Source organism: Engystomops pustulosus, chromosome 1 (genome assembly GCF_040894005.1).
Source record: "Engystomops pustulosus chromosome 1, aEngPut4.maternal, whole genome shotgun sequence".
Lineage (NCBI taxonomy): Eukaryota > Metazoa > Chordata > Amphibia > Anura > Leptodactylidae > Engystomops > Engystomops pustulosus.
The window spans coordinates 270,025,706-270,097,794 of record NC_092411.1 but is presented as its reverse complement, the minus strand read 5'-3'; the positions used below and the strand labels follow the sequence as shown (position 1 = coordinate 270,097,794).

Below are 72,089 nucleotides of genomic sequence, written 5' to 3'. Positions count from 1 at the left end.
ATATCTCATCAAAGAAATATGCTCTTATAGAACTCCAAATCTGCTTTTCACTCCGAAATCTCTGCTGATTTCCTTTTGCTACCGAGACTATAAAGATTATGAGAAACTGACTGAGATATCAGATTACATACACACTCTATGGAGCGGGGAGGGGGATCAGCGAGTCACAGCAGCAGGGTCTCCAACCATAAGCTGCAAAATTGAAGAATATCAGTCATGTGATCACTGTGATGCCCCTCATAGTAACACTAAACTACTGATCTCTGCTAAATTTGTTGAATGGTTAGAGATCAAAATCCATCCTGATAAACCAGGGACATTACTCATAGATCCAGGCAGCGTGACTGTGGTAATTGTCTTATATTTGTTATCCATGTCCTCCTTCCTTCTAAAATGAGATTCCAAAATTATGCTAATGAGTCATGAGTGCTCATGTGGGTGTTACCAGAGCCCCTCCAGACTGCTAATTCACAGGCTGCTACAGGATGAGTAAGTGTCCCTGCTTTATCATGCTTTGGTCTCTGTAATTTTGATGTAATGGGGCACATTTACTAAGGTCCTACCGCCAGTTTTCTGTCAGACTTTGCACGTTCTTTCTAGTGCGCACTGCTTGCACAGGTATTTAAAGGAAACCTACCACTTGAAGTGGCAGGTTTCCGATGGCAATACCGGCAATACCGGCTCTCCTTCACTTCCTATGTAGCCGCGCGCATGGTAAGCGCCGAGCGCGTGCCGGCTATAAAGTTTAAAAAGTGTTTTAAACCGCGATACCACGGTTTAAAACACTAACAAAAATAAGCGCCGGCACCAGCTCACCCTGAGCTGGTGCTCGGTATTGCCATCGGAAACCTGCCACTTCAAGTGGTAGGTTTCCTTTAAGAAGTGTCCTCACAAATTAGGGGACGTTCCGGTGCTCAGTCGGATTGTGCGCCAGATTTAACATGCAAAGTCCGACAGAATTGTGTCACATGGTCCATGTTATAGGTGCAGCTAAAAAAAGTGGTGCACTCTGTTGGAGCAGTGTAGGGGGCGCCACATTCATGAATAATGGGAGCCAGAAATGCTGAATCTAGCGCCCCCTGCACAATACACAGCTAACTGCACATAGTACAGACTGCACTGTTCTTAGTAAATGTGCCCCAGTATGATTGTAAATCAGACAACCCCTCTGTACTAAGAACTTTATAAAGTTCCCAGTTGTATAATTGACAGCGGTTGGTATATACAGAGTGGGGGGCTCTGCACGGGATACAGCAGGGGCCATCACTTGGACAGTCTCATTCCTGCTGGAGCTGTCTCTCCCCTGCAGCCCTCATTCCTCACTAGGGCTTTGTTCCCGGTGATTAGTGCTTTGTGACAGGGTCAAGCTGCCGTTAACAAAGGTTAAACAAACGGACCTTCTAAGCTCCTAACTGTGAACACTGCAACTTTACCCTGTGCTGCCTGCAGATCACAAGGTGAATGGAGGAGCGGCCCGGCCAAAAGTATAGGATGGGGGACAAGCTATTTACTAGTAATCACCCGGAATTGTCCCTACACTTCACCGCACCACGGTCACCCGGGAAGGGGGGATAGTGGGCGCATGTGTATATCCAACATAATATTCTAGGGCACATATTGTATGTATATAGCAATAAGATCTATTATACATACAAAATAGGACAAATGGGGGCACATTTATCATACGCCAGCCCTTGGTGCCTAGAGAACGCGACATCCAAGGGTCTATCAGGAACTCTGGCCTCCTGATAAATAATAATAATAATTCTTTTGTTTATATATCGCCTACAGATTATGCAGCGCCGAACAGAATCAGTCCCTGTAACCATGGGGCTCACAATCTAATCAACCCACCAGTATGTTTTATAGTGTGGGAGGAAACCGGAGGACCCAGAGGAAACCCACGCAAACACGGAGAGAACATACAAACTCTTTGCAGATGTTGCAATCTGCAGTTCCTGCCATGTGAGTTGCCCCTTCACACCCTTTTGGGGTGGAAGTGGCGTTAGGGAGAAATAGGCGCAAATCCTGTCCGTATGCTGCCGCACAAGCCCTGATAAATGAGCGCCAGACTGCGCATGTGCGAATGATAAAGACATGATATAATACATATAATAAAAACACAAACATTTTTATCAGAAGTGTCTGAGAGCAGAACTGTTCTAGTTACCCATGGCAACCAATCAGAGCTCAGCTTTCATTTTCCCACAGCTGTTTATAAAATTACAGCTAGTCTCTGATTGGTTGCCATGGGCAACTTGACCAGTTCAGCTGTAGACACTTCTGATAAATCTCCCCGAATAAAATAAGAATTTAGTAAAACTAAAAGAACTAGAATAATAACACTAAAATATGAAGGGGGGGGGGGGGGAGTATATCATACCCTGGCACATTATATGCCAGCAGATGATCCAAACTACGTCCCTGGCACCCACTGGCAAGCCCTGTCCCCCTGCCTCTACCCCCCGCCCAAGTGGTGTAGAGGGCCGAATAGGTGCAATTTCTGGCTCTGCGCCAATCACAGCTTCCCGTTATTTGTATTATCTACCTACAGTATCTATTTCATCTACCTGTCATCTATTATCTATCTCATATCCATCTATCTGTATACATGTATCTTTCTAACTACAATAGGGGGATTAATCACGGCTTGTACACCCAAATACAGGGGTACAAGCCGCAAAATCGAGAATTGCTTGTTCTCCACCTTCTATGCCCGTCGGGTGGGGAGGGGGCAGTTCCGGGACATGCTCTGGGCGTTCCTTAGGCGTGCATGATGCCGGTGCCTGCTATGGCTATGGCACAATTCTTCACCAGGTCATAGCCGTCTAAATTTGTAATATTTAATATTTTAATAAAAGTTATGATATGATAAATTTATAATAAGTAAAAGAGGGAACAAAAATTATTCTATCTAACTAATGTGGCTGGGGGACAGGGTGCTGTGAGGTGAGTGTGACTGGGTGCCGGTAGGTGAATTTTGCTTGGTTCAGTGTGACTGGATGCAGTGAGGTAGGTGGGGCTGGCTGCAGTAGTGTGAGTGTGTGTGGATACTGTGAGTTGAGTGTAACTGGGTGTTACAATCCCCTGGGTATACAGTGAGGTGAGTATTGCTGACTGCAGTGTATGTGGGTGCAGTGAGATAAGTGTATGTGGGTGCAGTGAGATAAGTGTATCTGGGTGCAGTGAGGTGAGTGTGTCTGGGTGCAGTGTGTGTGTGCAGTGAGATGCGTGTAGCTGGGTGCAGTGAGATGATTGTGGCCGGGTGCAGTGTGTGGGTGCAGTGAGTTGAGTGTGGCTGGGTGCAGAGTGTGGGTATAGTGAGATGAGATGGGTGCAGTGAGGTGAGTGTGGCTGGGTGAAGTGTGTGGGTGCAGTGAGGTCAGTGTGGCTGGGTGCAGTGTGTAGGTGTAGTGACATGTGTGTGGCTGGGTGCAGTGTATGTGGGTGCAGTGAAGAGAGTGTTGTTGGGTGCAGTAAGGAGAGTGTGGCTGGGTGCAGTGTGTGTGGGTGCAGTGAGGAGAGTGTATCTGGGTGCAGTGAGGTGAGTGTGTCTGGGTGCAGTGTGTGTGTGCAGTGAAATGCGTGTAGCTGTGTGTAGTGTGTGGGTGCAGTGAGGTGAGTGTGGCCGGGTGCAGTGTGTGAGTTGAGTGTGGCTGGTTGCAGAGTGTGGGTGCAGTGAGATGAGATGGGTGCAGTGAGGTGAGTGTGACTGGGTGCAGTGTATGTGGGTGCAGTGAAGTGTGTGCGCTGGGTCCAGTGTGTAGCTGGGTGCAGTGTATATGGGAGCAGTGAGGTGAGTGTAGCTGGGTGCAGTAAGGAGAGTGTGGCTGGGTGCAGCGTGTGTGGGTGCAGTGAGGTGAGTATGGCTGGGTGCAGTGTGTGTGCAGTGAGGTGAGTGTGGCTGGGTGCAGTGAGGAGAGTGTGGCTGGGTGCAGTATGTGTGGATGCAGTGAGATGAGTGTGGCTGGGTGCAGTGTATGTGGGTGCAGTGAGGTGAGTGTGGCTGGGTGCAGTGAGGTGAGTGTGGCTGGGTGCAGTGAGGTGAGTGTGGCTGGGTGCAGTGAGGAGAGTGTGGCTGGGTGCAGTTGTGTGGGTGCAGTGAGGTGAGTGTGGCTGGGTGCAGTGTATGTGGGTGCAGTGAGGTGAGCGTGGCTGGGTGCAGTGAGGTATGGCTGGGTGCAGTGAGGTGAGTGTGGCTGGGTGCAGTGTGTGTGGGTGCAGTGAGGTGAGTGTGTGTGGGTGCAGTGAGGTGAGTGTGGCTGGGTGCAGTGTGTGGGTGCAGTGATGTGAGTGTGGATGGGTGCAGTGTGTGTGGGTGCAGTGATGTGAGTGTGGCTGGGTGCAGTGTATGTGGGTGCAGTGAGGTGAGTGTGGCTGGGTGCAGTGTATGTGGGTGCAGTGAGGTGAGTGTGGCTGGGTGCAGTGTGGCTGGGTGCAGTGAGGTGAGTGTGGCTGGGTGCAGTGTGGCTGGGTGCAGTGAGGTGAGTGTGGCTGGGTGCAGTGTGTGTGGGTGCAGTGAGGTGAGTGTGTGTGGGTGCAGTGAGGTGAGTGTGGCTGGATGCAGTGTATGTGGGTGCAGTGAGGTGAGTGTGGCTGGATGCAGTGTATGTGGGTGCAGTGAGGTGAGTGTGGCTGGGTGCAGTGTATGTGGGTGCAGTGAGGTGAGTGTGGCTGGGTGCAGTGAGTGCAGGACATTCCTTACAGGATGAGTGAAGTCAGCGTTCTTAATGTTGTCTGGCTGCATCTTGTCAAGTGGCCACTCACATGAAAATCTCACTAGCAGGAAAATAAGTGAAGCAGCTTCCTAAATAAGGAGGTTCCCCCTCTATGTCATCCCTGACACTACACAAGTGTCCTGATCCACACCAGGGCTGTACCTGTACAGACTGACCCGGGGCTGGAGGGGATTATTAGAGGAGCTGTGAGGGTGATGGGAGAAGGGGCTCGGGGAACCCTGTAGCAGTCATGTGAGTGTGAGTCAGGGAAAGGTTAAAGGAAAGCAAAGAGAAGATGGGAAGTTCACAGAAATAGACACAGAACCAGCATTTGTACGGCAGATGTACAGAGGCTAATAATAATAACAATAATTAATCTTAATAGTAAGAAAAATATTAAATTCCTCCCTACTTTATGTATATTTTTTATAAGAATGATTTGTCAATATACCTGCTACCAATAAACTAATAATAATACAATGAGTATAATTAAAATAATTATATTGCAATATTAATAATTATAATATTCTAAGTATCAGCATCGTTTTATTGTTAATATAATAATAATATTAACAATTATTATTATTATAATTTTTATTTGTATTTTGAAAATTCTCGTTTTTATGTGTATATATATTTTTAAGTAGTAAAATCTTTCATCGAAAACCTTTGCAAAAGATTTATAATTTGTAGGAAATAAATGCAGCCCTTACACTGTGGCTCAAACGAGAGCATAAAAATGGTTTTCTTGAATGAATGTAAAAGTTTAAATGTTGTTCAGTATGGTAGCTATAACCAAAAATGTACTAAAAAGTTGGGAAAACTTAAATATAAAAAAAATAATACATTGTAGAAGAAAAATGAATAGGTAGGTAGATAATTGATACATAGAAGATGAATAGATAATACAAAGAAAGAAACATAATAGATAGATGAATAAATTTATTTTTTGATAGATAATGAATAGATAGATATGAGATAGAGATAGATAGATAGATATGAGATAGATAGATAGATATGAGATAGATAGATAGATAGATATATATGAGATAGATAGATAGATAGATAGATAGATATGAGATAGATAGATATGAGATAGATAGATAGATAGATAGATATGAGATAGATAGATAGATAGATAGATAGAAAGATAGATAGATAGATATGAGATAGATAGATAGATAGATAGATAGATAGATAGATAATAGATAGATAGATAGATAGATATGAGATAGATAGATAGATAGATAATAGATAGATAGATAGATAGGAGATAGATAGATATATAGATAGATAGATAGATAGATAGATAGATAGGAGATAGAAAGATAGATAGATATGAGATAGATAGATAGATAGATAGATAGGAGATAGATAGATAGGAGATAGATAGATAGATAGATAGATAGATAGATAGATAGATAGAAAGATAGATAGATAGGAGATAGATAGATAGATATATAGATAGATAGATAGATAGATAGATAGATAGATAGGAGATAGAAAGATAGATAGATATGAGATAGATAGATAGATAGATAGATAGATAGATATGAGATAGATAGATGGATAATAAATAGTTTGATATATAAGATGGGTATATTAATACTCATATAAAGTCACTTGTATCTGTACTTGTTCCTTGTACTTGGTGTCAGACGTGTCTGCAGTTGATCGAACTTTCTGTCCTTTCTGATTCTTAGTTCTGGGAATAATTTTCAGGCTTTTCTATTAGACATTTCTATGAACTATTGATGCTGACTTTCCAGAAGTAACTTACTACTTGTCTCTTATCGACAAAATTTAAATTTTTTTACCATAATTCCTGAAGCTGGAGCTGTCATAATGTTGCATCTGATCTGACTACACAATCTGTACACGACCTGCATCGATCAGGAGAGGAGACAATGATCTGGATGGGGGGCAGCAGGTCACTGACATGTGCTGGAATCACTGAGAACCAGGAATACACAGGAGCTGACTGGGCTTAATGGTCAGACTGGTGCCTGATGGGAGACCTGAAGATCATTACTGTTATACTACACACATGTACTTCTATATCTGTGATAGAGATCACTATATACTGTTATACTACACACATGGACTTATATATCTGTGATAGAGATCACTATATACTGTTATACTACACACATGTACTTATATATCTGTGATAGAGATCACTATATACTGTTATACTACACACATGTACTTCTATATCTGTGATAGAGATCACTATATACTGTTATACTACACACATGTACTTATATATCTGTGATAGAGATCACTATATACTGTTATACTACACACATGTACTTATATATCTGTGATAGAGATAACTATATACTGTTATACTACACACATGTACTTATATATCTGTGATAGAGATCACTATATACTGTTATACTACACACCTGTACTTATATATATGTGATAGAGATCACTATATACTGTTATACTACACACATGTACTTATATATCTGTGATAGAGATCACTATATACTGTTATACTACACACATGGACTTATATATCTGTGATAGAGATCACTATATGCTGTTATACTACACACATGGACTTATATATCTGTTACAGAGATCACTATATACTGTTATACTACACACATGGACTTATATATCTGTTACAGAGATCACTATATACTGTTATACTACACACATGTACTTATATATCTGTGATAGAGATCACTATATACTGTTATACTACACACATGTACTTATATATCTGTGATAGAGATCACTATATACTGTTATACTACACACATGTACTTATATATCTGTGATAGAGATCACTATATACTGTTATACTACACACATGTACTTATATATCTGTGATAGAGATCACTATATACTGTTATACTACACACATGTACTTATATATCTGTGATAGAGATCACTATATACTGTTATACTACACACATGTACTTATATATCTGTGATAGAGATCACTATATACTGTTATACTACACACATGTACTTATATATCTGTGAAAGAGATCACTATATACAGTTATACTACACACATGCACTTATATATATGTGATGGAGATCACTATATACTGTTATACTACACACATGTACTTATATATATGTGATGGAGATCACTATATACTGTTATACTACACACATGTACTTATATATCTGTGAAAGAGATCACTATATACTGTTATACTACACACATGTACTTATATATATGTGATGGAGATCACTATATACTGTTATACTACACACATGGACTTATATATCTGTGATAGAGATCACTATATACTGTTATACTACACACATGTACTTATATATCTGTGAAAGAGATCACTATATACTGTTATACTACACACATGTACTTATATATATGTGATGGAGATCACTATATACTGTTATACTACACACATGGACTTATATATCTGTGATAGAGATCACTATATACTGTTATACTACACACATGGACTTATATATCTGTTACAGAGATCACTATATACTGTTATACTACACACATGTACTTATATATCTGTGAAAGAGATCACTATATACTGTTATACTACACACATGTACTTATATATATGTGATAGAGATCACTATATACTGTTATACTACACACATGGACTTATATATCTGTGATAGAGATCACTATATACTGTTATACTACACACATGGACTTATATATCTGTTACAGAGATCACTATATACTGTTATACTACACACATGTACTTATATATCTGTGATAGAGATCACTATATACTGTTATACTACACACATGTACTTATATATCTGTGATAGAGATCACTATATACTGTTAAACTACACACATGGACTTATATATCTGTGATAGAGATCACTATATACTGTTATACTACACACATGTACTTATATATCTGTGATAGAGATCACTATATACTGTTATACTACACACATGTACTTATATATCTGTGATAGAGATCACTATATACTGTTATACTACACACATGTACTTATATATCTGTGATAGAGATCACTATATACTGTTATACTACACACATGCACTTATATATCTGTGATAGAGATCACTATATACTGTTATACTACACACATGTACTTATATATCTGTGATAGAGATCACTATATACTGTTATACTACACACATGTACTAATATATCTGTGATAGAGATCACTATATACTGTTATACTACACACATGCACTTATATATCTGTGATAGAGATCACTATATACTGTTATACTACACACATGTACTTATATATCTGTGATGGAGATCACTATATACAGTTATACTACACACATGCACTTATATATCTGTGATAGAGATCACTATATACTGTTATACTACACACATGTACTTATATATCTGTGATAGAGATCACTATATACTGTTATACTACACACATGTACTTATATATCTGTGATAGAGATCACTATATACTGTTATACTACACACATGTACTTATATATCTGTGATAGAGATCACTATATACTGTTATACTACACACATGGACTTATATATCTGTGATAGAGATCACTATATACTGTTCTACTACACACATATACTTATATATCTGTGATAGAGATCACTATATACTGTTATACTACACACATGGACTTATATATCTGTGATGGAGATCACTATATACAGTTATACTACACACATGTACTTATATATCTGTGATAGAGATCACTATATACTATTATACTACACACATGTACTTATATATCTGTGATGGAGATCACTATATACTGTTATACTACACACATGTACTTATATATCTGTGATAGAGATCACTATATACTGTTATACTACACACATGGACTTATATTTCTGTGATAGAGATCACTATATACTGTTATACTACACACATGTACTTATATATCTGTGATAGAGATCACTATATTCTGTTATACTAAACACATGGACTTATATATCTGTGATAGAGGTCACTATATACTATTATACTACACACATGTACTTATATATCTGTGATAGAGATTACTATATACTGTTATACTACACACATGTACTTATATATCTGTGATAGAGGTCACTATATACTATTATACTACACACATGTACTTATATATCTGTGATAGAGATCACTATATACTGTTATACTACACACATGTACTTATATATCTGTGATAGAGATCACTATATACTGTTATACTACACACATGTACTTATATATCTGTGATAGAGGTCACTATATACTATTATATACAGACATGTACTTCTATATCTGTGATAGAGATCACTATATTCTGTTATACTAAACACATGGACTTATATATCTGTGATAGAGATCACTATATACTGTTATACTACACACATGTACTTATATATCTGTGATAGAGGTCACTATATACTGTTATACTACACACATGTACTTATATATCTGTGATAGAGATCACTATATACTGTTATACTACACACATGGACTTATATATCTGTGATAGAGATCACTATATACTGTTATACTACACACATGTACTTATATATCTGTGATAGAGATCACTATATACTGTTATACTACACACATGGACTTATATATCTGTGATAGAGATCACTATATACTGTTATATACAGACATGTACTTATATATATATATATGTGATAGAGATCACTATATACTGTTATACTACACACATGTACTTATATATCTGTGATAGAGATCACTATATACTGTTATACTACACACATGGACTTATATATCTGTGATAGAGATCACTATATACTGTTATATACAGACATGTACTTATATATATATATGTGATAGAGATCACTATATACTGTTATACTAAACACATGGACTTATATATCTGTGATAGAGGTCACTATATACTATTATACTACACACATGTACTTATATATCTGTGATAGAGATCACTATATACTGTTATACTACACACATGTACTTATATATCTGTGATAGAGATCACTACATACTGTTATACTACACACATGGACTTATATATCTGTGATAGAGATCACTATATTCTGTTATACTAAACACATGGACTTATATATCTGTGATAGAGATCACTATATACTGTTATACTACACACATGTACTTATATATCTGTGATAGAGATCACTATATACTGTTATACTACACACATGTACTTATATATCTGTGATAGAGATCACTATATACTGTTATACTACACACATGTACTTATATATCTGTGATAGAGATCACTACATACTGTTATACTACACACATGGACTTATATATCTGTGATAGAGAACACTATATACTGTTATACTACACACATGTACTTATATATCTGTGATAGAGATCACTATATACTGTTATACTACACACATGTACTTATATATATGTGATAGAGATCACTATATACTGTTATACTACACACATGTACTTATATATCTGTGATAGAGATCACTATATTCTGTTATACTAAACACATGTACTTATATATCTGTGATAGAGATCACTATATACTGTTATACTACACACATGTACTTATATATCTGTGATAGAGGTCACTATATACTATTATACTACACACATGTACTTATATATCTGTGATAGAGATCACTATATACTGTTATACTACACACATGTACTTATATATCTGTGATAGAGATCACTATATACTGTTATACTACACACATGTACTTATATATTTGTGATAGAGGTCACTATATACTATTATACTACACACATGTACTTATATATCTGTGATAGAGATCACTATATACTGTTATACTACACACATGTACTTATATATCTGTGATAGAGATCACTATATACTGTTATACTACACACATGTACTTATATATCTGTGATAGAGGTCACTATATACTATTATATACAGACATGTACTTCTATATCTGTGATAGAGATCACTATATACTGTTATACTACACACATGTACTTATATATCTGTGATAGAGATCACTACATACTGTTATACTACACACATGTACTTATATATCTGTGATAGAGATCACTATATACTGTTATACTACACACATGTACTTATATATCTGTGATAGAGATCACTATATACTGTTATACTACACACATGGACTTATACATCTGTGATAGAGATCACTATATACTGTTATACTACACACATGTACTTATATATCTGTGATAGAGATCACTATATACTGTTATACTACACACATGGACTTATATATCTGTGATTGAGATCACTATATACTGTTATACTACACACATGTACTTATATATCTGTGATAGAGATCACTATATACTGTTATACTACACACATGTACTTATATATCTGTGATAGAGATCACTATATACTGTTATACTACACACATGTACTTATATATCTGTGATAGAGATCACTATATACTGTTATACTACACACATGTACTTATATATCTGTGATAGAGATCACTATATACTGTTATACTACACACATGGACTTATATATCTGTGATAGAGATCACTATATACTGTTATACTACACACATGTACTTATATATCTGTGATAGAGATCACTATATACTGTTATACTACACACATGTACTTATATATCTGTGATAGAGATCACTATATACTGTTATACTACACACATGTACTTATATATCTGTGATAGAGATCACTATATACTGTTATACTACACACATGTACTTATATATCTGTGATAGAGATCACTATATACTGTTATACTACACACATGTACTTATATATCTGTGATAGAGATCACTATATACTGTTATACTACACACATGTACTTATATATCTGTGATAGAGATCACTATATACTGTTATACTACACACATGGACTTATATATCTGTGATAGAGATCACTATATACTGTTATACTACACACATGTACTTATATATCTGTGATAGAGATCACTATATACTGTTATACTACACACATGGACTTATACATCTGTGATAGAGATCACTATATACTGTTATACTACACACATGTACTTATATATCTGTGATAGAGATCACTATATACTGTTATACTACACACATGGACTTATATATCTGTGATTGAGATCACTATATACTGTTATACTACACACATGGACTTATATATCTGTGATAGAGATCCCTATATACTGTTATACTACACACATGTACTTATATATCTGTGATGGAGATCACTATATATTGTTATACTACACACATGTACTTATATATCTGTGATAGGGATCACTATATACTGTTATACTACACACATGTACTTATATATCTGTGATAGAGATCACTATATACTGTTATACTACACACATGGACTTATATATCTGTGATAGAGATCACTATATACTGTTATACTACACACATGTACTTATATATCTGTGATAGAGATCACTATATACTGTTATACTACACACATGTACTTATATATCTGTGATAGAGATCACTATATACTGTTATACTACACACATGGACTTATATATCTGTGATAGAGATCACTATATACTGTTATACTACACACATGTACTTATATATCTGTGATAGAGATCACTATATACTGTTATACTACACACATGTACTTATATATCTGTGATAGAGATCACTATATACTGTTATACTACACACATGTACTTATATATCTGTGATAGAGATCACTATATACTGTTATACTACACACATGTACTTATATATCTGTGATAGAGATCACTATATACTGTTATACTACACACATGTACTTATATATCTGTGATAGAGATCACTATATACTGTTATACTACACACATGGACTTATATATCTGTGATAGAGATCACTATATACTGTTATACTACACACATGTACTTATATATCTGTGATAGAGATCACTATATACTGTTATACTACACACATGGACTTATATATCTGTGATAGAGATCACTATATACTGTTATACTACACACATGTACTTATATATCTGTGATAGAGATCACTATATACTGTTATACTACACACATGTACTTATATATCTGTGATAGAGATCACTATATACTGTTATACTACACACATGTACTTATATATCTGTGATAGAGATCACTATATACTGTTATACTACACACATGTACTTATATATCTGTGATAGAGATCACTATATACTGTTATACTACACACATGTACTTATATATCTGTGATAGAGATCACTATATACTGTTATACTACACACATGGACTTATATATCTGTGATAGAGATCACTATATACTGTTATACTACACACATGTACTTATATATCTGTGATAGAGATCACTATATACTGTTATACTACACACGTGTACTTATATATATGTTACAGAGATCACCACTTCAAGTGGTAGGTTTCCTTTAATGGAGCTTTAACGTATCATTTAAAATTCCCATTGACATAAATGTAAATTTTATATAATTTGTTATGGTCATGTTTGGCATGGATCCGTTAATCCATGCATTTTTTTCAAACGGAGGAAGGACTGCAGCCTCCGTAATTTAAAAAAAAACGCATGGAAGGAAAAAAAGTAAAGAATAAAGGTTTAACGGAGGTTTCACAGATTTTTAACGAATCACTTAAAAATCCCATTGACAACAATGTGAATTTTATGTCATCCGTCATGTTCCGTTTAGCCAGGGATCCGGTCTCCAGTCCCCACAAGGCGTACAAAACTGTTGAGCCAAATAAGTGTGCAATAAAAGGAAAGGAAAGCTGACGATAAATCAAAGTGAGGAAGTGCTCAGCGAAAGAAAGAAAGAAAGAAAGAAAGAAAGAAAGAAAGAAAGAAAAAAAGAAAGAAAGAGAATAAAGAAAGAAAGAAAGAAAGAAAGAAAGAAAGATAGAAAGAAAGAAAGAAAGAAAGAGAGAGAGAAAGATAGAAAGAAAGAAAGAAAGAAAGAAAGAATGAAAGAAAGAAAGAAAGAAAGAAAGAGAGAAAGAAAGAAAGAAAGAAAGAAAGAAAGAAAGAAAGATAGAAAGAAAGAGAGAAAGAATGAAAGAAAGAAAGAAAGAAAGAAAGAAAGAAAGAAAGAAAGAAAAAAAGAAAGACAGAAAGAGAAGAAAGAAAGAGAAAGAAAGAAAGAGAAGAAAGAAAGAAAGAAAGAAAGAAAGAAAGAAAGAAAGAAAGAAAGAGAGAAAGATAGATAGAAAGAAAGAGAGAAAGAATGAAAGAAAGAAAGATAGATAGAAAGAGAAAGAAAGAATAAATGAAAGAAAAAAGAGAAACAGAGAAAAAAAGAAAGAAAGAAAGATAAAAAGAAAGAAAGAAAGAAAGAAAGAAAGAAAGAAAGTAGAGAGATAGATTGATAGTGATTCCATCACATCCCCTCTATACAGGCTCTGGGGACATTACGCAGGTGTGTAACCCTTGAGGTGCTGCTAAGATACTTTGAAGTGACCGCTTCATTAACCCCCTCAGCGCTGACCTTCTCTTTCCCTCCCTTACATTCCTCCTGTTGATAGGTGATATTCATACTAGAACGTTCTGTTACAATGATACATTACACAGAGATTGTGCAATACAAGTATATTTAACCATTTCACCCCCTTGCAGAGAATGTTCCATAGGTTTGGATAGAGGGGGTGGGGGAGGCTGCAGCATGCACCATACACACCCTGTATCTGGCCAGGATATGCTGCAGGATCCACCCAGGTGAAGCAGGACATTGGGCTGTGGTGGGGGAGGGGGGGTTCACCCCCTGCTTTTGTTCTGTAGACAATGGTGGCCCTGGCGTCTGGCAGTCTGTCCTGCAGGCTACATCATGTTCTCAGCACTTCTACTTGTTGCAGAATCTGCAGTTTAGATGAATGGACTTGTTCTTTTCAGCCTGCATGAGCTGCTGCACACATCCCCCTGCTCAGGTATAGGCTCATAATGGGGGACACTGCAGGGGGGGGGGCAAAAATAACTATAAAAGTCATGATGATATGTTAGTTATTTTGTAGTTAAAACATATATTTTAGAAAATGTTATGATTTTTTTTTCCCTGGTCACTAAAAAACAACTATATTCTACATAAATAGGCCATCCTATAGTATATGGGATCATATCTGATCACTGTGGGCAAGAATAGGTTAAACCAGATTCCCTGAAATGTACAAGATGTTCCGAAGAGGTGAATGTAGTGCAGGACCGGTATGGGGCAGTATAAAGGACTTGCAGACCCCCATAGAAGACTAATCAGTGGGGGTCTCGGTAGTCAGACCCCCTCTATCACACACGTATACCCCATCCTGTGGATAGTGGGGGTAAGTGTCTTTAGTGAGACAACCCCGTAATGGTGTATTCCAATCTTGTCCTAAATGTCCTAAATAAAGAACGGGTGAGAGGTATATACCAAAAACCAAGTGTGGGACTTGTACACAACATAGACGCAGGAAAGAATATATACAAGTGTATGGGAACAAAATAAACTGTTGGTGATCATAAAGTAAACAAGGAAGTCCAAATATCCTCACCCATAATGAGAATGAGCCCCACGCTGACCCCGATGCACGTTTCAGCTGTCAAGCCTCTCACCCGTGCCTGCATGATATTTAATGTCAGCAATACTTCTCCTGTGCTCAGTTGTCCATCAGTATGTACATATTTGTAATCTTTTTATTAGATTTTTTCTACAATAAAATTTATTCATATTTGACTAATTTTTTTGTGGAACCTTTTTTATATCAGGATAAAGGTATATTTAGGGGGATTTCGATTTTAGGTTGAGTTATTTTAGGTAAGCAAATCATTGATTTTGTTTTTGTAATGAAAAGTTCTATAATTTTCCAGTTATGTATCAATTCCTCACAGTTTCTAGATCTCTGCTTGCTGCCCTGCTATAGAAAGATTCATTGTTTCATTCCAGTGGATAAATTCCAATCCCTGGTCATGTCATGTCACACAGGTGCACAGCTCGTTAAATCCCTGGTCATGTGATTTTACACAGGTGCACGGCTTATTATATCCCTGGTCATGTGATGTCACACAGGTGCACAGCTTCTTATATCCCTGGTCATGTCATGTCACACAAGCGTACGGCTCGTTATATCCCTGGTCATGTGATGTCACACAGGTGCACAGCTCGTTATATCCCTGGTCATGTGATGTCACACAGGTATACGGCTCGTTATATCCCTGGTCATGTGATGTCACACAAGTGCATGGCTCATTATATCCCTGGTCATGTGATGTCACACAGGTGCACGGCTCGTTATACCCCTGGTCATGTCATGTCACACAGGTGCACAGCTCGTTATATCCCTGGTCATGTGATGTCACACAGGTATACGGCTCGTTATATCCCTGGTCATGTGATGTCACACAGGTGCACGGCTCGTTATATCCCTGGTCATGTGATGTCACACAGGTGCACGGCTCGTTATATCCCTGGTCATGTGATGTCACACAGGTGCACGGCTCGTTATATCCCTGGTCATGTGATGTCCCAAACTATTTTCACTATTGGCTTCTCACTCTGCCCCATATTCTATGAAGATGTCACCTAGGGTAAGATATGGAAGGACTGCTGTGCCAGGAGAGATGATCTGTGTCGTGCCATCATCTTACTTTGATATGAAGAAAGGTTTACTCAAAAAGCGTCATCTTACCGATGTATCTATTACTTTAAGTATCATCTTTATTTATAGGGGCCTTTCATCTTCTTCATCTTTATTGTCCTACAGCGTTGTATCTATCGGTCCTATATAGACCTACTGTATGTGTCTCCATGGTAACAGACTACATACAACCTTTGTGTAGTCTGATCCTGCTAGTCACACTCTATAACTATATATAAGTTTGGAAGCCTAAGTGGATGATCAGTTCTATATGTTGGATGTTGCACTAAAGTAACACAAAAACAATTTGATGTTTTTTTTCGGCCAGGACTACCTAATCAAGTACAGAGAGTCCGATCTCTCGTACAGAACTATTACTTTTGGCTTATAACGTAATAGAGTAGGAGAGATGTATTTGGATTGAGAGGTTTCTGGTCATTGTAGGTACAAAGGGCAGTGAGTGTCACATACCAAGTAACCATTCGTCAGCCCCGCACATTCCTGACTACTTCCACTGGGACCAGTCATTGGCCGCGAGAACGCTTAGGTTCTGTAACATCATTGTAGACGTACAAAAGATGTAGTGTGAAGGTCCCTGGTGTCCCTGGTGTCCCAGTAAAGAGTTAGGTCTCAGACTTCATGTTTTATGTCTTCTCAAAATGTCAGAACTTGTAACAATCAAACATTTCAAGGTCAATTCCACTAAAAATACATCAGTACTCCGTTATTTTGTCAGGTCATCTCCAGTTTGCCCTGCCCCAATTCCAATGTGAGGTGAGGCATCTACATGCTCTGCCACGCAATGATACCATGTCATTAATATGGTCCACCATATACTTGGCTTCCACAGGTCATTGATGTGGTCTACTATGTCTACTGCCATGGTTCGAAAGCTTTGACAAGTAATTCAAGCTCATCATTCTTGCACGTCAAGCTGCAATGAGAAACTCATATGGTCCACCATGATATAACACTGAGCACATTGGACAATGATGGTCTTCAATGCTAAGCTTCCATTGAGGATTGAAATGGTCCACCATGTCAAACTGGCAATCTTTGACAAAGATAGTTCTCCACATGGTCCACCATGATATCTGACCAGGCTACCATTGGGAATTGATATGGTCTGACGTGATATCATGCCGATTATTTTTTGTGAAAATATTGGCAAGTTAATGATCCATCATGCATGCTCACCAATCTTTAATTATATATGTATGGGGTTCACCTTGATAGGACAAAATGTAGTCATAAGTTGTTGGTGTAGTCCGTAATGTTATTACATGAAGCTGTCACTAGGCATAGATATTGTCCACCAAGATGTCATGTCTTGTTATGGTCTTGGATGTCAATGGTATGGTCCACCACAATCTCACACCACGCTACCAGTGGGCATATATATGGTCCACCATGTTATCACATCAACCTACCACTTGGCAAACTTTTTGTCCACCATGTTATCTCACCAAGCTGCTCCTGGGCATGGATATGGTTCACCATGAAGTCTCACTAAGCTAACACTGGGCATAGATGTGGCCCACCATGTTATCCCATTGAGCTGCCACTTGATATGGTCCACTATGTTATCATATCAAGCTGCCGGTGGGCATGGACATGGTTCACCATGATGTCACACTAAGCTGCCACTGGGCATTGTTATGATCCACAATGATGTCACTCCAAGCTGCCATTAGGTATTAATATACTAGACCATGGTAGTACTTAAAGTTACCACTGGGCATTTGTATGGCAACCACATTATCACGTTGAGCTGAAACTAAGCAAAGATATGGTCTTCCATGATGTCACAACAAGCTACCATTAGTCATAGACATGGTCCACCATGATGTCACAACAAGCTTCCATTGGTCATAGATATGGTCCCCCACGATGTCACATCAAGCTTCCATTAGTCATAGACATGGTCCACCATGATGTCACAACAAGCTTCCATCAGTCATAGACATGGTCCCCCACGATGTCACATCAAGCTTCCATTAGTCATAGACATGGTCCACCATGATGTCACATCAAGCTTCCGTTAGTCATAGACATGGTCCCCCACGATGTCACATCAAGCTTCCATTAGTCATAGACATGGTCCACCATGATGTCACAACAAGCTTCCATTAGTCATAGATATGGTCCACCATGATGTCACAACAAGCTTCCATTAGTCATAGATATGGTCCCCCATGATGTCACAACAAGCTTCCATTAGTCATAGACATGGTCCACCATGATGTCACAACAAGCTTCCATTAGTCATAGATATGGTCTCCCATGATGTCACAACAAGCTTCCATTAGTCATAGACATGGTCCACCATGATGTCACAACAAGCTTCCATTAGTCATAGACATGGTCCACCATGATATCACATCAAGCTTCCATTAGTCATAGATATGGTCCCCCATGATGTCACATCAAGCTTCCATTAGTCATAGACATGGTCCACCATGATGTCACATCAAGCTTCCATTAGTCATAGATATGGTCCCCCATGATGTCACAACAAGCTTCCATTAGTCATAGATATGGTCCACCATGATGTCACAACAAGCTTCCATTAGTCATAGATATGGTCCCCCATGATGTCACAACAAGCTTCCATTAGTCATAGATATGGTCCACCATGATGCCACACCAACCTTCCACAGGGCATATATATATATATATATATTCCACCATGTTACTACAACATGCTGCCACTAGGCATGGATATGGCCAACAATCTTATTTCCCCAAGCAACCATTGGGCATTGTTAAGGTCCGCCATGGTGCTCTCTGCACTGCTCCACAGTCTCTCTTCACTTGTCTGAGTAAAAGCTGTCGCAGTGTTTGATTTCTAAAACAGTCACTCAGATCAGAGGTTAGGGGCTATGAAGAAGTTAAGTGCAGAGAGGTTAGAGCACAGCAGTGTGAGGACACACCCCTAATGCACCAAATCAGGGCTGCTGCGTAACTAGCAGAGACAGGACCCCATAGCAGACTTGTGAATATGACCCCCCTTCCCCATCAAAAAAAGTTCATATTTGTGTACTCACACATGTCACAATCACACACATTTATACACTCATACATACAGTATATACACACACCATATATACATACATAAAGCATATACAAATATACATACAGTACCATATACACCCACACATCATATACACAGACATACATTATATATACACCATATATACATACATAAAGCATATACACATATATATACAGTACCATATACACCCATGCATCATATACACAGACATACATTATATATACACCATATATACATACATAAAGCATATACACATATATATATACAGTACCATATACACCCACGCATCATATACACAGACATACATTGTATACACACCATATATACATACATAAAGCATATACACATATACATACAGTACACCCACGCATCATATACACAGACATACATTATATATACACCATATATACATACATAAAGCATATACACATATACATACAGTACACCCACGTATCATATACACAGACATACATTATATATACACCATATATACATACATAAAGCATATACACATATACATACAGTACCATATACACCCACACATCATATACACAGACATACATTATATACACACCATATATACATACATAAAGCATATACACATATACATACAGTACAACCATGCATCATATACACAGACATACATTATATACACACCATATATACATACATAAAGTATATACACATAAACATACAGTACACCCACGTATCATATACACAGACATACATTATATATACACCATATATACATACATAAAGTATATACACATAAACATACAGTACCATATACACCCATGCACCCTATACACTCATACATACAGTATATACACACCATATATGCATACATAAAGCATATACACATATATATATATATAGTAAGTAACGTAGTTTTACATGAGATTTTGTACAGGTAATGTCATTGCTTTATGAATATTACATCTTCCTTTGATTCACAAGCTAAGATGCATCTAGCGCTAGAACTTTCTGGGGTAAGAGTGTGATAAATATCCCTGTCACCTCCAGGATGATGTCTCTTTCTCCTCTGGTATGTTTCATATAAGGAGATCAAACATGGCAGACAAGCGTCCGGCGCTCCGGCATTCCTCAGGATTACATTCCAGGTACCGGGATGGCGACTTGTAGCTGCTGCAGAAAGCTCTGGCACCCAGGATTGATGGAGTCACTGATCACCCTCTCCGAGATGCCCCCATCTTCATAGCGTCGTGGCATCCGCTGACGGAGAAATATCGCCCTCGCGTCTGTGGGGCAGATTGTTCTTTTTATATGCAATATGTTACAGCAATGTGTTTTCAGAACTAAAAACTTGTAGATTAAAACATCATTTCCAGCACATATGGTCAATATTACTGACAAATCCTCCTGATAAACAACGAATATATAATGTGGAAGCCTGGGGGGAGAACTAAGGCGTCACTGCTGTCACTATAGGGGAGTGGGAAATGTGGTGTCTCATTGCTTCTAGGTTGTGGAAGGTGTACCTATAGGGATAAAGCGGGATAGATAGAAGGCTGATTATGGATAGATAGGGGGACATTAATCACAGTGGGTCTCAGGTTGCCTATTTTTGCGCCTGGTCAGCACTGGAGCCTTGCGGCCTTCGACAGTTGGGCAGGGGCTTCCGTGCGTATGGACAGGAAGCTCCTGCCCGTCACTGTATAGCGCTCGATGTCATCACGCGGCCGCGCACCCCTTCCTGCCCTTCCTGCCCATATATATATATATATATATATATATATATATATATATATATATAATGTATATATGCTGCATCTGTGATGTGTATATGCTGTATGTGTATATGATGTATGGTGTCTGCACATACTGTATATGTGTAATTATCACTGTATATGTGTATATGCTCTATATGAGTGTGCATAAGTGTATAAATGTGTGATTGTAACTTGCATGTGTGAGTATACAAAAATGTATAATTTTTAAGCTGGAAGGGGGGACCCCAAGCTGAAGCCTGCTATGGGGCCCTGCCACTCCTGGTTACGCCACTGATCACCAGTGTATCTGAGGGGGATACTGTGCAAAATTACAGGGGTGCAGCAGGAGACCAGCATTGGGGGATCCCCTCCAGGAGAAGCCCCTGCTGAGGAGGTCACTGGGTGCTGGGTGTCACACACCTGGGTGCTGCTGTGAGTGTTATCTTCATTTTGGGATGTGGGAGAAGCAGAGAGGAGCTTGTAGCAGGATCACATGTAAGTGCCCGAATCTAACATTGCGCCTAAACTGCGCCAAAATTGCGCCTAAACTGTGTTAAAGTAAAGTGATTAATAAGGCAGGAAATTACCTTATCACAGTTGGTGATAATTCTGGCAAAACAGTGCGCCAGAATTTAGGCGCAACTACTACACTTAGGCGCACAAAAGTGATAAATGTGGCCCACTATCTTGTAATAAAGTAAAATCCTTTGGCAGTGCACATACTGGAAATAACATGCCGGTAGGTCGTGCACCAGAATTTTGGGGAGTGTTGTCCCTCCAAAATGACATCATCTGGGAGTGACAATCCTCCCCAAAATGGCAGTGCCCTGCGCCACCGCTATGTTACTTCCGGCACCCGGCCGCATCAATTTAAATGCCGTTGTTGACTTTGCCAGTACACAGGTGTTATGAGTGGGGGGTTGAGCCGAACCCTGACCCGAACGTTTAATGAAGTTCAATCTTAGGTCCAGAGGACTCTAACCCGCTAAGTTCAGTACTGACCTAAAATTTGTGATTTGGGTCGCTAGGAGAAACGAGTGATAGGAATGAAGACTTAACCCTCTATCAGTGATCTTCTTATCCGCGGGTGATGCCGCCCCTCGCCATCGATGTCTCATCATATCCTGGGATTTATCAGGATTTGGACTTAAGAAGAAAGTGCGGAGAAGTTCTATTCATTCATCATCGTCTACTGGAAGTTTTCACTAAACAATTTTGGGGCAGATAAAAGGAAGAAGTAATGATGTAACAATTTCCCTGAGATGACAAATGAAGATGAATGTCTCCTGGTTAATTAGTTACGAGCCGCAGGACGCAGCGGGAGGAGGCTCAAATTTCCTGAGCTGGTTATCAGGAGTCACTGTGCCCTTACTGTGGCACCAGGAGGGGAGCCAGTCACCCAAATTCTACTCCGTCCATATATGTAACTTATATAACTTCCCTTTCAAGGCAATGATTACACTCTCTATGTTGCTATAATTTATGTAAAATTCTGGAAAGTCATTTTATTAACACACTAAATTTGGCCGTACAAATCTGCAGACAGTATTAGGTATTGGCCATGGAGTGCTGGGTCATCATACCTTTGTGTGTGTTGTTCACAGCAGCAGGACTGTAAAAATGTATTTATATTCTGGGATTGTAGCTGGACTTGGACCACTGGAGGCATATCCTTACACTTCTGTGTTCTTTATGCTCTGAATCCCCCCTGCTCATCCCCTCGGCTGGAGTTAAAGCTACAATGAGATCTTGGTTGAATACTATAGTAAAAGGGCGGGGGCTGTAGAGAAGTTCGATGAATAGAGATAAGAGCACAGCAGTGTGAGTACACCAAGTCCAGCTGCAATCTTGGAATATAAATCTATTTCTAAGACCTGCTGCAACTAACAACATAGACAGAGGCAAAACACTTAATACATGTGGCACAAGGAGTTTAGATTGCTGTTTATTTATTTAACTTAAAAGAGATAAACCAGGGACATTACTCATAGATCCAGGTTTGTGACTGTGGTAATCTCCTTATATTTGTTATCTACAGCCTTCTTCCTTCTAAAATCACTTTTTAAAATTATGCTAATAAAAGGTGTTACCAGAGCCCCTCCATGCTCTGGTTTCACAGGCTGTTACACTATCTCCCCCTCTGCTCCATCAGCATGTCCCCCTCCCTCTGCCTGCTGTAATCTCACACAGCGGGAAGTGCTCCTACACAATGTAAGAGCACAGAGGGGCTCTGGTAATGCCCTCTTAGCCCTTCGGACTCATTAGCATAATTCTAAAAGTTGATTTTAGAAGGAAGGAGGCCATGGATAACAAATATAAGAGGATTGCCACAATCACGGTGCCTGGGTCTATGAGTAATGTCCCTGGTTTATCAGGATGGATTCTGATGATAGATTTACATCGTGTTCATTTCATACCTAAATGGTTATACTTGTTTCACTTATATTAATGTTTTACGTTACTCTTATAGTTGTGTATTATCTCTGTATTATCTTGTCTTATCCCATGATTTTAGAAGGTGGGGGATTATAAGTTCTCACTAATGTGTTTTTAGACTGTATTTACAGCGAGTCCAGACCTCAGCAAACCCCTTACTAGTTTGTTCCCTATCATTAGAGGCGCTTGTGTTTTTGTCCTATAAGCCCTTAATCTGTCCCTAAGTGATTTCTGATGTGTAGCCGCGGCCGTCCTACGACTGCTCCATTCCTGTCTGGTACTGATTCCCGCTCTGATCTGGCTCATTAGCTTTTAAAACACAGACAAATTGAACTTTCCAACCCCCCCAACCCCTAAAAAAGAGTCCGGCTTTAGTCGCTGACTACAGAACCAGAGCGTCTAACACCGACCAATAAAAGCCAGTGTATCCGTAATCCTATAAAAAGCTCAGGGGACACGGGGCCCGCACCAACAATTTACTATATTGGGATCGCCCCCCCGGCCTTTCATCTGTAATCTCCTCTGTGTTCTAAATTTCCCTTTCAATGTTTTTGTTTTTCTGTAAAGTACAAGAAAAAAAAACGGAACAATTTGTGAGAATAGAACCAAGTGTTAACCCCTCAAGGCTCATAAATATATACAGGCAGTCCCCGGGTTACATAGAAGATGGGGTCCATAGGTTTGTTCTGAAGTTGAATTTGTATGTAAGTCGAAACTGTATATTTTATAATTGTAGATCCAGACAAAAAAAAATTTTGCCCCAGTGACAATTGTAGTTTCATAAACTATCAATAAAGCTTCATTACAGACACTTTACAGCTGATCATTGCAGTCTAGGACTATAGTAACATCCAGAGAGCTTCACCAGAGGTAACAGTGAGCAGAGGGGTCCATCTGTAACTAGGGGTCGTCTGTAAGTCGGAGAATCCATTCAATGTTTGTGCTGGGAATGTGGTGCCCACAAATCTTCAGGTGTTGGAGATCTAAGATTCTAGAATGTTATAATGTTCGGACTATTAAAATTCCATATGGAGCTACATAAGGAAGGAAGGGCCACACACAAAACTTTAGAGGTTCCAAGACTAGACATGAGTCCCCCTGGCCAATCATAGCCATAGCTTGATGCAAGGGGTATCAATTTGCCAGATTGGCTGTTCGGATTGCCCCAACCGGCAATATGTTTGGGTCAGGAGGCGAACCATCAGGTCTGTTCTAAGCAAAACCCATGGCAGAATTGGTTTCAGAAGAAGCTGAATTGTTGCAGACCGGAGTAGTCGGGAAATCACCCCAGCACCGCACACGTTAAGGGTTAACCCCACTAAACTATGTCTTTATTTAGAATGACCTCTATTATATGAAATATCCCCCATTTATCTATAAAATGTCTCCTGCAAAGTCAGTCAAATATGACTCTTCTCACCTCATTTTCACATGAGATGAGTCGTTTAGTGGTTGCAGAGGTAGTTTCCCCTCATATGTCCCAATTTTCTATTCTTTAGTACAGGCAGTCCCCGGGTTACATACAAGATAGGGTCTGTAGGTTTGTTCTTAAGTTGAATTTGTATGTAAGTCGGAACTGTATATTTTATCATTGTAATCCCAGACAGAACTTTTTTGGTCTCTGTGACAATTGGATTTTAAAAATGATGGATTGTCATAAGAATCAATATTAACACTAAAGCTTCATTACAGATGCCTGTGATAACTGTTACAGCTGATTATTGTAGCCCAGGACTAAAGTACAATAAATTACCAATATCCAGAGGTCCGTTTGTAACTAGGGGTCGTATGTAAGTCGAGTGTTCTTAAGTAGGGGACCGTCTGAAACATAGTCTTTGTGTGATGTCAAAGATATGGATCTCATATTTCCGATTACATCAGGCTTGGGGTCCTGTGATCTACAGAACTGGAGATCCAGGCAGCTAAAGTCACTGGGGCAGATTTACTTACCCGGTCCGTTCGCGATCCAGCGGCGCGTTCTCTGCGCTGGATTCGGGTCGGGCCGGGATTTATTAAGGTAGTTCCTCCGCCGTCCACCAGGTGGCGCTGCTGCGCTGAAAAACATCGGAACGCACTGGAGTTCACCGGGCCGGGCTGAGTGAAGGTAAGCGCAAGCTCCGCGACGGATTTTTTTTTTTTAAATGCGGTGGTTCTTCCGAATTCGTTCGGCCACGCCCCCCGATTTCTGTCACGTGAATGCCGGCGCCGATGAGCCACAATCCGATCGCGTGCGCCAAAATCCCAGGGCAATTCAGGGGAAAACGGCGCAAATCGGAAATATTCGGGTAACACGTCGGGAAACCGCGAATCCGGCCCTTAGTAAATGACCCCCATTGTGAGCTGCAGATAAAGGTCCAGTTCCTGCCTATTTTTTAACTGTCTGTATGTCCTGTTCTATATATCACGGAACCAGAAGCCTGAAAGATGCTAATTGTCTCTGGCGCAGTGTTGTAGCTCCACGTGCTGCAGTGTATATACAGTAAGTATTACATGTAACAGCCCTGGGACTGATACTAGATAACAGGTGGATTCTCCATGCAAAGATAACATTCAAATGGTTAAAAATAACAATACCTAATCTTACAATAGATTTAGGTGAAAATTTTCTGATCGACTTTCCATAATATATAAAGTACCTGCAGTATGGGTCACAGTTACTAAGGGCTAAGCGTTAGATTCATGATTTGTGGCGCACGATCTTACTGCCCAGCATTATACACGGCAGAGCACTTTTAGTGAAGTTTCCAACAATCTCAGTAAATGTGTCCCATGATCTATTATTTCCTCTAGGTGGTGCTATAGCAAAGTAAAAACCTGATAGACATCAATATTATGATTATTTTTGTAATTATTATTACTAAATTGTATCTTTTTTCATCATTGATCTGACATCGCTGTGTGTATTATCTCTGTACTGTGACATCACTGTGTGTATTATCTCTGTACTGTGACATCACTGTGTGTATTATCCCAGTACTGTGACATCACTGTGTGTATTATCCCTGTACTGTGACATCGCTGTGTGTATTATCTCTGTACTGTGACATCACTGTGTGTATTATCCCTGTACTGTGACATTACTGTGTGTATTATCCCTGTACTGTGACATCACTGTGTGCATTATCCCTGTACTGTGACATCACTGTGTGTATTATCCCTGTACTGTGACATCACTGTGTGTATTATCTCTGTACTGTGACATCGCTGTGTGTATTATCTCTGTACTGTGACATCACTGTGTGTATTATCTCTGTACTGTGACATCACTGTGTGTATTATCCCTGTACTGTGACATCGCTGTGTGTATTATCTCTGTACAGTGACATCGCTGTGTGTATTATCTCTGTACTGTGACATCACTGTGTGTATTATCTCTGTACTGGGACATCAGTGTGTAGTGTCTCTGTACTGTGACATCACTGTGTGTATTATCCCTGTACTGTGACATCACTGTGTGTATTATCTCTGTACTGTGACATCACTGTGTGTATTATCTCTGTACTGTGACATCACTGTGTGTATTATCTCTGTACTGTGACATCACTGTGTGTATTATCCCTGTGCTGTGACATCACTGTGTATATTATCCCAGTACTGTGACATCACTGTGTGTATTATCCCTTTACTGTGACATCACTGTGTGTATATAATCCCTGTACTGTGACATCACTGTGTGTATTATCTCTGTACTGTGACATCACTGTGTGTATTATCCCTGTACTGTGACATCACTGTGTGTATTATCCCTGTACTGTGACATCACTGTGTGTATTACCCCTGTACTGTGACATCACTGTGTGTATTATCCCTGTACTGTGACATCACTGTGTGTATTATCCCTGTACTGTGACATCACTGTGTGTATTATGCCTGTACTGTGACATCACTGTGTGTATTATCCCTGTACTGTGACATCACTGTGTATATAATCCCTGTACTGTGACATCACTGTGTGTATTATCCCTGTACTGTGACATCACTGTGTGTATTATCCCTGTACTGTGACATCACTGGGTGTATTATCCCTGTATTGTGACATCACTGTGTGTATTATCCCTGTACTGTGACATCACTGTGTGTATTATCCCTGTACTGTGACATCACTGTGTGTATTATCCCTGTACTGTGACATCGGTGTGTGTATTATCTCTGTACTGTGACATCACTGGGTGTATTATCCCTGTACTGTGACATCACTGTGTGTATTATCCCTGTACTGTGACATCACTGTGTGTATTATCCCTGTACTGTGACATCACTGTGTGTATTATCCCTGTACTGTGACATCACTGTGTGTATTATCTCTGTACTGTGACATCACTGTGTGTATTACCCCTGTACTGTGACATCACTGTTTGTATTATCTCTGTACTGTGACATCACTGTGTGTATTATCCCTGTACTATGACATCACTGTGTGTATTATCTCTGTACTGTGACATCACTTTGTGTATTACCCCTGTACTGTGACATCACTGTGTGTATTATCTCTGTACTGTGACATCACTTTGTGTATTACCCCTCTATATATATTAAAGCAACATGTCAGGACACAGTAGTGCCTAGCTTAATGCTGTGAAGGAGAGTTGTTGTACACAGCAGGGGTGACAATGTCTGTCCACGGGTTCATATCGAATTTGTCCTTGCTCATAGTCGTCAGTGTTTGGATCCTACATGTGGGGACCGTCACCTTAGTGGCTTCATGCTGTTAGCACATAATGGTGATGTCTTGCAGGTAAAAGTGAATGTGTCCTGTGTAAGTGACTGCGCACATGTTCTCACAACCACCGGCAGGATCTCATTATGGCGCTGAGTATTTAGGGTCCATTGTCCCCATAAATACTGTATAAGAGTCCTTTCCGTCATTGTGATCCGTCTTGTTTGCATCTTTCCTCCGGATCGAGGTGATCACGCTGTCATTGTTTGTTTGCTTTACAGTCTCCATCTTTTAGATGTTTTGCCCCCGTGCGAACCCCAGCGTACAAAAGAACGAAACCGAGCCCAGGTCCGTAGTGGCAGCCCCTATGGGATCCTCCGCCTGCCCTGCGGCTACTCACACTGCTGTGCACTCTGCGCCTGCTTCACATTTACTCTCCTAGCATCAAGTCCGGGTGTGTGAGACGGGCTGAGAACACATTAAGGTAAAGGGACTCGTAACAATTCCCTTTAAGTGACCAAATTGGTGGTTACATCCGCTACCGTGCGAGGGGCAATGCAAAACACCCTTCGAAATATGTGGGTAATAGATCTGATTAATATCCAAATCATTCCTCCTTTTCCATAACTTCAGACAAGTTCCGAAAGGTTAAAAAAGGTCTCTCCGAGTCTCCAAACCGAACATGACATGAATGATTTGTATCATAAATAAGTTAAAGACCCCAAAAGCTGTCAAAGCCTAATTATTACCACATTGGAGTGAAAGGGCCGGGAGCTGAGTTCTTGGTAGCTGCCTGTTTCGGGTTAACCTGTGTGACACAGATTTCCTCATATCTTATGTATGTATGTGTTTTGTAACATTAGATGTGTCCTAATAGAATAAGTACAAAAGAAAATGTCTGCTTAAAACTGTACCAAGATATAGATAAAATGATGTACAATATGTACCCTACTGCAACTTTAGCTGAAAACTCTTTGTATGACACAGACTCACTCATAACATATGTCTGCTTATGTTTTCTAACATTAGCTGTGTCTATAAACTATAAGTACATATAACGTCATGTAACAAAAATATTAAAATATATAAACTCAATATGCGCCCTACTTCAACTTTAACTGAAAACTATCTATATGTCGCAGATTCATGACACAGACTCATAACATCATAACATCAGAGGTGTCTATATACTATAAGAACATATGCAATTATGTGCTATAACTTGATATAACAAAAATATGAGATATATATATTTATATACAATAAGTGCCCTACTGCAACTTTAACTGAAAACTATTTATATGACACAGACTCATAACATATGTCTTTATATGTTTTCTAACATTAGAGGTATCTACATACTATAAGTACCGTATTTTTCTATAAGGCGCACCATCAATAAATGCCTGCTAAAATTTCTAGGTTCATATAAAAGGCGCACCTGATTATAAGGATGAATGACCAGCAGGTGGCAGACCTGTGCACAGTTCAAGGCAGCTGTTGTCTGTAAGTACAGTTCATATATAAGGCGCACTGGACTATAAGGCGCACCTTTGATTTCTGAGAAAATCAAAAGACTTTTTGTGTGCCTTACAGTCCGAAAAATACTGTCCGGTACATCTGAAATAATATACTATAACTTGATATAACAAAAATATTAAAATATATAAATTCCATATGTACCCTACTTCAACTTCAACTATATGACATATATTTACTTATAACATATGTCTGTATATGTTTTCTAACATTAGAGTACACATACAATTATATACTATAACTTGATATAACAAAATGAAAAAAAATGATATACATATATATATATACAATATGTTCCATACTGCAACTTTAACTCTAACTGAAAACTACTTTTGTGACATACATTTTATCATAAGTTATGAATGTATGGGCTGTGAAATGTTAGATGTGTCTTCACAATGCGAGAACATATGAAAATATTTACTAAAACTTTATACAAAGTTAGAAAAAAAAATGATGAACAATATGTTCCCTGCTAAAACTTATCCCCAAAAACTATTAGTGTGACACAAATTTACGCATAACATATGTATGTATGTGTTTTGTAACATTAGAGGTGTCTTAACAAAATAAGTACATATGAACATTTTTACTTAAAACTGAATATAACAAAAAATATATAAAATGATGTACCCTACTGCAACTTTAACTGAAAATAATTTGTATGACACCGATTTACTCATAACACATGTCTGTATATGTTTTGTAACATTAGATATGTCTTCATACTATAAGTACATATGAAATCATGCCCTATATATATATATATATATATATATATATATGTGCCCTACTGCAACTTTAAGTGAAAAATAATTTTGTGACATACTTTTCATCATAACTGATGTATGAGCTTTGTAATATTAGATATGTCTTCATAATATGAGAACATATGCAAATATTCATATTAATCTTTATACAACAAAAATTTCAAAAAATGATATTAGATATTTGCCCTACTACAACTTTAACTGAAACTGGTTGCGTGACAAAGATTTATTTCATTATAACTTACATATGTATGTGTTGTGTAATATAAAATGTGTCTTCATATTATGAGTTCTTATGAAAACTGTATATGACAAAAATATAAAAATAAATATATGATGTGCACGCTACTGCAACTTTAACTGAAATCTAATTTTGGGACATAAATTTCGTTATGAATGTATGTGTTTTCTATATATGTCATTATAATATAAGGGCATAGCTATGTATGTATTTTGTAATGTGTGTCTTTATAACATGTGAGAACATGTGAAAATACCGGTATTTACTAAAATCGTACACAGCTAAAATTTTAAAAAATTCTATAAAACATGTACCCTACTACAACTTTAAATGACACAGATTTTCTAATATCTTATGTATATATGTATTTTGTAATATAAGATGTTTCTCTATAGTATTAGTTATAAATGTATACCAACACTGAATATAACAAAGAATATTTTAAAAAGTATGCGCCCTTCTGCAACTTTAACAGAAAACTATTTGTATGACATGGATTTCCTCATATCTATTGTATTTTTGTGTTTAGCAACATAAAATGTGTTTTTGCAATATGAAAACATTAACATTTTGTAATTAAAACTGTACACACCTAAAATAAACCAAATTTCATGCACTCTACTGCAACTATAACTGTAACCTAATTATTTAGACCGATTTCGATTACTGTATCCATGTGTTTTTCTAACATTAGATGTGTCTTCATAATATGAGAACATTTAAATCTTTTTACTAAAATTCCAAATACAGCTAATTTCAGTTTATGTACAAAGTGTTTCGCACTGCAACTTTGACAGATTTGATTTTTTAGATGTACACATAATATATGCATGTACCGTATATTTTTTAACACGAGACATGTCAGCATAATATAAAAACATATGAAAATATGTACTAAAACTCTACTTAAATGCTTTAAAATGTGTGCCCTCCTGCAACCTTAAGCTGAACTTTTTTTTTTTTTTTTACACAGATTACCTCATACTTCAATCCACATGTCTACATAATATTTGTACATATGAAAATATTTTCTAACACTGTATATAACAGATAAAAATATCTATCTATGGCGTACGCCCTACTGCAACTTTAACAGAAAATTTTGATTTTGTGACATAGATTGTTTCATAGTATAATTGCATATACAAAAAGCTGTGTACAGTAAAAATATAAAAATCTGATATGTGCACTACTGCAACTTTGACAAAAAACTTTAAGTTTGTGAAACAGATTTCCTTATAACTTACATTTGTATGTTTTGTATCATTAGAGGGGAAAATTTAATATCAGGTGCGCCAGCATATGATGGTGCCCCCGGCAGCTGCCAGATCTTTCAGCAGGCTCCAGCTTCCTAATACATCCTGGTGGGCAACTGGTGACAACCAATAGTCATTGTATGAATTCACTTCTCATAAGAGGAATAAGAAAAGATGCTACAGATGGTTCCAATCTTAGGCTGTGACTTGTTTGCAATTATGGTCCTCATTCTCCAGGATAATAAAGATAGTATTATTATTTTATCTTTTTTGTTATATTTTATCAGTAGAACAGTTATTGCCTCTATTCTGTGTAATGCAGATCATGACCAGGAGATGGCGCTGTAGATCACAGATGATATTACCTGGACAGAATATTACATATATCCTCCCTATATATAGGGGCTCCCAGTTACATCCACCATTTCTTATAGCTTCATTTTACAATCAAAACATTAGGAATTATTTACAACTTGCATTCTGCATTCATCCGATATAGTTTTCTGTGCAAACGTCACAGAAATAATCCCTGTACACATATGGAAATGTATGCAACAAGTAAATTTATCAATATGGTATCGATCCCCAGGAGTATGAAATGACAAATTATTTATAGGTTATAGAGCAGAAAGAGCGGAATTATACATAGTGTCCTATCTGCATGCAGCATGTTATAGAGCAGGAAGAGCTGAGCAGATTGTACATAGTGTCCTATCTGCAGGCAGCATGTTATAGAGCAGGAAGAGCTGAGCAGATTGTACATAGTGTCCTATCTGCAGGCAGCATGTTATAGAGCAGGGATAGATAAGTAGATTGTACATAGTGTCCTATACACAGGCATCATGTTATAGAGCAGGAGGAGCTGAGCAGATTGTACATAATGTTCTGTCTGCAGGCAGGATGTTATAGAGCAGGAGGAGCTGAGCAGTTGGTTATTGTGATACAATCTCAATACTACCATGAAGTGATAACAATGGAATAATACTTAACCCTTACTATGCTGCAGTATCAGCAATAACTCAATAATCACCTCTTCCATATGTGCTCACTTCTCCAGTGGATACTATATACTGTGTGTACATAGCAGGTCGTGGATGATTTTACTTGACTTACAACTTAAGGTCCTCCCTCCCCCAGTACCACATGTGAGCGCCAAGATAATGAATTGTCTTCTCACTATTGTACAATAACATCTACTGTAGATACTTACACGCCTGGTTCACACATGTTGTCTCTGTCTCTGACTGGAGGAAATATTATTGGGGATGAGGATAAAAATATTTTCTTTAATGAGGGCCAGTAGTGAGTTTGGTTGAAATGTGTACTAGCAGCATGGCAGGAGGTGCTTCATTTTTAGGGTAGACCAATATGGCCTCCTGTAGTCCCCCTTATAAAACTATGCCAGTAGTTTATTATCCCCAGAAAAGTGACTTCATAGTGACTATTATCTGCTATAAGAAGAAGCCATAGAAATCTAGAGGTCTTAGAGTCAGGTGACTACTTTGTTTAGAGACTTTTAGAGAAGGTTCTCCAGAGACTGTGATTACTTATGGTCAAGTGGAACTTTGTAACAAGTCTGGATGTACTATAATCCCAACATAATGTATCAGGCAGCAATACATAGAAAAGTCAATGGATGAAGGTGTAAAGTTACTTTAATAGAGACTGTAACCATAAATGATCAGGTGGTGGACACAGCCACAGCTTTACAAAAAGTCACCTTCTGCCAGAAATGCTACAAGTGGAATCCTGGAAAAAATACATACATCTGAGTGAAGTCTATGGATTTCATGGTGATATTTGTGGGTTGTAGAGACTGATATAGGAAGGTAGGGGCTTCCAAGAGACTGTGAGAATGTCTATAAAGACTACTTATCTCATCATGCTGTGTTTGGAAGCAACACATAGACCCCTTAGAGTGAAGTTTGTACATGTCAAAGTGAAATTTACTTTGTATAGAGACTGTTAGATGGAAGTGGAAGCTTAAAAGAGACTGTGACCATTGTGTAGTTTGCGTTTCATTTTTTTAGGATGCCATTTATTTTCTAGGTCATTATTTCATACCCCTTTTTGACTTAAATTAGACTGTGGCCATTAATGGTCTAGTGGTGGATAAAGATGTGGCTTTACAACAGGTTTCCTTCTACACCTCAAATCCTATTATGTTGTGTCCAGGAGACATGAATAGACTTTAAAGTGCAGTTAGTGGATACCAGGGAGAGATTCTTTGTTTAGAGACTGTTGGGTGAAGACTGTGATCATAAATGGTCAGGTGGTGGACCCAGGTTACTACAAACCCCATTAGGTTGTGTCCATGTAAAATACACAACACCCCGTGTGAAGTCTATAGGTATCAGGGTGAGAGTTGCTTGTTATAGAGACTGTTAGAAGATGATGGCGATTTACAAAAGACTGTGATCATAAATGGTCAAATATTGGACCCAAATGTAAGTTTTCAATGAACTACTACAAGTCCGATCATTCTGTATTAGGAATCACTGCATAGACCACAGACTGAAGCCTATAAAAACCAGGGTGAAAGTTAAGTTTTGCAGAGACTGTTATAAAAAAATTGGTGATTTCCAAGAGACTGTGATCACTAATAGTCAAGTGTTGGAGTGAGTTTCAACTTTGTAACATGTCACCTAAAAAACCATCATGTGGCGCCAGGAGAAATACGCACAACCCAGAGAGTTGACTGGGAGAGACTTGCTGGGTGAAGAGACTGTTAAAAGAAGTTGGTGATTTCTAGAGACTTTGATCATTAATGGACATGATTTGGACCCATGTGTTAAATCTGAAATATTACAAATCTCATCACGATGTGTCAGGGAGCAATAAATAAACGTCAATGTGAAGTTTCTGCTTGTAGAGACTGTTAGGAGTTGCAGAAGTTTCCCAGTGCAGCGCACACATCACTACCCCCAGCTCTTCTCTCCTTAGGTAAAAGCTGCTTCTCATAAGTGAGAGTTCACATGTAGAATAATTTGTCCATTTCCCAGCACTGAGGAGCCCTCTGTCCTTTAGTCCTTTCAGATGTTCATGAGAAAATGATAGAGAATTCATCATCCTGCGCTGTGCACCTGTAAGCCATTACCCCAGAGCCTCCCCTGTACTAGAGGAGTGTGATGGATCACAACAAGTATGGGCCCAGCCCTGAGCTCATCCATCTCCTGCTGCTCCACTTATAGATACTTATCATCATCAATTTGTCCCATCTATTAGATGTGCCCCCCCCCCACCCTAAATTCATGTATGATGAGATAACTCTGCCCTTTGGAGCCTAATTAACTCTGTAGGTAAATTACAGGATTGCAGACCCCAACAATCTATAATGGGGGGTGTTGTTTATGTTTCACATCCACTCCCTTTATAGAGACCCTCGTATTACCCCTGCTATTACCGACTACAGAAATTGTGCTTGCTCTCCTGGGAGGGAGGGGGGGCAGATTTATTCCTATATTCTACAATCATGTACAGAACAGGTTGCAGTTATTTGTTTTTTTTTTTGTCGCAGATATAATTTATTTCAGGAGAACTGACAAAGGAAAAAATTTCTTCTGATATGGGATCGTACAGACAAAAATACAACAGGGATCGGATTATCTTTCTCCCCTGCAAAACACTACACAGCATTACTGATCGGGAGAATCATCTATCTATTTATTTATCTATCTAACTATCTATCATCTATCTATTTATCTATCTTTCTATCATCTATCTATCTATCTATCTCAACCTACCAATCTATAGTGTCTATCTGTCATATTTAGTTATCTATCCCAGATCGATCTTTCTAGTTATCAAATAGCTATTTATCCATTTCTCCGATTATATATACTTATGGTTCTGTCTCGTTACATTATCTACACATCTATGATTTATCAATGTATAATATGTATAACATCTTAATAGGATAAGAACACAGAACTTCTATTGTAGACACCAATATTACTTTTCTAAAGCGCATGATAGATAGATTATAGATAGATAGATAGATAGATAGATAGATAGATAGATATAGATAGATATGAGATAGATAGATAGATAGATAGATAGATATGAGATAGATAGATAGATAGATAGATAGATAGATATGAGATAGATAGATAGATCAGATTGTTTTGTATAGAACTGTATAGAAGTGTACAATAAATTGTATCTCCCCTGTCGAAGCCCATCCCCCAGGTAGCCCTGTATACCCGCAACTATCTATCCCTATACACCCCAGCTAGCCCTGTATACCCCAGCTAGCCCTGTATACCCCAGCTAGCCCTGTATACCCCAGCTAGCCCTGTATACCCCAGCTAGCCCTGTATACCCCAGCTAGCCTAGTTTACCCTACTTATCTATACATCCTGGTACAAGCAATGCTCCAACCCCAGCCTGAAATATTAGCATGTTCCATGTAAGCGTAAGGAAAGTGCTAGTACCTCACCCAGCTCCTGGCTGCTCCAAGGATAATTAATAATAGATATTGGGTGGACGTGTCCTCTGCAGGGGGTCCTCATCCTCATCAGGAAGCCCCTCATGCATAAAGAGGGCAGTGGCTGAAGTCTCAATCCTTCCCTGCTCCCAACTATCCCAGAGAGAATGGAAGATTAATACGTCTTATCCCACAGCACAGGGGCAAAAACATCTCTACATAACGCACAGGAACCGCTGGAGTGTGCAGCATCTCATGTCACAGCGATTGGTCTTCTGCAAGACTGGACATCTCTCACCAGCTCCAGAGATCTGCAGGAGGCCAGGAGCAGGCGGAGGCTGAAGAGGCTGCACACTGACTGCTGGGGAGGCTACACACTAACTGCTGGAGAGGCTACACACTAACTGCCTGCTGGAGAGGCTACACACTGAAAGCTGGAGGGCTACACACTGACTGCTGGGGAGGCTACACACTGACTGCTGGGGAGGCTACACACTGACTGCTGGGGAGGCTACACACTGATTGCTAGAGAGGCTACACACTGACTGCTGGAGAGGCTACACACTGAAAGCTGGAGGGCTACACAGTGGCCTCTAGAGAGGCTACACACTGACTGCTAGAGAGGCTACACACTGACTGCTAGAGAGGCTACACACTGACTGCTGGGGAGGCTACACACTGACTGCTGGAGAGGCTACACACTGAAAGCTGGAGAGGCTACACACTGACCTCTAGAGAGGCTACACACTGACCTCTAGAGAGGCTACACACTGACTGCTGGAGAGGCTACACACTGAAAGCTGGAGGGCTACACACTGACCTCTAGAGAGGCTACACACTGACTGCTAGAGAGGCTACACACTGACTGCTGGAGAGGCTACACACTGACTGCTGGAGAGGCTACACACTGACTGCTAGAGAGGCTACACACTGACTGCTGGAGAGGCTACACACTGACTGCTAGAGAGGCTACACACTAACTGCTAGAGAGGCTACACACTGACTGCTGGGGAGGCTACACACTGACTGCTGGGGAGACTACACACTGACTGCTGGGGAGGCTACACACTGACTGCTAGAGAGGCTACACACTAACTGCTATAGAGGCTACACACTGACTGCTAGAGAGGCTACACACTGACTGCTAGAGAGGTTACACACTGACTGCTAGAGAGGCTACACACTAACTGCTGGAGAGGCTACACACTGAAAGCTGGAGGGCTACACACTGACCTCTAGAGAGGTTACACACTGACTGCTAGAGAGGCTACACACTGACTGCTGGAGAGGCTACACACTGACTGCTGGAGAGGCTACACACTGACTGCTGGAGAGGCTACACACTGACTGCTAGAGAGGCTACATACTGACTGCTGTAGAGGCTACAAACTGACTGGTGCAGAGGCTACACACTGACTGCTGGGGAGGCTACACACTAACTGCTAGAGAGGCTACATACTGACTATTGCAGTAGGTACACACTGACTAGTGCAGAGGCTATGCTCATCTTGCGTCTGTATCTACCGTCCATCTATTTATCTAATATATATATATATATATATATATATATATATATATATATACATATATATATATATATATGTATATATATATATATATATATATATATGTATATGTATATATATATATTCTACGAACATAATAGAATTAGGACTTAAAGGCAGAATATTGAACTCTCATCTATTGCATAAACCCTTCCATCAGTTAATCTCTCAGCTGTATCTATCTAGAAAACAAGAGTCAGCACTCCAACTATAGAAAAGTGAAAATGTGTTATCCTATATTTAATAGATATCTCATAACTATCTATCTATCTATCTATCTCATATCTATCTATCTTTCTATCTATCTCATATCTATCTATCTCATATATATATATATATAATATATATATATATATATATATATATATATATATATATATATATATATATATATATATAATATATCTATATATCAATGTACCAATATACCTTTTATCTATTCATCGATCTCTCTACTATCTATGCATTTATCTTTTTATCTATCTACTATCTATCTATCTATCTATCTATCTATCTACAATATCTAACCTCCCTGTAGCTGTCCCCCCATCCCTCCTACACCCCATGTCGTGCTCTGTAGATGAATCCCTGTGAAATCAGAGCTGATGGGCGCAGGAAGCGGGGGCTCGGTTCTTGGAGAGCAGGGCGAGGAGGTGGGCATGGTGCCTGTGCCAGGGTCACTTGCCTCTGGCATTTGCTCTAATTTCTGTGAGACACTAAAGAGGCCACCTCGGTGGTTAAAGGGCTGTAGCCAGCAATTAGTGTGATAGCTGCAGGCAGGCTGAGCGGAGATGTAGCAGTGTGGAGTTGGTTATTTGGAATAGAATATTCTATTGATACAATGTGATACAATGTACATTCCACATCCCCAAATAAGCTCAATGTCTGCCTCTTATTCACCTGCTGCAAGTATTTGTTGTCCTCCTTTACTTTCCATTTCACACCCCCTGTGTTTTTCTGTGTCTCTCTCCTCTTTCCAGTCCTATAACCTCTCCCCTTGATCTTCCCTCCATCTCCTCCCCTTCCCTCCCCATCCCTTTATCTCCCTCCTCTCTCCACTCCTGGGAATTCCAGCATTTGCCTCTCTCTCTCTCTCTCTCCTTCTCTCTTCTACAGTCTGATTTGCTTTCCCCTAATTGACCTAAATAAAGCTCCTGACTGACAAGGCACTTGTAGGGCCCCCAGGCACACACTACTGAGCACAGAGAAGTCAACTCATCGGGAGTCATTCTCCTTATTTTCCTTCAATAATCCAATTTGTTCATCCAGCTCAATCCAATTGGAGAAATTCTGCAGAAAAAAAGAGTTTAAGTTGCTGGAGATTTGGTGCTGCCTTGTGTTGTGTGGATGTGAGGAGCAGGACTAGCAGGAGGTTCCTTCTTCTCCTTCTCTCCTTCTTCATCTCTTCTTCTTCCATGCAGCAATGTGCAGCCCCCAGCCTCTCCTCCCATAGACCTAGCACTGTGCACATCGCACCCATCTCCTCCACTGCCACCATCACTGGAGACCTCTACCAAGATGCCTGATGACTCCACAGAGAACCAGAGCTCAACCCCAGCCAGGGTGACCTCCTTCTTCATAGAGAATCTGCTCGGCACAGAGGCTAAAGAAGACAAGAAGAAGGCAACTAGCCCAGAGGATGAACCAACGGTGCGACCAGCAGGAAGCCATTACTCCACAGTCTGCTACACTTACAGCTCCCAGGGCAGCTATCCTCTCAGAGACAACCCCATGGAGTGGTACAGGAAGGCTCAGGCCACCTACATAGGATGCACCAGTCCAGAGAGTAAGTGTCAGCACTCCACAGCCCCTTGTGTTATTAGGATTATTTAGTATCATGAGCCATCCATAGGCCATGCATTTTTCATGTTTCCTGACTTCCTCCTTGGAGGAAATAATAATAATGGACCTGGAGGAAGCCATGATGTCCATAAATTCTGTGGGATGTAATAGCGTCATATTATATGTACTAATAATTAGAGTAAGTGCAACTAATAGCTGTAAGGGTGGAAGTGATACATACACTGCTCATGTAAAGGTGATGATAATAGTAATTATAGTGACATGATACAATATTCTTAAAGTACTAGTTACTATATACAATGGCCATAGGGATTTAGTTACTGTACACAATGCCCAGCCCCATATACATTAGTTTAAGTTATTGTATGCAATGTCCATATAGTACTAGTTACTATATATAATGTCCATATAGTACTAGTTACTGTATGCAGTGACCACATACTGTTGTTGTAGTTACTGTATACAATGTCCATATAGTATTAGTTACTATAGTGTAATATTATGTACAGTAATATGAATGATACATACAAAGCACATGAAATAGTGACATACAATGTCCATATGGTACTAGCTACTGTATACAATTACCATTACCAGTAGTTGTAGTTACTGTATACAATGCCCATATAGTACTAGTTATTATATACAGGATCATGTAGTATAATATTATGTACAGTAATATGAATGATACACACAAAGCACATGTAATAATAGAGTAGTAAAGAGTAGTTACTGCATACATGACCTTGTAGTGGTATAATAATAATATTGTTTATATTATAATCGTTATAATATACTTGCAGCAAGCCATGTTGTACATAAAGTCTGTGTAACGTAATGCTAGTCATAAAATGATTTTATGTGCAAGTAATAGAGTAAATGACAGAACTGATATTTACAATAGACATGTAATAATAATAATAGCAAAATTATGCAATGCCCATATAGTAGTAACTTTATATAATGTCCGTATACTAGTAGTGTAAATGGCGATGTAGTGCTATAACAGTAATCACAGGACTGATACATAGTAATAACAGGCTTCATACAATGGGCATGTAATGATAATAATGGTGGCATTATAAAATGTCTGTACAGTAATAGTTACTGTATACGCTGTCCTTATAATGTTATATTGTCAATGTTTATAATAATTTTGTATAATAGTAATTAATAAGAATGATAATGCATCGTGTATAGTGATTAGATTGCACGTTTTAAAAATAGTTAAAAAAATTGTCACAATAGCAATGAATTCAATAGTCACCTAGAAAGAGAAGTCATATTATGTATTCTATTGTACATTTATATATGTGAGTTCTATATACGTTTTATGGATGTAGTATAAAAATATATGTTATCATGCAGAGGGGATGGCAGAAAATATAGTGATAATATTAAAATGGAAGCAAAGAATGTGCACATGAATAATATAATAATATTAATAATATACGATATAACGCTGGGGGGCAACTGCATTTTGAACATAAAAGAGTCTTAGAGAGGTAGCAATATAATAATAATAATATATAGAACTATCATATATCACTGGAAGGAATGATGATGATAATAATAATAATAATAATAATAATAATAATAATAATAATAATAATAATAATAATTAAATAAAAATAATAATAAAAGTAAATTAAGTATATAAAAAAGTTGAAATATTTATAGCAAAAATGATACAGTAAGGGGTAAAGAAAGTATTAATTATAATATGTGGAATAATAATGTATACATTTCTTAGATTGCAGTAATAATATATATATAGAAAAATAATACATATATAATATTTGGGGTAATGGTAGAAGTATAAATAATAATAATATATACGATGTAATATGGTTATAGAACAACAACAATAATAATAATAAAAATAATAATTATGTGCACAATGTGATATAGCTGTACAGTGATGACGTATATAATATAGTAGTAGTGATAATATATACAATGCTCATATAGTAGTAAAGTATATATATATACATTTCCCATATAGTTGAGATGATAATAGTAATAATAATGTACAAACTGTTCATAATAATAGTAGTAGTGTAATAATAAACGTGATGCATATCATAAACAGATACCATAGAATTATGGGTCCTTATACATGATATTGATGCATATAGGATAATGTAGATGATAGTTTTAATGATGCTCCACTCTACTTTTTATATACATAGGGATCTAGAATAACATATAATTAGTAGTAATCTATCATTTATTAGTAATTATTATTATTGTTCTGTCTGTGACACTGTTGCTCTGTATTATCCCCTCCTTGCAGTGACACTTATAAAGCCATTAGCACAGTTCTCACAGTGTGTAGAGGTGACTCAGGTGTGACATGTATAATAATTTATCAGGTGGCCCCAGGGGCTGCTGCTGCCATATTAGCTCATCTATAGGACACAGGCCCTGGTATTAGAGATGCTGCTGCTGTTATATCCTATAGTCCATGTCCTGCTGCTAAGGGGTCACGAGGATGATGATGGTAACGTCCTGGAGGTGCTTAGGATCACTCCACTAATGTGACTTCTAATCTGTGGAGGGCAATAATGATTATTTACGGTACTTAAAGGGATAGTTCAGTGACCTGTGTAATGAAGACAGATATATAGCAGGACTGATAGGGGAATCACAAGGCTTAAAAATCCATGATTGGATAATAGTCCAAAAGTCTGATATATTATGCTAAATATACAGAGACTGGAGCCTTGGCCTGTTTAAGGGCACATCGGTATATATATATATATATATATATATATATATATATATATATATATATATATTTATAGTATGTTTTATTTTTTAATGTTGAAAGAAGATGCATTAAATATCGCAATATCTCCATTTGTGTCTGTTTACCCTTTAATTTTATCAAAATCACTAATATCTATTTACCTGCCTGTCCTGCCTATATATCTATTATCTATCAACTATCTTTTTATCTCTCATAAGTATATGTCTATTTATCCATCTATTTATCTATCCATTATCTATCTTCTATGTATCTATTTCATATCTAGCGATTTATCCATCTATTATCTATCTCATAAATATCTATGTATCTATCAATCTATCTATTTATTATCTACCTCCTGTCTATCTATCCATCTATCTATCTATCTATCTATCTATCTATCTATCTATCTATCTAGAATGGAATAAACTCATCACAATTTTTACCTATGGATCTGGATGTGCGGCCTCATTTTTTTTCTATCTAGCATTTATCTCAATATCTATCTCGTATCTATCTATCTATCTATCTATCTATCTATCTATCTATCTATCTATCTATCTCATATCTATCTATCTATTTATCTAGCTATCTATTATCTGTTTCATATATATCTATCTATCTCATATATATCCGTCATTCGAATATCTGTCTCATGTCCATCTATCATCACAACTTTCTCAAGTACCTGAAATCCCAGAATAATCTTCCTTCCTTCTTACCAGAGAAGTTACAAGCAGTATTTGACCCTTCCCTATACACCTTGTATATGTTGCCTGTATATTGTGTATTATGTTGGTGTTTTATTCTATTATTATAGGACACTATTCTATTCATTTCGGTTCTAGAATATATCTAATATCTTCTGTCTACCCCTTTATTTCAGCCAGTGACAGAGATTCCCCAGAGATCTCCGAGGCTCCAGAGAGACAATGCAGGGGCTACAGGAAACATCACAGTGATGGCTCAGAGGATAAGAGAGAAGAGGATGGCTACCAGTGTAAGGAAGAGGAGAAACTGGAGCAGGACTTAGACCAGAAATCCTCCAGGAAGAAGAAGACCCGCACTGTGTTCAGCAGGAGTCAGGTCTTCCAGCTGGAGTCCACCTTTGATGTGAAGAGGTATCTGAGCAGCTCAGAGAGAGCAGGGCTGGCAGCCTCCCTGCACCTCACAGAGACCCAGGTCAAAATCTGGTTCCAGAACAGAAGGAATAAATGGAAAAGACAACTGGCTGCAGACCTGGAGGCTGCCAACATGTCTCACACAACCCAAAGGATAGTAAGGGTCCCCATCTTGTACCATGAGAACTCTCCTGCCAGCTCCTTGGGCTTCAGCCTTCCTCATATCTCTCCTCCTCTGGTGGGCTTCTCCAGTGTCAACTACCCCCTCACCACTTTCCCCAACTCAGTGCCCTATCTAAGGTCTCAGATGCCAGGACTCGTCTGACCTGAGATCTCCTACAGACTAGTGGACTTTTTATCCTATTTTGTATTAATTCTCTGCATATCTGCTACTTACCTATGACTTGATTTGATGCATTGGAATGGAAAGAGGTGCAATAAGTGGGGGATCACTGACAACAAAGGCAGCAATTAAACATTTCTTCTTTTGTATTTGCAAAGAATGTCTTGCAGTTTGGCTTTTTATCTTGTTTACTTGATAGATTAGGGAAATTTTTTTTCCAGTTCATGAATGCAGAATATTTGCTCGAATTGTTAAATGAATGGCATTTTTTAATATTCTGACTATTTTATAAATATTTTTTAAAGTTTAGCAATTAAAAAAATCTGATTTGTAGGCTATTCTGTAAAATTCAAAGTGTACACCCCCAGAATCTCTCTAATTTAAATTAATGTAAAAATTATATATATATATATATATACATTAACTTGTGGTGCATGACACAAGTTGATCACGATGAAAAAAATAAATTTTCATATCATTTAAAAAAAAAAGGAAATAATGCTACTAAATATTCTTATTACCCCTCCAGTACAATTATTAGTGTTAAAATATTAATTAGGTCTATTTTATTAATATCAATATTTATTACGTAACCAAACTTTTTCTGTAAATTTATTTTCTGTAGCTTTCGAGTAGACAGGGTTAATATAAATTAAGAATGTATTTTATTTTTATGCAGAATAAGACTGGAAATATTTGAATTTAATTATTTTTTTTTCTCTTGTTCTACATGCTTAAAACATTTATACATTTTTTTATGAATATATATATATATATATGTTCATCAAAAAAATTGAAATGTTTTAAGTATGTACAACAAGAGAAAAAAATTATATATATATATATATATATATATATATATATATATATATATATATATAAAATTTCACCTATTAATGAGCATGGTAATCATTTTTCACACGCACCTGTAAAAGCAGGAACAAATAAAAAGTTGAGTCATGAAATGATTTATAAGAATTAAAAATGCAAAAATAAATTAAAAATAATGTATAATAATATATGCAAATAATAACGATACTAATAATTAGCAGTACCAATAATAAAGATAATAACAGTAATAAAAATGGTAGCAAAATATGTTATAATAATATAGTAATAAAAAGTAATAATAGTCCTACAGTTACAGTACAAATTTCTGTCTACTGCATATTGTATGGTGAAACAGGATAAGTCACATGTTGGATGTTGTAACCTGCCACTTGGTGACCTGTCTGGCCTCAGAGGTTAACAAGGGCTAATATAATTCAACTTTACACCGATGGGGTGAGAAGGAACAGATTTATGACCTCTGGAGTGCACAGAAGCAGCTTCATCTGGTTTCTTGCCTTGGTCGCTTTTGATCATTTTATGTTATTTTCTTCTTATTTTGTGTTTTGGAAGTGACATTGGTTCCTTATATATTACATTCCCACCTGCAGAGCTTCTAGAATGTTCCATGTATCACATAGGGAATGATCTGCTGCTCATGCGCAGTACACAGTCAGATGATAGCACTGGATGGATGTATATGTGCAGTGCAGGGCATAGCTGGATCCTGGGGTGGAGGGGCTGCAGGATTAACACTGTAGGGTTGTGTCAGGTCACAAAACTCAGAAGCATGTACTGTGACCAAGAGATTTATCCCGGATTATACAACCTGAAGACTGTCATTTCTAGCAGCAGCCACATTCTCTGCTTCTATGGGAAATACAGGCAGAACAGGCTGCAATACCTGATGTGAGACCCTTCCCTGCTCCCCCAGAGATGATCTCACTGGGACCCCAAGTCCTATAAAGGTTCCCTAAAAATAAGTGTTGTCCATTATATTTATTTATTATTATGATTACTAATAATAACAATATTATCTGCTTATAAATCAGGTCTATTATTAGTTGTTAACCTTTAGGAAGAAAAGCAAATAAGAAATATTAGGTGCCACAAATACATTTTTTGGGCTTCAGAGTCAAAGAGTCATATGCAAATCAGGTCCGGGTTCTTTGTCATATTAATTAATCTCTTAGTGATGAGGTCTATAAAGGCTTTAAAGGGGTTGCCCCAAGTATTTAAGTTATTCACTATCCGCAGAATTAGGGATAAGAAGGTGAACATGAAGAGCCCCACTGATCACTAGAATGGGGATCCCATTGTCACTAATGGGAGGAGCAGCAGGGCATTCATGGACCTTGTCCCTCTCAGTAGGGTCCTTACAGTTGGAAACTTACCAATCAGCTACTTATTCCCCTATCCTGTGTATAGGGGATAACTTAAATGCATGGGACCGCCCCTTTAATGGCCATGCATTTTTAACAAATTCCCACCGTAGCAGTTTAAGGGTCATCTCTTCATTTTTTACAGTTTTTAGTTTTAAGTTTTCTTTTTTTTCATTTTGATTTTTTTTGGGGTTGAAAGTTTCAAAAAGTTCAAAAAAAGTGTCTCTTTTGTAATCTATAGTAGATTTTTTAGATTTGCAAATGAGATCAAAATGACTCAGGCGACTCAGACGTTGTGGAAAAGTGTGGCAGGGAATTTTTTTTACAGATTTTTGGAAAATATTAATATGTATTTTTATATATTTATTTAGATATATTAGATGTGTGTGTGTTTTTGCTTAATATATCTTGTCCCCCAGTAGGTTATAAAAAAAACCCTGGGGACAGTTTTATTTTTTTTTTTTATTATTTTCTCTGTAACTGGGGAATCTATAAGAGCCCCATTTACAGGGGGACAACAACCACTGTGGGGGCAGTAGTACAGACAGTCCCTAGGTTACATACAAGATTCTGTAGGTTTGTTCTTAAGTTGAGTTTGTATGTAAGTCGGAACTGTATATTTTATAATTGTAACTCCAGCCAGATTTTTTTGGGTCTCTGTGACAATTGGATTTTAAAAATGTTGGCTTGTCATAAGCAGGGGCGCACCTGCCATGAGGCGAGTTGAGCAACTTGCCTCAGGCGGCGCGCCTCCTGCTCAACAAGGGGGCGGCACCGTGCTCCCCAACACCACCGGCACCGAGCTTCCGCCCCCCCCCTGACGGTCTGCATCGAACTCCCGCCCCCCGCATACCTCCGCTCCCAGCTCCTAGCTCCCCCTTTGCTCTCGTCTCAACCCTGCTCCACTCCCGTCTCCCCCTTCAGGCTCCAGGCTGAGGCTGGAGGATCTCGGCTCCCTGCTCCTCCCGCCCCCGCTCAAGCTCCAGGGTCCCTTCCCGCTTCCTGTGCAGGAGCAAGATAAACGGCTGTGATGCCAAAAGATACTTAGGGTTAGTATTAGGGGAAGGTTTAGTGTTACAGTTAACCCTAACTCTAACCCTAACCCTATCAGTAACTCTTAGACTTCCTGCACATGATCATGTGTAGCCATGGCCAATCCCACGAACTGCACACCATGTGAGAAGGGGAATCCTTGCAAAATATGACGCAAGGACTTCCAGTATTCCAGCAGAAGTGCAGAGCAGGCACTGACTGTTACATTGCCATTGATGAAGCCCAGCCAAGGGACGGATACTCCTTGCATCATATTTTGGTATGATGCAAGGACTCCCCTTCTGTACAAGTGAGATCTGGACAACATACTGACCTGTTGCGGTGGGCTACACACGATCTTGTGCAAGAGGTTTTATCCTAATGAAAAAATGTGTATAAAATGAATGAAATCTTTTTGAGATAGGTCATCGGTTTATCCGAAACAAATCACCAATAATTTGGATCCGATTTCATGACGGAAAATCGGCAGTTTAGCCCCCAAATCTTTTCGTTGACTTTTGTGTTTATGGATCCAATTTGTTGCCGGGTCCGGCGCCATTTGTTGTGTGTAAAGCATAAGACAGACAGACGGACAGATACATACAGTACGCGAGCCGAGTCTCGTCCACTTACTTCTCCATATCTTTATGGTAATAGTTATATCTATAACATGTAAAAGATGAAGATGAATTTTCTGGAATATTTATTTGATATGTTGCAGCAGTTTTATGGATCATTGGTCCCAATTGTGTAATCATAACATTGAGCAATCTGACAGAGTAAGTAAGATAAGTCGCCCTGATGCACATTGGGTATAAGGGGGAGGGGGGTGTATTATATTTGCTGCTAGTTATATTGATTTAGCTTATGCAGAAACTATAATGTCTTCAGCTTTCACTTACTGGCGTCTTCTGTAAGTAGTCAATGTCCCTAGGACCAAGAAGGGTCTATAAGACATCAACGCCATGAAACTTGTAGGTTACTTAAAGGAAACCTACCACTACGGATCTACCTATTAAGGTAGATCCGGTGGTAGGTGCATCTAACATATGTAAGAATAGACTTTTTTAAGGCTAATCCTTTACTCCCCTCTATCTTTTCTAATCTTTAATCAGGGTAATATGCTAATTTTCTAAAGAGGCTCCATTGGTCCGTGGAGTAGCCAGAGCTGAGGTTACACAGCCCAAATACTCCACGCCCCAGTAGCCTCTTTGATCCTCCTACCCAGACATCTTCAGCGCGCAGCCAGAAGGGAGGCACACACTCGTCCGTGAAGCAAGAGTTCTGCGCATTCCCAGTAGCTACGGCTTTGCAGCCGAGATCGCACAGCCGCTAGCCTGTGTTCTGCGCATGCGCAGAACCCCGGCTTCGCGGACGAGTGTGCACAGCTCTTTGTATGTCTGTCCATAAGTTGTGTCCATTGCTCCAACAAACTTTATGTAAATCAATAGTACAAGAAACATTGTAATAATCGATTAAATCGATTCTTTCCCCACTTACTAAGCTCCTCCCATTCTCCCTTCCTTCCTGATACTATGAGCTTCAGGCTAAATTCATACTACCGTTTCTTCCCCCCAAAGTGAAGAATGGAGGTTTAACATAAGTTTAACGTATTAGATCAATGTAAATTTTTTTGTCATGGATCCGTTATTCATGCGGGTTTTTTTCCAAGTGGAAGAAAAGTACTGCAGCTTCCGTCATTTTTTTTACGTCCAAGAAAAGCATGGATAACGGATCTCTGACTAAACGTAAGATAACGGGTGACATAAAATTTACATTGATGTCAATGGGATTTTTAAGTGATACATTAAAGGGGTTGTCCAAGGGTATAAAAAAACTCATTGGTGGCCGGAATGGGGCGGGTTAAAAAAAAAAACATGTACTTACCTCCTGGTTAACGCTGCTGTCTCTCCGGCCGGTGCCCCTGTAAACAAACAAAGGCATGGCTGAGCTACCGGCCGGCCGGCCACATCTACCCATCCCACATGATACAATGTTAGGAATAGACACTGGTGGGCGTGGCCAGCCCATGTAAACAAACAGGGGCACAGACTGGAGAGATTGCAGCTCTGGAGGCCGGTAGGGGCCATAGAGGTAAGAACATGTTTATTTTCTTTAACCCATCCCATCCTGGTCACCCATTGGGGTTTTTTTTCCCCTCGGACGACCCCTGTACATCTCTGTTAAACCTTCCCTCTTTACTTGTTTAACAGATTTAAGTAACGGAGGGGTGGAATGGTAGTGTGAAATAAGCCTTATTCTGTCAGATTACATAGAAGTCTAAGGAACGGGGAGGGGGGATGAGTGAGTCACAACAGGTAGATCTTCACTTATCAGCTGAGAGAGGGCTGCAAATTACAGATAGAGATTTCAGAAGGAAGAACTATAATAACATTTCTAAATACATTTAACCTAATGAGCAGAATCGTGTTCATATGCTCCTAAGTAGAGGAAATCTACTCACCGATTTGTAGATTCGTTGAGAATCGGGCACTTTTCAGGCACCAAATTGAATATGAATCTTTTTCTGAATCACTTCAGATGAATCAAAATCAATCCAAATGATGGAGGGTTAATATTGTCATTAAATCCAGAGCTGGAGGGGTGCGGGGGTTATTTACCAGTTTTCAGAACAATTGGGAAAACATTGGTTAGGACCCAAATCGTTTGAAAAATTTGACAAAACTTTTATTAAATCTTGGATGGTTTCCTCCTCTCTAGTCCTCAGTGTCTACACTTATATAACTCCTTTAAGTAATGAATCAGCAGAAAAGTTTAGATCTTTAGAAGCAATGGTGGTCATGGGTGGACATTTACCATCCCTTAACATACTGCTTGTAAATATTTCATTATGTAGTCATGACTTTACCTTACGCAGCATACATTGTCAATCTGTTCTCTCTATAGGACATGACTGCTCGGTTTACGAATGTCGGATATCAACATTTGACCTTTATCTGGATTATTTATCCATGAAATACATAGGCACCGATATCCAAAAATCCCAAAGACTTTGTCAGCATCTTTATTCAACTTGAGTAAACCCAACTTGGATTGTTGATGGTCCTAGGGGTGAGACCTTAATGTTTCAAGTTTAGAGTCGGAAATATTAGTAGTTCTGCATTGGTGTATTGTTCTTTTGAATAGTTATTCTATGTATCAGATTGCGAGGACCTAAAGATAGTTAACGGAGGTATGTGATATGGCAAAGTAGGTATAAGCAGGAAAAGTTAGGTAGTGGAACCAAGGATAGATAAGTCTCGGAATTATATAAATGAAAAAGTATCAAGTCAGGAACGTGACTTTGAATTGAAACTAAACTGCAGTAACCAGAAATAGCCACTATGTGATGTATGGAGTTGTGTATACTGTGCCACTTCATGAGGCTGTGGCTTCTGCTATCAACTTATCAGTGGGGCTGCTAGATGTTGGACTTCTTCTGATATCCATGAGCTAAATCCCGGAAAACATCTCTAATAATAAACTGTAGGCCGGGGTTATAAGTGGGACTTAGAAGGTTCAAAGGAAGCAAATCCCCCAAATCCTGGAGCTTCGGGAATGTGATCCAAATTTTCCTCAGGGTCCTTGTTACAGATTTTTGAGCTGGCACTCAAGAGCTTCCATGTTTGTCTTCATACCTTGGAAAGTTACTTGAGTCAACCATCCGGAAAAAATAAAAACACTTTCCTCTTACACATAGATTGTTTTTTTACCCCACTGGTGCCCAATCAATAAAATTCTGTTGACTCTTATTCGACACTCCATTATCATGGCCATTTTGTCCAGTGCCTGGACATATTTACCCAACCCTGGTAACCTAGAGATACCACGACCAGATGATGAAGCAGCACTCGGTATAAATCAAAGAAGTGTTTTTTATTCCACCATATTGCAAAAAATAAAAAACACTTCTTTGATTTATACTGAGTGCTGCTTCATCATCTGGTCCTGATATGCCATGGTCCCTGTCTGAACCGTACCGAAGACGTGCACCCGGTTTGCTGCTCTTTATGCACGGTGCTGCTCCATTCCTTTTGTTCATCTACATTCCGGTACCATATGTAACAATAAAAAGATAACTCCAGGATACTGAAAATATAAAAAGACCCAGGATGTGGTCAAAACCAGTATCACCTGCAAGGGTGATGGAGAATATTTTGACGGCATACAGGTCCATACAGGTCCTAATGAACAAAAAGGGATTAAAAAAGTTTGACCCCAGACCTACTTCTACACAAAAACAGTTATGAAGAATTCCCATTGATGGATTTGACTCTTTTAAGATCAACTTCATTGGACGACCACATCTAAGACAATTGGGCACTTTTTGGTCTCACCAGAAAGTTTTGGAAGAGTATCTTGGGAATATGATGTCATTTAGAGAACAACAACATGGTTAAGAGTAGGGTTTGGTTTAAGAGGCAACAAATTTGAGGCAAAATTAAAGTAAACCATCCAAGAGTTGATATAAGTAAGGGAAGGAGAATGTCTGATGTGTCAAGAATCCAAAAATCATTGGAATCACCCTCTTTAAAATAGGATCCTAAAATCTTTTGATTAATCTTTGGAAGTCCACTGGAGCTATCTTTCTAGATTATGGGGTGGGGTTCAAAGTAGGGCCGGCTCCAGGTTTCAATAGGCCCCTGGGTGACATAGCCTCAGTGGGCCCCTTTGTACTTGGGTGGCGGAATTAAAAATTCTGAAATTAAAACAGTCCCCTGTTCCCTAAAATATTTCCTAGTTTATCACCCCAAGGATTCCCCTCTTGGATTATTTTATATAAAGCCCCAACATTGGCTTCTGGGGACTAAGATTGGGCCATGTGGGCCCCTCCAGCAGGTCTGGGCCCCGATACTTGCCCAGGTATGCAGGCTTGGTTCCAAGTAGTTGACCTCTTTCTGGATGATGGGGGTGGGGTTCTAGATAGATGACCTCTTTCTGGATTATGGGATGGGGTTTCAAAAAGGTGACCTCTTTCTGGATTATTGAGCAGGGTTACAAATAGATGACCTCTTTCTATATGATGGTGTGGAGTTCCAAATAGGTGACCTCTTTCTGGATTATGGGGTAAGGTTCCAAATGGTTTACTTCTTTTTTGGATTATGGGGTGGGGTTTCAGGTATAAGACCTCTTTCCGGATTATGACATGGGGTTCCAAATAGGTGATTTAATTCTGGACTATGGGATGTGGTTCCAAATAGGTGACCTCTTTCTCCATGATTGGGTGGGGTTCCAAACTGGTGACCTCCCCTATGGCCCACATAGGTCATAATCTATGAATAGCGTGTTGAGGTGGACGGCACCAGTCCCATTCAAAGTAGTTAGAGAGACATCTTTTTGATGGAGAACCTGTGATATTTCCACTCATCACCGAGATATTAAACTAAAATCCGATCTGTATTTCTACATGATCATCACCTGATGTATCCAGTTACATCTTTTCTCTTACATATCTGTTTACTGTCATTGTGTAATATCACTTTACACCCGGTACAATACCTCCCCTGTCCTGACTTCATACAACTGATTGACTTCCAATGATGTCATCATCATAAAACATCCCAGAGAATGACATCTCTATACATTATATTCCAATGCCAAATGTCAAAACCCCAATGAGAGAATGTTTGTGGTTATCAAGAACTCCATGACGTGCCAAGATGCCAGGAAAGCGTGAGGCTCCCCAGAAAGTATGGAAGGGGCGAGCTCGTGTGTAAGTCAGATTTGGAAGACTATGATCTCGTCATCCATCTACTGTTGTCTGGAGATGGAATATAAAGGTTGGAATCTAAGTTTTCATCACATTAAATTATTATAATGCATGAATACAGGCAGTCCCAGGGTTAAAAGATAAGTTCTTTAGTTTTGTTCTTAAGTTGAATTTGTATGTAAGTCAGAACTGTAGATTTTATAATTTTAGATCCAGACAAAAAATTTTTCAGTGAATTCTCAAAATTTTGTGCTGTCATGGGTACAAGGATTATCAATAAAACTTCATTACAGACACCTTACAGCTGATTATTGCAGCCTGGGACTATAGTAACATCCAGAGATTTAACCAGAGGTCACAGGGGGCAGAGGGGTCTGTCTGTAACTAGGGGTCGTCTGTAAGTCAGGGACTGTCTGTAATGATAACTGTTGTCCAACCATGGTCAGAGCTTGGCTGTTATGTGACAATGACGTGCGCACGAGGCCTCATTGTTTTTAGATATAAGTTTCCCAGTTTTGGTATGTCACAGTTATGTAAGAATAAATCCAAAGCATTTCCAAATTTTCTCCTCTGTAAAGTCTTCTATGTTTGTGCAGAATTCCTCTTACTTTATCCCATGGATATTTGTTTTGTAAATACAGGAAACTTTACAATTATTTATCATGTATGGACAGGAGCGTAAGTACAGCGGTAGCAGCCATAGCAGCTTCTATGGGACCCACAGTATCAGGGGGCCCCCGGGATCCAACCTGCCACACTAAAGAATGGAAGATGTGCACTATTATATACATGTTGTGCTGCACATTGTACAGGATACTATGTATATAATAGCACACATCTTCCGCAGTACACAGCATGAATCGGCACCCCAGATAAGAAATGCTGGGGGAGAGGGAGAAAGACAGGACTGGGTATCTCTCATCTCAATCTGATTCCTGATGTGTACGTTCCCCATTTGGTCAGCAGATACTGGGACAGATCTGTATAAGGGTATAAATGAATATATTAGTGCATAAATGGGTGTAAGAGTATATAAAGGTGTGAATATACAGATATGTATATTTTATTTTCTCAGGGGGTAGAGGGGCCCCATTCAGAAGTCTGCTATGGGGCCCTGCCTCTCCTAGTTACACCCCTATGTATGGATTTTTGCATGAAACTAAAGCTGCCCTGGAATACCCTTGTGTGAACATCATATTATACTGGTCTATCTCTATCTATTTATCTATCTATCTATCTATCTATCTATCTATCTATCTATCTATCTATCTATATCATATCTATCTATATCATATCTATCTATCTATCTATCTATCAATTATCTATCTATCTATCTATCTATCATCTATATCTATATATCTATCTATTTATCTATCTATTTGTCTATCTATCCCATATCTATCTATCTATCTATCTATCTATCTATCTATCATCTATATCTATATATTATCTATCTATCTATCTATCTCATATCTATCTATCTCATATCTATCTATCTATCTATCTATCCATCTATCTATCTATCTATCTATCTATCTATCTATCATCTATATCTATCTATCTATCTATCTATCTATCTATCTATCTATCTATCTATCTATCTATCTATCATCTATATCTATCTATCTATCTATCTATCTATCTATCTATCTATCTATCTCATATCTATCTATCTCATATCTATCTATCTATCTATCTATCTATCTATCTATCTATCTCAGTATCTCATATCTATCTATTTATCTATTATCTATCTTTTGGGCAGATTCATTTTAGTCTGATGTGTTTTTTATTGTATTTTAGTGACTTTTTGGGCGCATTGTGGTATTTGCAAAAACATTTTTGTGCCTTTTTCAAGCAGTGAGCAGGAGTTTGCTGTGTAGCAGTTTCCTGGTTTGCCCCTAATATATCTTTGTATTTCTCCTGTTTCCACCTTTTTAAATCAGGTTCAAATAATTGTCCCTCTCCAGTCCTTACAATCCCTAGGAAAAGCAATTGTAGGAGTTGCAGCAAAAACTTGTGTCTTTTTTAAAACTTGCAAGTAAAATGTCTTTAAATAAAACCTGCATTTGACAAAGAGCCAAAAATACAAATACAAATGATGTGCCTAAAAAAGACTCACAAAAACAGCTCAGGGGAAGAAAAAAAAACAGATATGTATCATATGTATCTATCGATGTATCCCATATATATCATCTATCACATATCTATTATCTATTAATTGTCTATCTATATATTATCTGTCTTATATCTGTAATCTATCTATTTATCTATCTATCATATATGTATCTATTTCATATTTTGTGACTATTATGGGCAGGTCTACCACTATTCCCAAAGTGTTTGGGGTATAAGACAGTAGTAATAACTACACAGCACCTCCTTGTTACTAGGGATGTAATACTGTCATGCAGGGGACCACCTTACACACACATGCAGATATCTGTACAGCCCATTCTGTGTTGTACTGCTCATCTTATAGTTATCAGAGCAGCCCTGGGCAGATGGGAAACCCTGAGATGATGATGTCTTCTGCATTGGTCACAGAGAGCTTCCTAGGTTCACCCCACATAAACCTGTGAGTGCAGTGAGCAGTGCTGGGCAGTGGGTGCAGTGCATGCTCCACCTCCACTCCTCTGTGTAATAGGAGCTCAGAGCCTGGGTGCTGCCTCCACTCACTGCCTGTCCTATCTGTGAGCAATGCTGCTTGTGCTGGGGCACAGGGAGCTGCTGCCTGTATGATCATCCCCAGCTCTGCCTCCACAGCCCCAGCTACCATGAGTAAGAGCCAAGATGCCTGCAGACCACTGGCCTTCAGCTTCACCATAGACAGTATCCTCAAGCTAAACTCCAGGAGAACAGACAGCAGCAAGACCCACAGAGCCTTCATCCAGAGGACCCCCAGCCCAGAGCTCCTCCAGCCCAGAGGAGAGGAAGATGAGGAGGAGGCACCAAAGGGAATGTCCCTCTACCAAGCACAAGGTACCTTCCCTACTTCTACACCCTATCAACTATGTGACAGAGAGTCAGCTCTTGGGCCAACAGCTGTAAGATCTATTCAGACCGATCCAATCTATTGATCTATGTATCTCATATCTATCTATTCAGCTACCTATCTATATATCTATTTATTTATCTATCTATCTCTATCATATATATCTCATATCCATCTATTCAGCTATGTATCTATCTATCTATCTATCTATCTATCTATTTATCTCTATCATATCTATCTGTCTAAAAATATATTTATCTATCTCTATCATATCTATTTCATATCCATCTATTCAGCTATCTATCTATCTATCTATCTCTATCATATATATCTCATATCCATCTATTCAGCTATCTATCTATCTATCTATCTATCTATCTATCTATCTATTCATCTCTATCATATCTATCTGTCTAAAAATATATTTATCTATCTCTATTATATCTATCTAACCAGATACCTACATATATATCTATTTATCTATCTATCTCATCTATCTGTCTACAGGCTGACATCATGTAGAGATTTCCAGAGTAGATGTATGATAAATAGTCATATAAGATATATACAAAATATACAATTTATGTAATATATATTCTGTATATTCCAATTACTTAATATTTACATATCTATATACATAAATATGTGCTATAAATATACAGTGTGTATATGTATATCTATATATACACACACACACACACACATATATATAGTATATATGTGTGTGTATACGTGCAATATATTTTTTCTTTTATAATATATTTTAATTAAATTTGAATTTGATGTGTATATATATATATATATATATATATATATATATATATATATGAGCTACTTCATTGATTTAGGAAGTGTGGGGGTACTGAAGTATATGTGTCAAAAATTTACACACACACACACACACACATATATATATATATATATATATATATATATATATATATATAAAATAGTCGGGGTTTCGTTCTTGTTTTAGTTGTTGAGCTGCATTTGTAGATGTGGATGTGTGTAATGTAGCAGAGCTGAATGTGTGACCTGTGTGTATAGATGACTATGAGGTAGCGGAGTGTATTAGCGGCTTCTCCTCCTTTGTATTACTGAGAATCTGTGCAGCTGTGAGAGCAGGACACAGCACAGGGACCCTACATCCAACATATGGGAAAGTCTCTTCTAGGACACTTCTAATCCAGGATTATACAACCTAAGGCTCCACAGCTGCTGTAGCACTACAAGACCAAGCAGTACCAGATCTAGTCTACACAATAGAGCCCACACCTTCTATAAACTTGTAGGATCCCAAGGAATCCCATGATGAGTCTACAGATATAAAGCAAAATCTACTGTAAAAGTTCGGAACTGGACATATTTTTCGGAAACAAAACTGTGATATGAATATTCTAGGAAATTGCAGTTTTCAGTTTATTAGTTGTAGATATAATAGATAGATAGATTGTAAAAATGTGATGTAAGGAGTAAAAAATACAACTATATTTTGCAAGAATATGCAAAAATAATGAGATTCTAAAACCTGCTGTAAACTCGAAAATTTGTATATTGAAAATATTATATAGAAGAAATAGTGACACCATATATATTGCAAAGAATAAAACAACGTTGAAAAAATATATAGAAGAAATAGTGACACTATATATATATATATATATATATATATATATATATATATTGAGAACAATAAACAAAAAGTAATGTGAAATCAAAAAAATGTGACAGACAGTGATTTTAAATGAATATTAAAAATGTAAATATTGACATTGATATGAAAAACAAAATAAAATTTGACCTACAATTAAAACAAGACACTAAAATATACAAAGATTGTAATAATATATTGTACAAATATAAGATACTATAATAATATTTAGCATTCATAATCTTAGTTTTTTATGCATTATATTTTTAAATATTTAGCATAATATATTAATTGTATTTGTCTTCATTATTTGTATTATTATTATTATACCGTCGCAATAATATTTTACTGTTTGCACATTTTTGGACACTTTTGATTTTCCATGTCCAACCTCTATTTACATCAGTGTTCTGGGGTGAATTACATTAATATGTGGTTGTAATAATTTATTTTGTACGTTGTATTTTTTGTTTAAAAAATAGATCTATTTCTGATGATTCTTATAATATCCTAAAAATTATTTTCATCCTTTGATCACTAGTGTATGCTGGTCTTTCCAGGTCTAGAAAGCTCTCTTATCTATATGTGGTATGGAGTTCAGATGAGGTACATTAGACCATTTGACTTACTGTACCATTTCCTTCATTCACAGGTAGTAGAAGTTGTCTTCTGGCCACAACCACCACCCACAGCCTTAACTACTGCACAGAGCAGTCTGCAAACTTCAGAGACTTACCTTGCAGGATAGATACCCCTGACAGCTTTGAGGATGGACCTTCTCCATCTCCTGATCAACTCAACAAGAAAACCAAGCTCTTGGCCAAGAAAAAGACTCGTACAATCTTCTCCAAGAGCCAGATCTTCCAGCTGGAGTCCACCTTTGACATGAAGAGATACCTGAGCAGTGCTGAGAGGGCATGTTTGGCCAACTCTCTACAATTGACTGAGACCCAAGTCAAGATCTGGTTCCAGAATAGAAGGAACAAGCTGAAAAGACAAATGTCAGCAGAACTAGAGGCTCCAGGAGCAGGAGAACCCAATGGGGACTTACCAGTCATCTACAAAGATACTTCATTCCTCAGTAGATGTGTCCTACCAATGTCCTTCCCTGTTATCTACCCTGGAAGCAATATTCCTTACCTCTGCTTCCCAAATCCAGGCAAGTACTACAGCCTGGCAGACGGAGATGTATAGAAAACTTGTGATATATGTTTCGTCAATGACATTTCTGGACATTAGGAATCATTTTTGAGTCTACCCCTCAGGGGGTGGCAGGGATTTTTTGATATATATATGTTACTGCTATCTATAACAGCATGTACACCTATTTTTGTATATTTTTACTGATCCCATACCCCACAATCTAATTTAATAACGTCCTATGCAAATCTATTTAATAGGGATGAAGGTCCCTACTCTGTGCACTTTCATCTGAACCTCATTGTGCTCCATTTATACACCTGCTACATGGTTGCTAACATCTGGGATGGATGTAGCCTCCTCACTGCAATGGTTACTAGGACCCCCTTCACTTCTATTGGGGGTTTTTAATTAATTTATTACTATACATGATATGGGTCACTATCTAACCAAAGACCATTGTATGAAGACCAGGTCCTCACAGCAGAGAGAATTGTCTTAATTCTGAACAAACAAATGCAATTTTTATATGAGAATATCTGTAAATAAATGCTCTTTTTTGGAAAGCAGATGATGAAATAAAATATACTATGGACATGAAGAAGGGGTCTGGTGTGTCAGTACAGGGGGGAGGGCATGCAGGGTGCGGAGCAATCAGGGGGCAGGGTACAGGGCATACAAGGTGTAGGGTACAGAGCCATCAGGGGTCAGGGTACAGGGTATATAGGATATAGGGCACAGAGTAACATGGGCAGGGTACATGGTATACAGGGTGCAGGGCATAAAGGTTGCAGAACATGCAGGGCGATGGGGCATACAGGGTTCAGGTTGTATGGAATACAGGGTGCAGAACCTACAGGTTGGCGTGCATACAGGATGAAGGGAGCAGGGAATACAGGATGCAGGGCAAACAGGGAGCAGGGAGCAGGGTATACAGGATGCAGGGCATACAGGGTACACATGGAATATAGAAACTATGCAATATAGGATGCACGACATACAAGGTGTAGGATGCATGGTATACAGTGCGCAGGGCATACAGGGTGCTGCACATCAGGATGCAAGAAATAAAGGGGACAGGATATATAGGGTGCAGGGAGCAGGGTATACAGCATGCAGGGCATACAGGGTACATAATACAGGGAATAAAGAATCCATGAACTATAGGATGCAGGACATACAGGGTTCAGGATGCATGGTATACAGTGTGCAGGGTATACAGTGTGCAGGATATAAGTTGTGCAGGATATACAGGGTACAGGACGTCAGGATGCATGGAATACGGGGTGCAGGGCGCAGGGCTTCCAGGGTACAGAATGCATGGAATACGGGGTGCATGACAAACAGGGTACAAGGAATAAGGATGCATGGAATAAAGGGTGCCGGACATACAGGCGCAGGGCAGCAGTATCCATGGAATTCAGGGTGCACGACATATAGGGGACAGGGAATTAGGATACATGGGATATAAGGTGCAGGGCATACAAGTTATGTAAATGGTATACAGGGTGAAGGAAATACAGGGTGCAGGTAATCAGGATACAAGAAATACCGTGTGCAGCGTGCAGGGAGTATCGGCTATAGGATGCAGGATGCATGAAATACAGGGTGCAGGGTGCAAGGCATACAGGATGCATGAAATACAGGGTGCAGGGAATACAGGATGCATGAAATGTCGTATGTAGGGTATGCAGGCTATATAGAGCGCAGAGTGCAGGGTGCAAGGCATACAAGGTAGATGAAATACAGGGTGCAGGATACAGGGAAAATTGGGTGCATAGTAAACAAAGTGTTGTGTACAGGGCAAAATCCAAGATGCGCAAAACACACTGGTGAATAAGTGGAATAATCTACAGCTATGATAACACTTGTTATGTGTGCAGACATCGCGACTATCGGATGAATTGCCGCAGAAATAAAGTATAAGTATAAACATAAATACAACAGGAATCGTGAAATCAGCTTGAAATTTCTTAGAAAGGAATATTAGACGCGCATTATTCAGATTTTCTTAGCCCATCCATGTGATATCTCTATTAAAACCGAGGATCATAAAACCCTCAGTGACAGGTAAATAATTGCTCTACCTGAAGAACCTGATAAAGAGCCTCCTCCATATCCCTGCTACAATACACAGAGGAATGTGCCCCATAATGACTGTGTATAGTCACACCTCACAGACAGGTGGATGCTATAAATCAGCCACAGGTCGAGAAGATCCCATCTGCGTCCCCACACTCTAGTTTTCGTCATTTGGATTCTTTACAGTTAAACTGAAATATTGATAATTTTACACCATTTATAAAAAATATTTTTAAGATAATGCTACACAATTTATAAAAAAAACATTCTGTGTTACCCTTCTATTTTTTAATAAACGCAAAAGACAACTATATTGGTACAAATTTTGAATAATGGATGTGTATATTGTGTTTTATCCATAACCCCTATATGGTGTTTAATGAGTTAAACCAGTCCCTTTTTCCCATGTAGATTATGAGAAAATCTGGGTGTCATGAATCTGTCTGATAATTAATCCATCAATGGGAATATTCCCAGTGTACAAACAGATGGCATGTTTCCCATTGAATATATATCACAATAATATCATCATCATCATCCTCATCACAGATCAGTATATTTTTAATAAAATTATTTTCTATTTTTAATTTATATTATATTTTACATTTTGGTGTGTAATATTGTGAGTAAATCTTGAAAAAAAAAAAACACATCTCAAGTGTAGTGGAAGAAAGTGGAAGAAAGTGATAAAATAATGAAGATTTTTTTTAAATTTCCCTTATAATTAAATGCAAATATGTCAATTAAGAGAAAATAATACGAAAATTGTGTTATATTGAAATATTATTAATTCAAGAATACTTGAGTAAAATGTGTAATAATAATTATTATGATAATAATAATATTATCAAAATTAATATGTTATATGTTACATGTTAAATAGTATTCATTGAGGAATACATAAGTAATTAAGAAAATGAAATTGAAATGTTTAAAATGCTTATGTTTTCTGGAAACAATTTAAGTCTCCAAATATGTTAATAATAATAATACTAGTAAAAATAATAATGATAATAATACACATATCTGCATGTACATGTCTTTAAGGAACTCTTATATTTATATTCTAATATGTTTCATATATTTATGTCTTTCTATCATTCTCATTGTAGTTACTTCTTTATTTGTTATTTTTACTATTATATATATTTCTATAGAAGTTTCCATGGTCACATGACTCCCTTTGGACCCTGAGTAAACATCTTGGTTGTTATTATATAGATAGTAAATTCCTGATGTGATATGATGCTGCTTTCTCTTAGTTGTAACTACACCTTATTTGCAGGCAGTGTGCAGGTAATATATATATATGTATATATATATATATATATATATATATATATATATATATATATATATATACACACACACATTAATCGATCCTCTTACAGTCTCGCACATACAGAAGCTTTTTATGTAAATGTAATTGAAGTGCAGTCTGTGAGTCTAGAAAACCTGGAGGTAATGCAGACAGGTTATCTCATACTGACTGGTTTTCGACTTCGAGGAGCCTTCATTTTCTGTAACTTACTGACACAAATTCATAGATAATAGAATGATAAAGATTGATGATAAATAGATAACATGTAGCTAAATAACATATCAATAAATAGACATATAAATAAATAAATAAATAGATAGATAGAAGAATGAAAAAGAAAGCAATCAAGAAAGAAAGAAAGAAAGAAAGAAAGAAAGAAAGAAAGAAAGAAAGAAAAGAAAAGAAGTTAGATACATATGGTTCTGTCGGGCAGAATTCTACTACATACAATATGCAAAAAATGAGACAACACTCGAAAATTAGAATGCCAAAACTGTGGTCCCTGTGACCTTGATACAACAGTATTGTACTTAGAATTGGGATAAACCCTGTACATGGATTGGAATTTCATCCAAAGATGCATATGAGATAGATATATATGAGATAGATAGATAGATAGATAGATAGATAGATAGATAGATAGAATGATAGATATGTGATAGATATATATGAGATAGATAGGAGATAGATAGATAGATAGATAGATAGATAGATATGAGATAGATAGATATGACATAGATAGATAGATAGATATGTGATAGATATATATGAGATAGATTATAGATATATATGAGATAGATATGAGATAGATACATAGATAGATAGATATGAGATAGATAGATAGATAGGTGATAGATAGGAGATAGATAGATAGATAGATAGATAGATAGATAGATAGATATGTGATAGATGTATATGAGATAGATTATAGATAGATATGAGATAGATAGATAGATAGATAGATATGAGATAGATAGATAGATAGATAGATAGATAGATATGTGATAGATATATAGGAGATAGATTATAGATAGATATGAGATAGATAGTTATAAGAAAAATAGATATGAGATAAATGGAAAGAAAAGATAGATAAATAGAAAGATAGATATTAGAGATATATAGAGATAGACTGGAGATAATTGTGGGACTATGTACTCTGGGCTTTCACCATGTGGAGTGATGCTGACACCTCTTCTCTGATTTTGTGGAAACACAAATAGGGAATTATTATTAGAAGTAATTATCTAATTGTTAATTGGATCAGCAGACAGAGAGGGAAACAATTCTCTCCTCCTGAGGCCAAACAATTAAGAGGAGGGTCCTAGGTCAAGAGACTGTGCTGAAAGGAAGCTGAGGGCGGTGAAAGAAGGAGTATGGGGGCTACAGGAGGAGGGCGTCATAAAGGGACACTGTGTTAGGACTATACTACTACATCTACCATTACATAGACTTCTAGTGCTACTTTTACTACTACTATTTATGCTACTAATACTTCCATTTCTACTAAACTACTAGAAATAATTCCACTGCTTCTAATACTTCTGCTATTTTTACCACTTATGCTACTAGAAACCATTACACTGATATAGAGACCTACATTTACAGTAAATAAATACACAATTAAAATGTAGAAGTAGATTTAGGGGATCTCTGCGGCATCTCCAATTAGGAAACATGTGTAAATGGTGCTGCATTAAATTCTATGGAATGAATGGAAAGCTATCTCATGGAAGATAATAAGCAGCAGCCCCAGGTGGACAGTGACCTCTATATAGATAACACTGACCCAGCATTACATCACTACTGACAATAGATGATGTCACAGCTTATCTCCTCCCCCCCTGTACAATGACCTCTATATAGATAACACTGACCCATCATTACATCACTACTGACAATACATGATGTCACAGCCTATCTCCTCCCCCTCCCTGTATAATGACCTCTATCTAGATAATACTGACCCATCATTACATCACTACTGACAATAGATGATGTCACAGCTTATGTCCTCCCCCTCCCTGTACAATGACCTCTATATAGATAACACTGACCCATCATTACATCACTACTGACAATAGATGATGTCACAGCCTATCTCCTCCCCCTCCCTGTATAATGACCTCTATCTAGATAATACTGACCCATCATTACATCACTACTGACAATATATGATGTCACAGCTTATCCCCCCCTCCCTGTAAAATGTCCTCTATATAGATAACACTGACCCATCATTACATCACTACTGACAATAGATGATGTCACAGCTTATCTCCTCCTCCTCCCTGTACAATGACCTCTATATAGATAACACTGACCCATCATTACATCACTACTGACAATAGATGTCACAGCTTATCTCCTCCCCCTCCCTGTACAATGACGTCTATATAGATAACACTGACCCATCATTACATCACTACTGACAATAGATGATGTCACAGCTTATCTCCTCCCCCTGTACGATGACCTCTATATAGATAACACTGACCCATCATTACATAATTACTGACAATAGATGATGCCACAGCTTATCTCCTCCTCCCTGTACAATGTCCTCTATATAGATAACACTGACCCATCATTACATCACTACTGACAATAGTGATGTCACAGCTTATCTCCTCCCCCTCCCTGTACAATGGCCTCTATATAGATAACACTGACCCATCATTACATCACTAATGACAATAGATGATGTCACAGCTTATCTCCTCCCCCTCCTGTACAATGTCCTCTATATAGATAACACTGACCCATCATTACATCACTACTGACAATAGATGATGTCATAGCTTATCTCCTCCTCCCTTTATAATGACCTTTTTATAGATAACACTGACCCATCATTACATCACTACTGACAATAGATGATGTCACAGCTTATCTCCTCCTCCCTGTACAGTGGCCTCTATATAGATAACACTCACCCATCATTACATCACTACTGACAATAGATGATGTCACAGCTTATGTCCTCCCCCTCCTGTACAATGACCGCCATTTAGATAATACTGACCCATCATTACATCACTACTGACAATAGATGATGTCACAGCTTATCTCCTCCTCCCTGTACAATGACCTCTATATAGATGAGACTTACCTATCATTACATCACTACTGACAATAGATGATGTCACAGATCATCTCCTCCCTCTCCCTGTGCAATGACCTCTATATAGATAACACTGACCCATCATTACATCACTACTGACAATAGATGATGTCACAGCTTATGTCCACCTCTCCTTGTACAATGACCGCTATTTAGATAATACTGACCCATCATTACATCACTACTGACAATTGAAGTTTTTACAGCTTATCTCCTCCCCCTCCCTGTACAATTTCCTCTGTATAGATAACACTGACCCATCACTACATCACTACTGACAATAGATGATGTCACAGCTTATCTCATCCCCCTCCCTGTACAATGACCTCTATATAGATAACACTGACCCATCATTACATCATTACTGACAATAGATGATGTCACAGCTTATCTCCTCCTTCTCCCTGTACAATGACCTCTATCTATATAGATAACACTGACCCATCATTACATCACAACTGACAATAGATGATGTCACAGCTTATCTCCTCCCCCTCCCAGTACAATGACCTCTATATAGATAACACTGACCCATCATTACATCACTGCTGACAATAGATGATGTCATAGCTTATCTCCTCCCCTCCTGTACAATGACCTCTATATAGATAACACTGACCCATCATTACATCACAATTGACAATAGATGATGTCACAGCTTATCTCCTCCCCCTCCCCCGTACAATGACCTCTATATAGATAACACTGACCCATTATTACATCTCTACTGAAAATAGATGATGTCACAGCTATCTCCTCCTCCCTGTACAATGACCTCTATATAGATAACACTGACTCATCATTACATCACTACTGACAATAGATGATGTCACAGCTTATCTCCTCCCCCTCCTGTACAATGTCCTCTATATAGATAACACTGACCCATCCTTACATCATTACTGACAATAAATTATGTCATAGCTTATCTCATCCCCCTCCCTGTACAATGGCCTCTTTATAGATAACACTGACCCATCATTACATCACAACTGACAATAGATAATGTCACAGCTTATCTCCTTCCCCTCCCTGTACAATGTCCTCTATATAGATAACACTGACCCATCATTACATCATTACTGACAATAGATGATGTCACAGCTTATCTCCTCCTCCTCCGTGTACAATGACCTCTATATAGATAACACTGACCCCTCATTAAATCGCTACTGACAATAGATGATGTCACAGCTTATCTCCTCCCCCTCCCATTATAATGACCTCTATATAGATAACACTGACCCATCATTACATCACTACTGACAATAGATGATGTCACAGCTTATCTCCTCCCCCTCCCTGTACAATGACCTCTATATAGATAACACTGACCCATCATTACATCACTACTGACAATAGATGATGTCACAGCTTATCTCCTCCCCCTCCCTGTACAATGACCTCTATATAGATAACACTGACCCATCATTACATCACTACTGACAATAGATGATGTCACAGCTTATCTCCTCCCCCTCCCTGTACAATGTCCTCTATATAGATAACACTGACCCATCATTACATCACTACTGACAATAGATGATGTCACAGCTTATCTCCTCCCCCTCCCTGTACAATGGCGTCTATATAGATAACACTGACCCATCATCACATCACTACTGACAATAGATGATGTCACAGCTTATCTCCTCCCCCTCCCTGTACAATGACCTCTATATAGATAACACTGACCCATCATTACATCACTACTGACAATAGATGATGTCACAGCTTATCTCCCCCTCCCTGTACAATGACGTCTATATAGATAACACTGACCCATCATTACATCACTACTGACAATAGATGTCACAACTTATCTCCTCCCCCTCCCTGTACAATGACCTCTATATAGATAACACTAACCCATCATTACATCACTACTGACAATAGATGATGTCACAGCTTATCTCCTCCCCCTTCCTGTACAATGACCTCTATATAGATAACACTGACCCATCATTACATCACTACTGACAATACATGATGTCACAGCTTATCTCCTCCCCCTCCCTGTACAATGACCTCTATATAGATAACACTGACCCATCATTACATCACTACTGACAATAGATGATGTCACAGCTTATCTCCTCCCCCTCCCTGTACAATGTCCTCTATATAGATAACACCGACCCATCATTACATCACTACTGACAATAGATGATGTCACAGCTTATCTCCTCCCCCTCCCTGTACAATGGCGTCTATATAGATAACACTGACCCATCATCACATCACTACTGACAATAGATGATGTCACAGCTTATCTCCTCCCCCTCCCTGTACAATGACCTCTATATAGATAACACTGACCCATCATTACATCACTACTGACAATAGATGATGTCACAGCTTATCTCCCCCTCCCTGTACAATGACGTCTATATAGATAACACTGACCCATCATTACATCACTACTGACAATAGATGTCACAGCTTATCTCCTCCCCCTCCCTGTACAATGACCTCTATATAGATAACACTAACCCATCATTACATCACTACTGACAATAGATGATGTCACAGCTTATATATTTATCTTATTATCTTTTTCTTTGAAACACTAGAAAATCTGGCTGTATTAATGGGAGAATTGGAAGAGTTTGAATTCAGAGATTTGCAGACATATTGGTGTATTGGGTGTTCCTCGATCTCCTGTTCTCTGTAATTATCTTCACTTTGATATATTTATCAGGGAACATAGCATTTCGGTTACTGAACTGTATAATCTTCAGCTTTCGCTTATAACGTCTTGTATCTCCCAGCACTTTGTGGGCAGGGGCAGTCTTCTGCTGGTGCCAGATCCTCGAGAAGTCTGTTTTGATGTTAATGTCTGGTGTTCAGATGAGACACAAATCTGTTGAGAGAAATATTGGTTTGGGTCCAGATCATAACAAATGCCTTTTTTGGGGAGAATAATTTTTTAATGAGACTATGTAATAATTGACATAACTGGGCCTGAAATATCCAACAAAATTCAAAGCTCATGATTCAAAACACCCCCATCCTGATAATTTCACTTAAAGGAAATCTACCAAAATCCACCCTGATAAACCAGGGACATTACTGATAGATCCCGGCAACTTGATTGTGGTATCTTCTCATATTTATTAGCCATGGCCTCCTTCCTTCCAAAATTAACTTTAAAAATTATGCTAATGAGCCTTAAAGGGATTTTTCCAGGAAACAGGAAGCAAGCCTAGCCTCGGTGGGGTCTCAGTGATGCTGATCTGCTGGAAGTACCTCGCACCCCCATCGGACGACTTCTTTTGACCTCTGATTAGCTCCTCTGGATAGGATCTATTTTGTTTCCTGGGAAAACCCCTTTAGCGACTTTGGGGGCATTGCCAGTGCCATTCAGTGTAGCAAATTGAGAGACTGTTACAGAGCAGAATAACCGTTCACCCTGCTCTCTCCCTGTGTAATCTAGTAGCATCATGAAGTGTAGGGTGAGAACCTACTCTGCTCATTGTAACAGCCAGTGAAGCTAAAGAACTGAGCAGCTCTGGAAACAAACACAGGAGCCCCTGAAGCTCATTAAAATAAATATAAAAGTTGATTTTAGAAGGCAGGAGGCCATCGATAACAAATATAAGAAGATTACCACAGTCACGGTGCCTGGATCTATGAGTTTGTCCCTGGTTTATCATGATGGATTTTTAATAGATTTCCTTTAAGTGAATTTGTCAGGTTGGGCTGTTTTTGGACCATACATTTTGAATCATGAGCTTTGAATTCTGTAGGGTATTTCAGGTCCCGCAACCCATGTGATATCCCCTTGCAGCACTAAATAACATAGTGCAACAAATCTCTGCAGCACAGAATATCTTCCCATTGGCTACGACATAAACCAGTCATGCCAACCTTTAGAGCTCAGGGTGTAAAAAATTTGTAAAAAAACCAAAAATAACACAGGTCTTGTGTCACTTCTAGAAAAATTCCACAATTTTGTGATATTTTTAGCTCTAATGACAAAAATGTCTTCTTCCCCCAGTATTGCTGAACGGTAATTATGGTGGTTACATTGGCAGCAGGGTGAGATTTTGGTAGCTTCTGTAATATAATGGCCGGGGTGTAAAGACAAACATGCCTAAAATGACACTACTATCCCCCCTGCAGTCACTAGAATGGACCTTGGTCCGGCCGTCTGCCACTGACCGGACAACAATGGGACACAGTTCTAGTAGTCTGGATGGGAAACCGGAATCTTCATATTGTCAGAGAAATAAGAATACATGAAAACTATTTTTAATACACTGAAATACGGGGCCAACTTGTGTGAACAAAACTGCCATAAGCCGGATTTATTGAGTGTATTTTCATGAAAATGGGTGTAGCATTAAATGTTTCAATAACAGACTGAAATCTCTCCCATAGCATATTCCACCGTGATACATTTGCCTCATCTTTTGCCAGATCTTGGTCTACTTTGACTAAAGTTTAACTGGAAAGCAGCACTAAATATCTTTCCAATAGTCTCCACATACTACAAAAACCCACAGAAGCAACAAAATAATATCACAGTACAGAACCCTTGTTACCGTTTCACCTTTGATGGAAGGATCCTACCATATCTCCTCTACCCCCCCCATACCCGACTGACAGCAGCATTGTCTCCTTTCCTACCAGGGTCGGCTTCAGGTTTTTAGTAGGCCCCTGGGTGACAGAGCCTCAGTGGGCCCCTTTGCAGTGAACTCACATGGTGGCTTCAAAAATTCTGAAACTAAAACAGTCTCCTGTTTCCTAAAATATTCCATAGTTTATAATCCCAAACAGCCCCCTCATGGTTACCTTATATGAAGCCCCCTCATGGTTACCTTATATACAGCCCCCTCATGGTTATTTTATATACAACCCTCTCATGGTTACTTTATATGAAGCCCCCTTTAGCCCCAATGGATTAATTAGATACAGCCCCCCCCATCTCCCCCATGGATTCCTTATGTACAGCCTTATGTGGGCCCCCCCAGCAACCCTGGCCTCTGGCACTTGCCCAGGCATTTCCAGTGCTGGCGCCGGCCCTGTTTCCTACTACTCCTTAAAAGGTAGCACAGTTACCTTACTACAATCCTCTTCCCCTCAGGCAGAAAATGTAATTTCCTTTGCTATAGTTCTGTTTGTTTGCCATGTGGTCCTGCACATTAGGGGTGGATGGAAACTGCCATGGGCCTTTGGCGGTAACACAATGTAGGGCCTACCATCAGACTAAGTTATTTTTAATGGTTTGACATTTAGTGAGTACAAATGATACCAGAAGCAAACTTTTTGAGAAAGGACTGGAGCTTGCAGTTTATGGACCTCGAAGGGTTCTTGTATACCTGTATGTCTAGAGCCAACATCCATGCATGAGAAGTTCAGGGCCGAGTGTCCCTCTCTTCATTATCTCTACTGGACAGTATCAAACTTGGTGGTTGGGTTGGGTGGCCTTGGAACCCTAGAAGATTATAAGATGTTACTGCCACCAATACCATGACCTAGCCACGAGTTTGACAAAAAGAGGACAGAAATACCTCCAAAGATTCATAGGGGGAGATTTATCAGAAGTGTCTGAGAGCAAACTGTTCTAATTGCCCATGCCAACCAACCAGAGCTCAGCTTTCATTTTCCCACAGCTGTTTATAAAATGAAAGCTGAGCTCTGATTGGACCTGTTCTGCTCTCAGACATTTCAGATAATTCTCGCCCAGGCCACTACACAGAACACAGTAAATACCGTATATGCCGGCGTATAAGACGACTGGGCGTATAAGACGACCCCCAACTTCTGCCCTAAAAATATAGAATTTGGTATATACTCCCTGTATAAGACTACCCCTCTCCCAAATGAAAAAAAGTCTGCTTAAAACTTTGCAAAACAAACAAGAGAGCAAGTGCCTGGTGATCATAACTTTAAGCTGCGATATTAATGAAGATCCGACATGCTTCTGTAAGTGCCGCCTGTG

General features: G+C 38.4%; 2 protein-coding genes and 1 long non-coding RNA gene across 3 annotated transcripts in view; 2 read left to right on the top strand and 1 right to left on the bottom strand.

The window, feature by feature from the left end:
• The window catches only part of LOC140113101 (uncharacterized), a 17,576-nt gene extending 10,952 nt beyond the window's left edge, over positions 1-6,624 (bottom strand). The window contains exon 1 of the long non-coding RNA XR_011852709.1: positions 6,536-6,624. This is a non-coding gene — a long non-coding RNA (uncharacterized lncRNA). The remainder of the gene's footprint in view (positions 1-6,535) is intronic.
• A 33,293-nt stretch (positions 6,625-39,917) lies between these two features.
• On the top strand, positions 39,918-45,177 carry HMX1 (H6 family homeobox 1). The gene is made up of 2 exons (XM_072132625.1): positions 39,918-40,644; positions 44,300-45,177. The coding sequence occupies exons 1-2, from the start codon at positions 40,377-40,379 to the stop codon at positions 44,857-44,859; spliced, it is 828 nt and encodes a 275-aa protein (XP_071988726.1). The 5' UTR covers positions 39,918-40,376; the 3' UTR covers positions 44,860-45,177.
• An 11,314-nt stretch (positions 45,178-56,491) lies between these two features.
• Positions 56,492-60,207, top strand: LOC140113068 (homeobox protein Nkx-3.2-like). Its single transcript, XM_072132624.1, has 2 exons — positions 56,492-56,811; positions 59,128-60,207. Exons 1-2 carry the CDS (start codon positions 56,568-56,570, stop codon positions 59,667-59,669), a joined length of 786 nt encoding a protein of 261 aa, XP_071988725.1. The 5' UTR covers positions 56,492-56,567; the 3' UTR covers positions 59,670-60,207.
• Positions 60,208-72,089: the final 11,882 nt, after the last annotated feature.

Excerpts from the sequence above, each read along its gene's own strand:
- HMX1 (XM_072132625.1), top strand. The coding sequence starts at position 40,377 with ATGCCTGATGACTCCACAGAGAACCAGAGCTCAACCCCAGCCAGGGTG. Across the intron at positions 40,645-44,299 it reads AGGATGCACCAGTCCAGAGA|CCAGTGACAGAGATTCCCCA; the intron begins GTAAGTGTCAGC and ends CCTTTATTTCAG.
- LOC140113068 (XM_072132624.1), top strand. The coding sequence starts at position 56,568 with ATGATCATCCCCAGCTCTGCCTCCACAGCCCCAGCTACCATGAGTAAG. Across the intron at positions 56,812-59,127 it reads GTCCCTCTACCAAGCACAAG|GTAGTAGAAGTTGTCTTCTG; the intron begins GTACCTTCCCTA and ends CTTCATTCACAG.